The 72,089-nt window shown below is 44.3% G+C and overlaps 3 protein-coding genes and 1 pseudogene across 3 annotated transcripts in view; all 4 read left to right on the plus strand.

Moving 5' to 3' along the window:
• The first annotated feature begins 4,979 nt into the window (after nucleotides 1–4,979).
• Nucleotides 4,980–23,812, plus strand: LOC144492609 (protein C19orf12 homolog). The gene is made up of 3 exons (XM_078210817.1): nucleotides 4,980–5,134; nucleotides 8,041–8,208; nucleotides 16,883–23,812. Exons 2-3 carry the CDS (start codon nucleotides 8,049–8,051, stop codon nucleotides 17,146–17,148), a joined length of 426 nt encoding a protein of 141 aa, XP_078066943.1. The 5' UTR covers nucleotides 4,980–5,134; nucleotides 8,041–8,048; the 3' UTR covers nucleotides 17,149–23,812.
• Nucleotides 23,813–24,165: 353 nt separating this feature from the next.
• Nucleotides 24,166–24,339, plus strand: LOC144493239 (U2 spliceosomal RNA; annotated as a pseudogene).
• A 5,420-nt stretch (nucleotides 24,340–29,759) lies between these two features.
• LOC144493096 (protein C19orf12 homolog) lies at nucleotides 29,760–58,657 on the plus strand. The gene is made up of 4 exons (XM_078211998.1): nucleotides 29,760–29,861; nucleotides 36,950–37,117; nucleotides 56,247–56,414; nucleotides 58,359–58,657. The coding sequence occupies exons 2-4, from the start codon at nucleotides 36,958–36,960 to the stop codon at nucleotides 58,655–58,657; spliced, it is 627 nt and encodes a 208-aa protein (XP_078068124.1). The 5' UTR covers nucleotides 29,760–29,861; nucleotides 36,950–36,957.
• Nucleotides 58,658–69,434: 10,777 nt separating this feature from the next.
• LOC144492258 (protein C19orf12 homolog) overlaps nucleotides 69,435–72,089 on the plus strand; it is a 7,889-nt gene continuing 5,234 nt past the window's right edge. The window contains exons 1-2 of the mRNA XM_078210244.1: nucleotides 69,435–69,462; nucleotides 69,592–69,645. Coding sequence (XP_078066370.1) covers nucleotides 69,597–69,645 — 49 coding nt within the window. The 5' untranslated portion in view covers nucleotides 69,435–69,462; nucleotides 69,592–69,596. The remainder of the gene's footprint in view (nucleotides 69,463–69,591; nucleotides 69,646–72,089) is intronic.

Below are 72,089 nucleotides of genomic sequence, written 5' to 3' on the forward strand. Positions count from 1 at the left end.
AACCTGAGTGAGAAAGTAAGCTATGAGGAGGATTTAAAGCAGATGCAAAGGAATATAAAGAGGTTTAAGTGATTGAGCAAATGGAGGATAATGTAGGGGAGTGTGAAATTATCCATTTTGGATAAGAAGAATGAAAAAAAACCAAAATATTTATTAAGAGGGGAGAGACAGGCTAACATTTGTATTCTGAGATTTTGGGTGTCAATGAACATGAAGCACAGAAAATTAGTATGCAAACACAGCAAGAAATTAGGAAGGCAAATTGTATGCAGGCTTTTATTTGAAGGGGCTTGGAGAATAAGAGTGAGGAGATCTTGCAGCTATGATATGGGGTTTTGATAAGACCATGGGCAAGATTCTCTGGCCTCCCAGCCACGTGTTTCCCGGCAGCGGGAGGTGGCATGTTGTTTGCTAGCGGCGGGATTCTCTGGTCCCGCCGCTGTCAATGGAAATTCAGATTGACGTCACCCCACACTGGCGGAAGCCCACAGGGGCAATGGGCGTAGGGGGGTCGCTGCTGGCAGGACCAGAGAATTCCGGCCCACATCTTGTGTACCATATTGTGTACAGTTATGGACTCCTTACCCAAGGAAGGATATACTCGCTTGAAGGAAGTGCAATAAAACCTCACTAGATTGATTGCTGGGATGAGAAGACTGTATTAAGAGGAGAGATTGAGTAGGATGGATCTATACAATATGGAATTTGGGAAAATGGGAAGTGATCTCACTGATACTTTTAAAATTCACTGGGGGCTTGACAGAGTAAATGTTGAGAAGCTCTTTCTTTGGTGGAGAATCTAGAAGAAGGGATCATAGTCTCAGGATGTAACGTTGACCATTTACAACTGAAATGAGGTGCATTTACTTAGAATCTTTGAAATTGTCTGCACCAGAGAGCTGAAGATACGCAGTTGATAAATACATTCCGAAAGAATATTAATATGATTTTGGGCACCAAAGGAAATAAAGGGAAATGGTGATATGGGGGATAAGTGGAGTTGATGCATGACCTTACGGCATAGTTGAGCATGTTGGATGGACCAAATAGACTAGCCCCATTACTAGTTTATCTGATACTTAGTGCAAAAATCCAAAAAAAAGGATGTGTTATAGGTTAGTGGGATCATTAAATATTTAACAGATCTAGAAATCTACTTTAAGCTTAAAAGAAAAGGAACATGATCAAAAAGGAATAGTAAATTATGTGTCAAAGGACTGTGAATTCAGATCCCATTCTAAGGCTGCTCATATATTGTTTTCCTGAGGGAATGCTTATTTGTTAGAGGCACCATCCTTCTGGTGAGGCATTTAAGGAGACATTAATGATTCCTTAGCAATATTTACAGAAGAGTAGTGAGTTCTCAGTATCCTGACCATATTCACTCCTCACCAAAGAAAAGCAGATAAATGCCAATCATATTGTTGCTGCATGTGAAAACTTACTGTACATTTGGGGTTATGTTTGCTGGAATAATAAGTCTTAAAATATTTAGAATAAATCACTATAAGGGGCATTTCTGAGGCATCATAAGGTTTTACAAAAACAAACATTTTTCTTTTTTTGGAAACATCCTTAAATGCATATATTATCTTCACTATTAAAAGTAGGCTACTTCAATATTGGAAAAGCAACTCCATCCAATGTTCACAATGGAAAAATGTTCCTGCACATTTCCAGCTTTTTAATATGTCACCAGTCACAAATGCAGTTTGTTCTTGTATTAATAGAGATTCAAGTTCAGAAGCAAGACTTTTTAGTGTTTGATTATTCATTGAGACCCCCACTGATCAAAACACTCATCTTAATGCGTGAGTACACGGAACCAACACTGAATCAATCCCTGATGCAATCGGTGATTCACACATTGACTGTAGTGTTACAGGGAGCATTGTGTAAGAGTTGGTGTTTTGAATCTTATGCTGCTGATTGAGCTATTTCGACTCAAAATGGTCTTTGCTAAATAATGGTTGAAAAAGAACTTTTGTTTGTTTCTAGGTTGATTGTGAGGCTAATGCATGCCACAGTGAATGCAAACTGATCCAGAATGACCTGAATATTGTCCTGAATGTGCACAGTCTTTGGTGAATAGCAGCTCATATATAATGTCTTCTAAGATAATTAAGGCAATGAACCTGCAACAACTGAGGTTTGAATAACCTGCTGTCAATACTGAATTAGAGGTAATCTTTAAAGTTTATTTATTAGTGTCACAAGTCGGCTTACATTAACACTGCAATGAAGTCACTGTGAACATCCCCTAGTTGCCACACTCCGGCACCTGTTCGGCTACACTGAGGGAGAATTTAGACTGGCCAAAGCCCCTAACCAGCACGTCTTTTGGACTGTGGGAGGAAACTTGAACATCCGGAAGAAACCCATGTAGACACGGGGAGAACGTGCTGACTCCACACAGGACAGCGAACCAAGCTGGGAATTGAACCCAGGTCCCTGGTGCTATGAGGCAGCAGTGCTAACCACTGTGCCACCGTGCCACCCTAACCTTCATGGCCTAGGCCATCCTTGGCATCATACAAAATAAAATGCTGAACAAGTTCTGCCCCAGCATGTCACCGCTAAATGCTGTTAAGTTGTGGTGCAAGTTTCAGAAACATCACCATTCACTTGGAACCAGTCTGAGTGCCTCTTCGACTGACTGTGTCATTACTGCAAAGAGACATACTGTTGAATATTTATCCTGAAATTATAGCTTTACTAACTTTCTGTCCTATCAGCATGATATTATAATACATTATGCTGTGAAGTATCAGTATGAGCAGTCTCTTTTGCAGTGGTGAGATAGAGGCCTTTCCAAATGTGTTTATCACGTGCAATCTGTTTACTACAATGCTAACCTATATAACTACAGTTTTGTTTTAGAATTCTCATTCATGTACCTATTTCATGTTGCCATCATTTAGTGATCTTTTTGCAGCGTTAGTAATGTCTAAAGGTGAAAGCTAAACTGTAAAGGTTAACACTCACTTCTATTACTTAAAATAGCTCACACTGCAAGATATGTTATGCAGTACTTCCACCACAGGCGGTGCAATTGCATGAATCAACTTGACCCCTCTGCCATTTCCCCCCAAACATGTGAGCCAAACAAAAAGTGGCAGAGCAAGTGGAAAGAGGATGTATCCTCTCTCTGTCCGACCCCAAAAACAATTAGCACATACCATTTCCTCTGACTAACCATAATATTGACCAGCAACATGTTAGAAGTTTTGCATTTAGCATACTGATAAAACAAATAAAACAACCTGTGACACTCACACCATTCCCATCACTTTGTTGATAGTGTCCTTATTGTTATAAAATAGATATCATATATATTAGAAAATCAATATCTTTCTATATACATTTTAGCATTAAACAATGATAAAATGTGTAACGCAGGCAACATAGCAAAAGAAAGTTCATGTGCATCTGTACATGTGGTCACTTTTATAGTCTAACAGACTTTCCCCAACATATTACCAACATAATCCCAAAGATTTTTAGTCTCAATGCAAGACAAGATTAATAGAAGAGGGGTGATAGGAAACACTGGATAAAGGAAGGAATGAATTCAGTCTATAATCATTAAGGTTTAGTTAAGAATCTTTGCAGCAGTGATAGTACTACATTCAACTGGAAGGAAGTCTGTTGAAAAAGGGAAAAACAAAAATGATCAATATGGGCATTAGTTGGCACTTTGAGAGAATAGGATCTGGCTGATCAAACTTTAACTCGGTGCAAGTGGATGGGTTTTGAATGAGTTAAACTCTCACCCAAGGTTTCTCAGGTTGTGATTATAAAATGGTGTACATAACACTTGTAGCCTATAATAGAATTGCATTAACATCAATCTATGAAAGTGTTGCTTAGTTAAATGCAGGTAGAATTTGGAACTCAAAATGTTGTACACTAAGCTAGGTATATTGTGAGTTTCTTGAATCAAATTGTGTGCTATCTGTTGGTCTCAATGTTATCAATCCAGTCAGGAGGAAACTTGCATTGATTTTATGAACATATGAGAGGCAGTTTATTGACTCAGTTCTTAATATATGGATTGGTAGCAACCCAAAAGCCTAATTTGCTGGGTGACGCTGTTGAGATATACAAGGTGATCGTTATGTATTTTGAGACCCCAACGGAAGATCATCTGTTTGCTAAAGTTGTTAATAAATCCCATAACGATTACTGCATATACCACAACACTGTTTTTGGCTGAAAATCACTTTCATCACCCAGAAAATGCAGTATTTGTGCATTTAATGATACTTTGTGAAATGTGCTTATGGTGTAACAGGAACTGTGCATAGCAAAAGGATGGATTAGAGACTTCCTTGTTACAGGACAATGTGAGCTTCAGCAAGAGTTACGGATGCTCCCTCAGAAGTAATGGTGAGAACAGACATATAAATAGTTCAGAAAATAAATTCAGAAAAGGGAAGAATAAAGGAATTAAATACTTGTGGGTTAGGCAAATACAAGTCCACTGTAGGAATTCAAACTAAATTAGATTCAAATGTAAACAACTGAGAATACTTTAACCAAAAGAGAAAATGCTGGAAAATTTCAACAGGTCTGGCAGCTTCTATAAGGAGAGAAAAGAGCTGACGTTTCGAGTCCAGATGACCTTTAATTGTATGGGAGGATGTTGAACTTCTGGAAAGTCTGGGTGGCATTGGTTGATCAATGTAGTCATGCTCTCACCTCTGATACCTGACTCAGAAGAGAAAGTGGTTCAGAAACTATTTTTTACAAAGCTAATCCTGTGGTTTATTAAGATACAGACAAAGCATACCGTTCATAGAGAAGGAAAGGAAAGAGTGCAGAATGTAGTGTTACAGTCATAGCTAGGGTGTAGAGAAAGATCAATTTAATACGAAGTAGGTCCATTCAAAAGCCTGATGTCAACACGGAAGAAGCTGTTCTTGGGTCGGTTGGTGTTTCAGCACCTTCAGCTGCCTGTATGTTTCAGATGATCTTTGTCACTTCCACATTCACCGGGCAGACTCCACAAGAGATCACGCGATAGTCGATCTGCTGCCGGCCGCTCCCATATGCCAACATTGGGAAGCTGGAAGCCGACGTGGAGATTACAGTGTCCCGAGTAAAGGAGACAGCCACAGCGAGCGACCCTGAAGTAGGTACCCCCGTGCACAGGGATCACTCGCTGAACCGTGCGTGTTAGTCCGGCTCTATTTGTGCAGTTACAGCGTGGACTGGTTCCGGGATCGTGTGTCCCCGGTCCCTAATCAGGAAAGCGGGATTCAGGCCCTGGGAGTTTAAGCAGGGAACAGTAATAGAAGATGGCGAGCCTGAGCAGATGCAATGAGTTGCAAAGGGTTTTGTGGCGTTCAAGGGTAACAATAGGGGATCTGAACTGGGAAACGGTGTCAGTAATCGTGGGCTGCAATGAATACTGCCTCCATGCTTTCTGATTAAATGGCTGTTGCTTGTAGTTAAAAACAAAACAACGCTGGGTAAATCTCTGGGGGCTAAATCGAGCAGCCACCCCATAACAGACATGGGGCTTGCCATGGATGTTGACCCCTTTGCTCATCATAATTGTAGTGTGTATCCCTGGCTGCACACTGCAGTGGAGACCAGAAATTGTAAAATAGAAAAAGACTGAATAACTGAAAGAACATAGGATAGTGTCCTCCAAGGTCCTCAGAAGTTGCCTTGGACATTGGAGATGGTGCAAAATGTGTTGTGGCCACAGCTGGTCTGGAGACTCTACAGACAAACTCTTTAGGTAAAACAACCAAGATACCTGTGGCTGTCAGTGCCAGGAGTCAAGCCCTAATAACCTGGATGTAGCATCGGAAAAGGGTTAATGGTTTTGCACAAGTGCTGAAGGTCAGTGAATTTATCTTAAGCACCATATGTCCAACCAAGTGCACCGTTAGCCTCACATTGCTCAGTGCACCACACGCACGTAACTTACCTACCAACAATCTGTATCAATGAGTAATCTTGCCTAATATTCATAACTGAACCTTCTTACCCAACACTTAATAGTGCTGTGCGTCTCACACCCATTAATGTCAGTGGCTTCCTCCAGGTTGTGGCTAACCTGGAGGAAGCCAGGTGTACTCCATTCCTGTACTGATCAGCTCATAGATGTCTTGGTGACCACACTTAGGAACATATACATGTAAGAAAAATTGAAATTAGCATTTGTGATGGCGGCGTGCATGGGGGCATAGGGGAAGGATGATATTTTATGTTGGGATGATGGTCCCTTTAACAGGGAGGTTTGTCAGAAAGAAGATTTCTTGGAAAAAAGCTGCTTGTTGTCAATCACTGATCATGTGACCAAGCTGTCTCAGAGATAAACAATATGAAACAAACAGTCAGCCGGAAGTTAGTTATAGGGGTGAGTAGGTTCCCGAGTCTGGTACCGTGTTCTAGCAGTGTGGTTTTAAGTTGTACAGCAATCTGAAATGCGGGGAGCTTTGCTTTTAAACATAGTTCACTTGAAAATCTGTGTACTGGCCAAAGGTGTTTAAAAATCTTGATAACTGGAGAACTCTCCCATCAGTGAACTGAACTTAAGTGATATCCAAGCTGAGAAGAGAGAGACTTTCTAGATGCAAGGCTCTGATATTTGGTGGCTAGACTTGAGACACTAGTGATGTCTGTGTTGAACTGGGAATTTAAATTCGTGGGATAGTTGGAGGAGATCTGAAGTTACTTTTTTACCAGAAGTGACAGAAAGCCCAAGAAGTCTCAAATTTTATACGAACCTTTGAAATAGTCCTAAAACCAAATGGTTAATCTTTCAATTTCTGATGAGTATCAGACTTGGGCTTTTGACGGGTGTAAGTCAAATAGGTGTAGCAAGAAATGTGAGTTAAGAAGTTGGGTTTAGAGTACAAGTAACTTTTCATTGTACGTTTAATATTTTTAATGTAACTGACTAGTTAAGATAGAGCATAGTTATTGTATTCATGCTCTTTTATGTAGTAAAATTCTTTTGTTGTAAACAGTCAACCTTTGTGGGTTCATTCTTTTAGTTAAAGGGGGAGACGGTGGCTAAGTGGTAATATCACTGAACTCCTAATCCAGAAACCCCGCTAATGCTGCAGGGACATCCCATCATGGCAGCTGGTGGAATTTAAATTCAATTCATAAAAATGTCTGGAATTAATAGCTAGCCTAATGGTGGCCATGAAACTATCATCAAAAACCTATCTGGTTCACCAGTGCCCATTAGGGAAGGAATTCCACTTTCCTGACCTGATCTCGACCTCTATGTAACTCCAGGCCCACAGTAATGTGGTGGAAACTTAATTATTCTCAGAATTGAAATCGTAAGTCACTCAGTTCATGGGCAATTAGGAATGGCCATCAAATGCTGGCCTTGCCAAAGATGCCCATATCCCCCCCAAAAATCTTGGGATTCTAAAAATAAAATATTACTGGTGTCTACCTAGATCATTACGCAATAAGAGCTAAGGACTATTTTCAGTGAGTGAGTAATGGAGAGGAATTATTGTGCAAGGTTCAAATGTTTATAACAATCATAAAATGTATTGATACAGGAAATGATTAAAATGCAACGGTGACAAGATATTCAGTATGCGGATATCTACAAGATTCAAGGTGATCAGTCTTGAAAGGATCTGTGATAATACAGAAGCATGTAAATCTTCTTTCGAGAATGTTCTAAAATTCTATGCTTCATATCTGCTACATATACATTAAGCTATTAATATTATAACAAATTGAGGCTGCTTCATGTGTTTCTCCAAGTCAAGCAGCTTTCTAGTGACCCCCTGCACATTCCAAAATAGGCAGCAACCCATGGTTTCCACACAATGAATCTATCAGATAATTGCAGTGGACAACATATCCTCTGACATATGCAGCAGACGATTGCTTTAAACTGAAAGGTCTAATTCTGAAAAGAGTGTAGAAGACCATTTTTCTCATACTGTGTTTATCAAATTGGGGATGATAAAAATGCTATGAATGACGTCTGTTGAAAATAAATTTTCTTATATTTAACCTCGAGTGACGTGCGATTTCTGAATCCTTTAGTTCACAAGATGCCTGTGCACATTGATGACCTGATGCGCCTAGTGTGCCATATTTCAGAGGTGGAGAAGTTGCAAGTTGCAATGAAAAGTTCTGGCAAGGGGGCACTTGTGGCTGGTGCAATGGCCTTTGCAGGAGGCTTGATCGGTGGTCCTCTAGGAATAGCAGCTGGTAAGTGTTTAGTATTGAAGTTTGAGAATGACGAATGAATGAAATAGATACTGAGTGTGCTTGGTTTAAATTATCCTGACAGAAACAGTAACCCATGGAATGAATGGGGAAATACCTTTAGATAGTGTGGAGAGGAATTTGGTGTGAGCACATTGACCATTTGTGTGATAATGTCATTGACAGTAACTTGCTGACTGTATCTTCATCAAAAAAGGTTTATAAAGAAATGAAGAAAGGTGCTTGTGAAACACATATTTTAAGGATTAATGGGGAGACTCTGGTATCCATAACATTTGTTAATGGCTGAAACCTGAACAAGCATATTGCGAAAAGATGTAGCAAATGACACTAAGTTGTTTAAGAAAACTGGAGAGATGTTAGAACTGGTTTTTACTAGGTAGAATAGTGTTAGTGATTATGGTATTCTACTAGTAATCCACAATGGCAAATTGGGTAATTCAATAAATCTGTTAATCAGATAAAATAACCAAGAAAGCTGCTGGAGTATTGAAAAAAACAGATTGGTACACGAACCTCCTTTGAAGAAATAAACCTGCCAGCCTAGCCTACAATGTGGCATCAGTCTCAACCTATTGCTGCTTTTTATTCACAGCAACGTAGGGACGACCAATAAATCTGGCTTTGCCAACATCCCAAAAACAATTATTAAAAATTAAACTGATTCCAACTGAGTTATAATAGCCTCAAAGTTGGTTGGTAGACATTCCAGCTGCCCGATCTTTACATGGTTTTATTGCTGGCAGATGAAGTGTTTTAGGGAGTATCTTCCTTTTTAATAATTAAATTGGGGTCCTATACTGCTCATTTTAGAAGGAAACTAATGGAAGCATGCACATAAGAAAGAACATAAGAAATAGAAGCAGGAGTAGGCCATCTCGCCCCTTGAGTCTGCCCCGCCATTCAACAAGATCATGGCTGATCTGAAGCGAATCAGTCCCACTTACCTGCCTGCTCCCCATATCCCTTAATTCCCTTATCGATCAGAAATCTATCTACCCGTGATTTAAACATATTCAATGAGGTAGCCTCCACCACTTCAATGGGCAGAGAATTCCAGAGATTCACTACCCTCTGAGAGAAGAAGTTCCCCCTCAACTCTGTTCTGAACCGGCCCCCACTTATTTTGAGGCTGTGCCCTCTAGTTCTGGTTTCCCTTCTAAGTGGAAAGAATCTCTCTACCTCTACCCTATCTAGCCCCTTCATTATCTTATATGTCTCTATGAGATCACCCCTCCGCCTTCTAAACTCCAATGAGTACAGACCCAATCTGTTCAATCTCTCCTCATAAGCTACACCCCTCATCTCCAGTATCAACCTGGTGAACCTTCTCTGCACTCCCTCCAAGGCCAATATATCTTTCGCAAATAAGGGGACCAAAACTGCACACAGTACTCGAGTTGCGGCCTCACCAGTGCCTTGTATAGTTGCAGCAAGACCTCCCTGCTTTTATATTCTATCCCCCTCGCAATAAAGGCCAACATTCCATTCGCCTTCTTGATCACCTGCTGCACCTGCAGACTGAGCTTTTGCGATTCGTGCACAAGGACCCCCAGGTCCCTTTGCACAGTAGCATGATGTAATTGTTCTCCATTTAAATAATATTCCAATTTACTATTATTTCTTCCAAAGTGGATAACCTCACATTTGCCAACGTTCTATTCCATCTGCCAGATCCTCGCCCACTCGCTCAGCCTATCCAAATCTCTCTGCAGACTTTCCACGTCCTCCACGCAATTCGCTTTCCCACTCATCTTTGTGTCATCAGCAAACTTTGATACCCTACACTCAGTCCCCTCCTCCAGATCATCTATGTAAATGGTAAACAGTTGAGGCCCCAGCACCGATCCCTGCGGCACACCACTGGTCACCAAATGCCAACCAGAAAAGCACCTATTTATTCCAACTCTCTGCTTACTGTTAGATATGATGTGGAGATGCCGGCGTTGGACTGGGGTAAACACAGTAAGAAGTTTAACAACACCAGGTTAAAGTCCAACAGGTTTATTTGGTAGCAAAAGCCACACAAGCTTTCGAGGCTCTGAGCCCCTTCTTCAGGTGAGTCCTGAAGATCCATGCTGCGTCTGCTTGATCGAACCATTCTTATCCAAGTGCTCTGCTATTTCCTCTTTAATGATGGACTCACCTGAAGAAGGGGCTCAGAGCCTCGAAAGCTTGTGTGGCTTTTGCTACCAAATAAACCTGTTGGACTTTAACCTGGTGTTGTTAAACTTCTTACTGTACTGTTAGATAGCCAATCCCCAATCCACGCCAACACCTTACCCCCAACTCCGTGTACCCCAATCTTCTGCAGCAACCTTTTGTGAGGCACCTTATCGAATGCCTTCTGGAAATCTAAAGACACCACATCCACCGGTTCCCCTCTGTCAACCGCACTAGTCACATCTTCATAAAAATCCAGTAAATTCGTCAAACATGACTTTCCCTTCATGAATCCATGCTGCGTCTGCTTGATCGAACCATTCTTATCCAAGTGCTCTGCTATTTCCTCTTTAATGATGGACTCCAGCATCTTCCCAACTACGGAAGTTAAGCTAACCGGCCTGTAGTTACCCGCCTTTTGTCTACTTTTTTTAAACAGCGGTGTAACAGTAGCTGTTTTCCAATCAGCCGGCACTACCCCAGAGTCCAGCGAATTTTGATAAATAACTACTAACGCATCTGCTATTACCTCAGCCATTTCTTTCAGTTCCATGGGATGCAATCCATCCGGGCCCGGGGACTTGTCTACCTTCAGTCCCATTAGTCTACCAAGCACTACCTCTTTAGTAACAGTAATTGTATTAAGGACCTCCCCTCACACCAACTCTCGATCTCTAATATTCGGTAAACTATTTGTGTCTTCCACCGTGAAGACCGACACAAAGAACTTATTTAAAGTCTCAGCCATTTCCTCGTTTTCCACTATTAAATCCCCCCTCTCATCCTCCAAGGGTCTAACATTCATTCTAGCCACTCTATTCCTTTTTGTATATTTGTAAAAACTTTTACTATCATTTTTTATATTTTGAGCTAGTTTAGTTTCATAATCTATCTTTCCTTTCTTAATCGTTCTTTGTTGTTTTTTAAAGCTTTCCCAATCCACTAATTCTCCACTATTTTTGGCCAGTCTGTACGCATCTGTTTTTATTTTAATACTCTCCTTTATTTCCTTCGTTATCCACGTCTGGTTATCCCTTTTCTTACAGTCCTTCTTTATCACCGGAATATATTTTTGCTGAGTACTTAAAAAAATCTCCTTAAAAATCCTCCACTGTTCCTCAGCTGTCCTACCTACCAGTCTGCTCGCCCAGTCTACATTAGCCAATTCCGCCCTCATCCTATCGTTACTCCCCTCTGTTCAAGCAGAGGACACTGGTTTGGGACCCTACTTTCTCACCCTCCATCTGTATCAGAAATTCAACCATATTATGATCATTCAACCCAAGAGGATCCCTCACAAGAAGATCCTTAATTCTAGCTGTCTCATTACACAGTACCAGATCTAAGATAACTTGCTCTCTCGTAGGTTCTGTAACATACTGTTCAATGAAACTATCCCGACAGCATTCTAAGAACTTTTCCTCAAGCCCTCCACGTCCAATTTGAGTCGACCATGCGCCCGGACTATTGTTAAGTGCATATATATATGCCAATTATCTTAACTTCTCTCTCATTTTTTCTTATAACTAATTCCTTTATACTTTGGATCAATCTTGTTGCCTATCTCTGCAATTTTTCTAATGCAAACACATCCCTCTTAAAGTAAGATGAGCAGAAATACACACACTATTCCAAATGTGTTCCGATCATTGGATTATTATAATCTTGATCAATGTATGTTCTTCCAATTCTAGCTAAATGTTTCAAAACTTCCTCACCTTCAAAAATGTTGGGTCCAATATCAACCCCAGCTTCCTTTCAAAATCCCCCTGTGCTAATTCCGTTACCTTCAATGTGTCTTTGTGGTTTGATCTTTGTTCCAATAGGCAATATTTCACATTTGGCAGCCTTGCATTTCATTTGTCATTTTTCTATCCAACTGCACAAAGGACCCGAGTCCTTCTGCAAAACCTCAACTGTTGTTTCCAGTTTTGTTCCTGATTCAAACCCCCACTGCTAATTTAACAAGCTGATGTTTGTTCTGTATCTCGGTGTGCTAGGACACAGCATGCTCACAATCACCAAATGTGGTTTGACACAGACAATGTGGGCTTTCCCCAGAGGCTGTATGTGCTATAACCAAATGTCACATTGTCCTCCACTGCACAGCACCAAAATATGATGAACATTGCAGAATTGACTGACAAGTGTTTAATGCGAGTGGCTGAAAAGGGTTCGACAGATATTTACGGCATTTGCTTTTAATAAATTCCCAGAGCGTTTAAATGCATGTGGCTTCTGATCATTGTGAAACAAATTTGAAGTCCATAGTGAACAAGCAGCTCCCATGGTTCAGCAATATTTCCCCCATTTAAGAAGTGTTTGAGCAATGTGGACCGGAAGTTTGATCACAAGTTGTGTTGAGTTGACTGATTTTCGTTGGGGAGTTTAGAGCATTTCAATTTCCTACTGCATTGCAAGCTGGGAAGAGAAAATAATACTCTGGCAGGGTTATTGGAGCAGAGTAGGTGAGAGGAATAATTGACTAAAACTCTTTTAATAAGCTGGTACAGGCAGAATGGGCTGTGTGATTCTTCAAACTATGTTGGAAAGTGCTGTCATGCGGGTTCTAGGTGAGAACCATGAATAGAATCCCTACAGTGCAGAAGGAGACCATTCAGCCCATCGAGTCTGCACCGACTCTCCAAAAGAGCATCTTACCATGCCCACCACTCACCCAATCCCTTGGGCCAGTGGGCTGACGAATGGCAGATGGAGTTTAATTTAGACAAATGCGAGGTGATGCATTTTGGTAGATTGAACCAGGGCAGGACTTACTCAGTTAATGGTAGGGCGATGGGGAGAGTTACAGAACAAAGAGATCTAGGGGTACATGTTCATAGCTCCTTGAAAGTGGAGTCACAGGTGGACAGAGTGGTGAAGAAGGCATTCGGCATGCTTGGTTTCATCAGTCAGAACATTGAATACAGGAGTTGGAACGTCTTGTTGAAGTTGTACAAGACATTGGTAAGGCCACACTTGGAATACTGTGTGCAATTCTGGTCACCCAATTGTAGAAAGGATATTATTAAACGAGAAAGAATGCAGAAAAGATTTACTAGGATGCTGCCGGGACTTGATTGATTGAGTTATAAGGAGAGGCTGGGTAGACTGGGACTTTTTTCTCTGGAGCTTAGGAGGCTGAGGGGCGATCTTGTAGAGGTCTATAAAATGAGGGGCACAGACCAGCTAGATAGTCAATATCTTGTCCCAAAGGTGGTGGAGTCTAAAACTAGAGGGCATAGGTTTAAGGTGAGAGGGGAGAGATACAAAAGGGTCCAGAGGGGCAATTTTTTCACACAGAGGGTGGTGAGTGTCTGGAACAAGCTGCCAGAGGTAGTAGTAGAGGCGGGTACAATTTTATCTTTTAAAAAGCATTTAGGTAGTTACATGGGTATGATGGGTATAGAGGGATATGGGCCAAATGCGGGCAATTGGGACTTGCTTAGGGGTTTTTAAAAAAAGGGCAGCATGGACAAGTTGGGCCGAAGGGCCTATTTCCATGTTGTAAACCTCTATCACCACTCACCCTATCCTGTATTTCTGCACATTTACCATGGTTAACCCACCTAACCTGAACATCTTCGGACACTAAGGGGCAATTTAGCATGGCCAATCCAGCTAACGTGCACATCTTTGGACTGTGGGAGGAAATTGGAGTACCTGGAGGAAACCCACACAGACACAGGGAGAATGTGCAAACTGCATACCAACAATCTTCTGAGGCCGAAATCGAACATGGGTCGCTGGTGCTGTGAGGCAGCAGTGCTAACCACTGTGCCACTGTACATATGAAAGATCATACGAATTAGAAGCAGGAATACCCTGCTTGCCTTTTGAGCCTGCTCCACCATACAGAAAGGCTATGGCTGATTTGATTGTAACCTCCCACATACCCTCCGGTAACATTTTATTCCTAGTTTATCAAAAATGTATCTACCTTTTGCCTTAAAATATTCAAAGATTGTCTTTTGAGGAAGGAGTCCAAGGACTCTCTACCCTCCGGGAGAAGAAATTCTCCTCATTTTGGTCTTAAATAGGCACCTGCTTATTGTTAAACAGTGAACCCCCTGGTTATAAGTTCTCCTGCAAGAGGAAACATCCTTTCCACATTCACACTGTCAAGACCCCTCAGGATCTAGCATGTTTCAATCAAGTAGCCTCTTACTCTTGTCACGGACAGGAGAGGGGGTCAGTTTACACTGCTATGATTTCCCCACTCTCTACCTGTTTGTAAACAGAAAGATGTTTTTTTTTATTTCCCCATTTATAAATTGTGGCATATTTTCCACAACCCTTAAATTTGGAAATGTTCCAGTCCTCTGTTAAAAGCTTGCACAGCAAATTCGAGGTAAGATGGAAATAAAAGGGTTGGTTTATTTTTACACAGACGTGTGAGAGGGGGTTTCACAACATCCACTCCCTTTTTTCACATTCCTATTAAGTGGGGCATAAGGAAAAAGGATGAGGGTTCAGAACACAACCACTATAAAACATACGTTTTGGTTTTACATGTGTCCAGAGTCATGAATCAACCGGAATGCAGCAAGTAATGCACCAAATGCAGGGAGGTTGGCTGGTTTTCCTGAGTGAGGCTGGCACAACAGGAGAACCCACGTAGAATGAGTCAGGAAGGAGGCACGTGTTCCAAGGTTCCAGAATTTGACAGGTTTGATGAGGGTCCAAGGTCTCTGTGCTGCCACTGGCTTGATGGTAGATAGTAGATGCCATTGCCTGGAAGTTCTGTTCACTTTGGAAGTCAAACAGGAACTGCTGGAGCTCAGTTCCAACAAATGTTATCATAGTGCAGCTTGGGAGAGGTCGTGTGACACACCTCCTCAATGTTGGGCACAGGATGTATGTTCTCAAGGCTGGAATCGAGGTGTTTAATTGGAGTTGGGAGTCCTTTTCTTTGGAGACACCAGTGTTGGGTTAACTTATAGGCTGCTCTCTTTATCAAAACTGTTGATTTAGGACTGCTAATGCTTTGGCCATTAGCATCATTATGAGAGATTACGACTTGCAATGGTTTTTTAAATGTTTGGAGTTAACTGGACCAGTATCCTTGTCCCCATGGTCATTGTTACTCTAAAATTGCTGCAAGGCATTAGGGGACTGGCTGAGCAACCAGTTAGCTCAGCAATTCGCCATTTTTAACACCACAGAAAACAAATGACTTTATAAAATAGCCCAGCTGCTGATGATTTTATTTTATTTTTCACATCTTGACCGTGGCACTGTTCTAAAATCCAGTGCATGCAAGCCTAGCCTGTCTAACCTTTCCTCATAAGACAACCCACCCATTTCGGGTATTAGTCTGGTAAACTTTCTCTGAACTGCTTCCAATGTATTTATGTCCTTTCTTAAATAAAGAGACCTATTCTGTACACAGTACTCCAGATGTACTCTCACCAATATCCTGTACAACTGCAGTATAACACCCTACTTTTTTATTCAATTTCCCTCTCAATAAATAACATTCTATTAGCCTTCCTAATTACTTGCTCCATCTGCATACTAACCTTTAGTGAATCATGCACTAGGACACCCAGATTGCTTTGCAATCTCTCACCATTTGGATAATATACTTCTCTTTTGTTCTTCCTGCTAAAATGGATCATTTTAAATTTTCGCACATTATATTCTGTGTTCCAGTTTTTGCCCAATCACTTAACCTATTTATGCCCCTTTGTAGCTGCCTTATGTCCTCTTCACAACTTACTTTCCCATCTATCTTTGTGTCATCAGCAAATTTAGCAACCACATCTTCTGTCCCTTCATCCAAGTCATTGATATCGATTGTAAAATGTTGATGCCCCAGGACTGATTCCTGTGGATTCCATGCTACTCATTACATCCTGTCAATCAGAAAAAGATACATTTATGCCTATTCTCTGGTTCCTGTTAGGTAGTCAATCTCCTATCCAAGCCAATATGTCACCCCCTACACCCTGAGCTTTAATTTTCCGCAATAACTTTTGATGTGGTAATTTATAAAATGCCCAGATGCAGTCCATCCACAGCACATGTGACTCCTTCAAACGCAACCAATAAATGGGTTAAACTTGATTTCACTTTCACGAAACTATGTTGACTCTGCCTGATTGCCTTAAATCTTTCTAAGTGCTCTGCCATAACATCTCTAATAATGGCTTCTAACATTTTCCCTATGACAGATGTTAGGCTAACTGGCCTGTAGTTTCCTGCTTTCTGCCTCCCTCCCTCTTTCAATAATGTAGTTATATTTGCTATGTGATCTGGTCCAGCTATGATACCCCGCATAATTAAATCATCTGCTGGCACCCACTATACTGGCTCCTGTCTTTAAAAAAAAAAGGCTCTTCGATCAAGGGACCCGAGGACTGCTGGAACCCAAAGACACACAGCTGAGTAAATATGAATCAACGTCTTCAGGAAAAGAGGGAAAATGCATTTTAAAAGGTAGAAAACAAAACATTTTTAAATGTATTCTTTTGGTTTTTATTCTCCCTAGGTGGTGCAGTCGGTGGGTGCCTAGGTGCCTGGATGACTAGTGGACAGTTTAAACCATTGCCTCAGATTATTATGGAACTGCCACCGAATCAACAACAGATATTGTCTACTGATGTGCATAATATTGTCCAACATTTGGACTGGACTGATGCAGCACAACTGATCGCATTAGTGATGGGAAATGCTGGTCTACAGAAGGAGGTGATGACAGCGATAAGTGCATTTTTTCTAAAGCAGCTCAATGCTGAGGTGCGACACCTTGACTGAAGCTTATATAAATAAGACACCTTTTCTAGAAATCTAGATTGCATATGCTGGAACATAAAAAAACATTAATTTTTCTGATAGAAACTCAAAGATCTATGAAGGATATAATTTGGAGTAGGCTACAATGGCACTGGGGAATCAATGTGATGAATTCTACTGGCTAAATGTTCATGAATACAATAACTAACTGACTTCGCAATCAGGATTTTTCTGAATCTGTTTTAAGTTTTTGATGGCCACATCTCTTGCTGTTGAACTGTCAGTAGTCATTTGGAATGAAACCTGGTTTGGGAGAAAAGAATAATCCTGCTTGGGTATGTGGAAAGTTTAATATAATTGGACCTAATTTTCAAAGGTTTGTTAATGCTGTTTTAGTTATATTGCGAATGTTGAGCCACAATAATATATATACCACAAATTTGGTATTTATATCAAACTGTGATCATTTCAAACACAGTGGATGGATGCAGGCTGGAATTCTAGAAGACAGGATATAACAGAGCCCAGAGTCACTCTGAAATATTGAAAAAATGATTCCTCTGACTAAAGGTGATGCAAAGACAAGGAAATGTAGGTTCAGGTCTGAAATCTTAGTGAGCAAAATGTAATTTAAGAACAATATACTGGGTGAGGTGAATATGGTACTCTGTGCTGCACCAATGCAATTTTAAACAAAAAGGTACAGGGGTGATGTGCTGCTGAACTTGACACCAATATCCTCAAATAAACTAAAGGATTCAAAGGGTCAATGGAAAGTGTTAGGGGAAGCACATTGTTAATGCAAATTGTAAAAAATGTGGTTATAACCGAATACCTGGTTACAATATGGACCAGACAATCAAGTATAACTCACCAGAGCAACGAATGGCTGCATCTGCTGAATAACAACAGCTTCTAATGTTTTTCTGGGTCAACCATCAGATACAAATCCCATCAGGAGCTTCAAGAATCACACTCTGTTGTGCAAAATCCATAATGCAACTGGAGCCACTCTATTTACCACAAGTTCCCAAACAAGCAGCTGTACCAATACCAGGATCTTACTGACAGTAACTATTAACCCGTAACAAACATGGAGAGATTCTGTCCCTCCTAGAGTGCTAAAAATCATCCTGAACGGGTATAATGTCCCATCCTTGAAGAGAAGGTCCAGAGGGTGAGGTCAATGGGACAATGGAAATTTTAGAACATGTGCTTATGGACTAGAACCTACAAATGGGATCCCTAAATTAATAAGTAGATGAAGCAGAAACTGGACATAGGATGGTTAATAATCACGACAGCAGCATTATGCATTTTGGTGGTGCTGTCAGTGAACAGAAAGATGCTTCCAACTGTTTACACAGTGGTGTGAAGCATTCGACCCTCAACAGCAAGGGAGAGAGAAAGTGGTAAAAGCTGTGGCAGGTGACCCCACTTGAGGAAAAGAGTATCTGAAAATGGAGTGACAAAATGGTGAATGGATTGGATTTGGGGAAGGCATATCAGACAGCAGGTAGAACTTAATCCACACAGTGGCAGTCTCAATCATTGAGAGCCCCGATTGTTGGCTGGGGGTTTTCTAGAAGGGACTTGTGTGGGCTCCTCTCTTCCCAGTGGTGGGTTCTGGGACCAGGCATGGAGCACCTGTCAATGAGGGTCTCCACTGGAACCTGGGTTTGCTTTTTGAGCATCCTGCCTGGCGACTGACCTGCCCACTGCTGGTTCAATACTGCAAGCATTCATTGCTCTTCAGTTGGCAATGGGCGGAAGGCTGTCCATGAACCTGCCCATAACCATAAATTCCGCCTCCCACCACCTCCAAACTTCCCTCAGGGGAGGGTACTGAATTCTGCCCAGCAGGGATGTACTGGCTGAAGGAATGGTCTGTTTAACTGTTGCTATTCTGCCTTGAATTTGGTCAATGTATGTGCAAGATGACAACACCTTTGAAAATGAGGTCCACTATTTTGTTAAAAAACGTACCCCTTATTTAACAATCAATACTGTTGATGTGAAAAAAGATTTGTGGTTTAACACTAATACAAATGCAAAACACTGTGGGTGCTGGAAATCGGCAATAAATACAGAAAATGTCGGAAGCCCTTAGCAGTTCTGGCAGCATCCGTGGAGAGTTAATGTCAGTGACCTCTTTCAGACTTCTGTTTCTTACTCTACAGATGCTGCCTGACCAGCTAATTATTTCCAGCATTATCGATTTTTAATGTGTGGTTTAACGCGACTATTAATGAAATGAATTAGGGGGCAATCCAAGGGGTGCAAATACTCATTGGGTGGTAAGGCACACTGCGTGGCAACAAATCAACAGCCCATTTGCCCATTGGTTGGTTTTCTTACCAGTGCCGAACTGGTAGGAAATTCCTGCCTCAAGTCAACGGACCTTTGCATGGTCCACCCCTGCCTGCTATGACTCCCATGGCGGGCGGGATGGCAAAATTCCGCCCTCTGAGTCCTCAGCCCAGATGAATTCCATGCCCGTGTATTTTCCAAGGGTAAACAGCAATCTTATTTTATTTGGAATATTGTGGTCTTTGCTGACACAAACAATCATTGGATTTCTCATGTCATTGTGCTGCCTTTGGAATTTCAATTCAAATTTTAGATCAGCCTTAAAACTACTTGAATGATATCCCTCTTCCAATTTGTACTTAGCTTTTCAAAGTAAATCCAGATACAGCATTAATTATTGGAGAGAATTGCTCACCATCAAAATAGAACTGGAAGATGCCCATGTTAAAAAAGGACTACGGTACATGTAGTGAAATTAAAATGAGTTAAGCAAATTAATTAATGAATCCCACACTGTCAGGCATTTCCAGGTACTTAGTATGTTTTCTGATGTCAACCTATAGCTTTCATTCAAAAGCAATTTATTTATGCATTGTAAATAAATACTTTCCATCATTTTTGGAGCAGCAATCCTGGCATAATGTGAGAAATTAATGAAATCCCAATGTTTATTGCCCTTTGCATTTAGGTACAAGTCTCCTAAAAAGAACTTAACTGCTATAATTACTGAGCTGCATCAAAATGCACGTGCTTTAGCATTTGTCTGCATAATATTTACATTGTTTTCTTAATATGCAGTAGATTATTATCTTTAACTCTTTAGGCACAGAGCTTTATTCCTCAGAAACACGGATCAGCAAATCAGTCATGGACTGCTCATAACCCATTATGGACAGAAATTGTGGGTAACTTGTGCCCAATTTCAAATTGTAGAGCTCAGAATATTCAATGTAAATATTGGCAAGGACCACATTTAATTGATTGAGGTATGAAGTCTTGAATGCAGTGCAGACTGATAGGATGGAAATCACTTCCCTACAGTACTAAGGGCCTTATTTTAGGTACGCTTAATTTTTAGCAGGTACAAGTTATTGGCAAATTGCCCACAATGGAAAAGAAATTGTCCCTAACTTGGCACGATCAACTGGAGATGGTGTACTAATTTTACTTTTAAGAACCTAGGCAAAATGTCTTTCTCCGGTTAAATGTATTTTGGACGACTATTGTGCTTTGAGTTTTGGGAAATGCTGGAGCAGATTGCTGGAAACTACAAAATATGGAATTAAAACCAAAAATGTTGAAAATGCTTCGCACATCTGACAGCACAGAATCATAGAATCTGTGCAAAAGGAGGCCATTTGGCCCATCAAGTCTGTACCGACTGGCAGAGAATCCCACCCAGACCCTTTCCAATAATGCCATGTACTTCCCCCAGTAATCTCCCTAACCTACACATCTTAAGACACTAAAGGGAAATTTAGCATGGCCAATCCAACATCTTTGGACTGTGGGAGGAAACCGTAGAATGTGCAAACTCCACACAGTCACCCAAGGCCGGAATTGAACCTGGGTCCCTGGCGCTGTGAGGCAGCAGTGCTAACCACGGTGCCCCTGTGGAGAGAGAAACAGAATTAAGGTTTCAAGTCAAGGACCCAGAAATTATGGCGTTAGTCCTGTACAGTAATGGGCCAAAATCATAACTATCACAATTTGGTAGTCAGAGTGGTAAACATTTCATTATGAAAGCTTTCCATATATAATACAAGATAATATATAAGTTATTGATGAATTTGTTAAATAAGTTACATCACAGTGGTACGTGCATGGTACATGAAATAAACAGCACTTTATGTTTAAGTAGGTCTTTGGCCAAACATTTGCTTTATTTTCAATACTTGAACATACAATGAGATATTCCAAATCATTGGATATAGTCAACAAGCAATTGTGCTGAATATATGGTTCATGTTATCTACAATTTTGAACGAAGCTGAAAATTTTAAATAAATTTAAGAAAATACTTAAAACCATATGCTGTGATTCACTGAACGATCTTGATTAATTCAGGCAAAGTTGCTTAGGGCTTAGCAATGGACCACATCAACTGCACATACCTGATAGCACATTGCATTTTCATTTCAGCATGATAACATAATGATAATTAGACCGTCATGCAATTGTTGTTATGTTCCAAGGTGATCTGCTTTTTCTCTAATATTTATCACTTGGTATTATAATGCTGAAAGGATCAGCATTTTTGACCACTGCTCAAAGCGCACAAAAATTGTGCCCTTCTTCCTAGTAATTCTGTTCATAAAACACGAACCAAAACCTGTGGTGTTTAAGGATGATATGCAAATCCAATTTACGGCCCCTATGGGCCCATTTTTAACTGTGTAAATGGATGGGTTTTAAATCAGTTAAGATCCCGCTCAGCATTTGATGAATCTGGCATTTTGTGAGGCATTGTTTGCTTTCCTGATGAATAAAAAATAATTAAAATAGAACTTGTAGTGGCAATGTAGAAGTGGGTGTGTGTTGACTACACAACCTGTTGCTCTTGTTTACAGAAAGTGGAACTAATGTTGGAAGGTGAGACTTTTGATTAACTTTTTTTCAAATTAATACATATCACAAGAGTGGTGCACTTGAAAATTGATTGAAATTATTTTAATAATGACTTCTGACTGACACGTACAGCAACATTCCTTTAATTTGGAGACCATGGGGGCGATTCTCCCAAAAGTGCTGAATTGGTGGGAAAACTGTTCTAGATCACGACTATTTTCTCAGTTCAGCTTCACATTTGAATCTCCCCATTCTGCAATGCAGAGATCGCAATTGTGAATCTCATTAAAAACCCAGGGGGGGCGGGGCCTATTCGCGCCAGAGTTTGACAGTGCTGGAACTCTGCACATGCGCAGTGGTCCAATCGGTCAGACTCTCCGTTTGCTGGCCAACAATTGAGCTGGCCAGCCCGGGACCCCTGCAGTGCTGCTCCTCCAGCCCCCTCCCCCAATGGCCCGATCGCAGCCCCCACAACAATTCTTGGGCCAGCCCTGAACCCCCCCCCCCCCGCCAGCAGACCACCCCCCCCAAGCTCACCCCAATTGCTGCCCTCCCTCCATCCCAGACGGATCCTGTCTGCAGAGTGGCAGCGGGATCCCTACCCCCACCGATCACCCTAGGCCCTGCCCACAATAGGCCCCACCCCCTTGGCACTGCTCAATGCCTGGTGGGCAGTGCCAAAGTGCCCCCTGGGCATGGGCACTTTGCCCCTTGGGCAGTGCCAAGGGTGCCCATAGCCAGGGGGTACCACCCCCCTGCCGCTCGACCCCCTAGGGGGCCCCGATTGACCCCCCCCCCTTCATTCTGGCGGGGTCTCCCGCTAGTTCCCCGAACGTGGGGAGTTGCACTAAACCTCGCCGGAATGAAGTACTCCTGGCGGGGTGGGAGATTCTATCGGGACCAGTAATTTCCTGATAATGAAATGCTAAACATATTTAAACTACATTAAAAACAGATTCAAGTCACTTACCTGCCTTCCTGCTGGCTTCCAGCACGGTCTCAATTGTGACTGTTCTCCGACTCTGGGAGACGCACATGCGTTCCCAGTGCATGCGCAAAGCCCGGAAAAAGACTGACGACGCGCATCTCTCAGCCCGACCCACCAGAAAAGTTGCGGGACGCGATGGGAGAGTCATCCCTCCCACCCCCATATGTGAGAAAATTAAATGGTCACCTTGAATCTTTCCTCCGCCTGTCTGGTCCCATTTTAAAAGAAAATGACTTTGATGGAAAGTTCTTCAATTGTGATCAAAATTCTTCCTTGAGATAGTCTGGATTTTATTGGCTGGGGGCCAACTGTGAAAGAGAGTGAAATTCTGTGGGTGCAATTTCAGTTGTAAAACATGTTCATACATTTAAACGTTTCGGGTGAGATTCTCCGGCCTTCCGGCTGCCTGTTTCCTGCCGGTGGGAGGTGGCGCGCAGTTTGCTAGCGGCGGGATTCTCTGGTCCCACCGCTATCAGTGGGAATTCCCATTGACGTCATCCCACACCGGCGGGAAACCTGCGGGCAGGGGTGCGCTGCCGTGAACAGCTGGAGAATTCCGGCCTTCAAATTTATCGTAGCTACAATAACATCAGGAAGATTCATTGAATAAAATGTGAAGATACATATGAAGTCTTGTTCAGTTTTGAAACCTGATATTTTGACTTGAAATCTTTGTGACAATTGACCAGTTTATAAATTATTGTGTTTTTTCTTATGTGATGTATACTATCTAATAAGTTATATAGTAGAACCATTGGTAGAATATTCTTGCAGTGAGTTGTATAAAAATGTAACTTAATTAAAAAAATATACATTTAAAGCCTTGCTTGTGTCAATCTTTGGATTCACCTGGTTTCTTATTTTATAAATCTTTTTTCGAAAAGAAGCTATATTTTGATGGTGCAAACTGTAAGTAAACTACAAGTAAATGCTGGATTCTTACTTCTGTCCCACAGCATTAGTGTAAACCTTAAAAACAAATTACCATAGTAGAGCCTTACTGGCAGTGGTTTACCAGCTGTGGTCAAATGAGGTGCTAATGGCTTCAAGTTGTGGTTGAATGATCCACCATCACCTTAATGGGAAGACGGTTGTGTAATGGCATTGTGTCACTGGGCTAGTGATCCAGAGACCCAGTGTGGTGCTCTGTAGACCTGGATTTGAACCCTCCCATAGCTTCTCGGCCTTTTGGCTAAGATCAAGTGTAGTATGGTCGGCAGCCCATGGTCGGCCGCACTTGGTTGAGGTCATTAGGTTACACTGAAGCTTCATATGTTTCATATGAAGCAATTTTTAAAAGCGGCATCTCGGCCTTTTGGCTAAGATGCAAATGAGCTCAAGTCTTGGAGGAGGAACCTCCCCCTTCTCCAGTCAGCTTGGCTCATGTAGATCAGGCCCAGGACAGGGTGGTTTGGTCGCTCGCCCTGTCTTGTCGGCCTGGATCTGAAATGCCTCAACTTGTTGAGACTGAATTGGATTTGATTTGATTGAATTGGAAAAGTATTAAAAAAAAATTTGAACCCTCCCATAGCAGATGGTGACATTTGAATTCAAGGTTTGCAAGAATGATTCCAGGGATGAGAAACTTCACTTATGAGGATAGATTGGAGAGGATGAAGCTGTTTACCTTGGAGAGAAGAAACCTAAGATTTGTTAGAGATGTTCAAAATCAAGAGGGGGCTGGGCAGAGTAGCTAGGAAGAAATTTCCTGCTCGTAAAAGGATCGAGAAATATATTTAAGTTGATTTGAAAAAGAAGCAAAGGTGACGTAAGAAAAATCTTCTTTACACAGCCCGAGTAGTTTGGATCTGGAGTGCTCTGCCTGGAAGTATAATGGAGGCAGGTTCAATCCAGGCATTCAAGAAGGCATTTGATGATTATTTGAATAGAAACAATGTGCAGGAGTATGGGGTAAAAGGCACGCATGATACTTGTTTGGAAAACTGGTGCAGACACGATGGGCCAAACGTGCTGTAACATTTCTGTGATTAATGCTGATAAAACACTCGGCTATTCTCAGGTGGTAGGCCATTTAATATTAAAACTAGCATCCCATGAACTACATACAGTCCCAATTGCTATTTTGGGAGTTGGGTGGTGTGTGCGCTGAAGGTTGCCACAGTAATTACACGGTTAGTCCAGTTCAGTTTCTGGTCAACAAAACTCCCAGGATGTTGATAATTGGGTTTCAGCGATGGTAATGCCATTGAATGTCAAAGGCCGGTGGTTTGATTCTCTGTCTTGTTGGAGATGGTCATTGCCTGGCACTTGTGTGGCGTGAATTACTACTTGTCAGCCCAAGCCTGGATATTGTTCAGGTCTTGCTGCATTTCACATGAACAGCTTCAGTATCTAAGGAGTTGGGAATGGTGCTGAACATTGTGCAAACATCATCAAATATCCCCATGTCTGACCATATGATGAAAGGAAGGTCATTGATGAAGCAGCTGAAGATGGTTGGGCCTAGGACACTGCCCTGAGGCAGTGATGTCCTGGAGCTGAGATGCTTGATCTCCAGCCACCACAGCTTTCTTCCCTTGTGCTAGGTATGACTCCAACAAGGGGTGGGGTTTCCCCCTTATTCCCAATGACTCCAACTTTGCTAGGGCTCTTTGATGCCACACTAGGTCAAATGCTGCTTTGATGTCAAGGGCAGTCACTCTCACCTTACCTCTGTCATCCAAGGCTGGAATCAAACCCTGGTCCCTGGCAGCGTGAGGCAGCAGTGCTCGTCACTAAATCTGTATTTGGAGCGGCAGGGATTACTTAAGAACAGCCTGCATGGTTTCATTAAGGGGAGGTCATATCTGACCAATTTGATTGAATTTTTCGAAGAGGTGATCAGCTGTGTAGATGACAGCAATGCATTTGACATAAATATATATATATGAGTTTAAGAGCAGGGAGGTTATGCTGAAACTATATAAAATATTGGTTAGGTGACGAATAGCGTATTGTGTGCAGTTCTGGAATCCACATTATAGGACGGTCGTGATAGCATTGGACTCGGTGCGGAGGACATTTACCAGGATGTTGCCTGGCCTGGAGAATTTTAGTTATGAAGAGAAATTGGATTAACTGGGGTGGTTTTCCTTGGAGCAGAGGAGACTGAAGGGCATAAATAGTCAGGAAGAAACATTTCCTCTGGGTGGAGGGATCAATGACTAGGGGAAAAGTCTGCACTTGGTCAGGATTTTTTCTCTCAGAAGGTTGTGAGTCTTTGGAACTCTCTTCCTGAAAAGGCAGTGGAAGCAGAGTCTTTGAATATTTTTAAGGCAGAACTAGATAGATTGTTGATTAACAAGAGGGTGATAGGTTATTGGGGAGTAGGCAGGAATTTGGGGTTGAAGTTACAATCAGGCTTGAAGGGCCCAGTGGCCTACACCTCCTAATTTGTATGTTTGTTTGTTTGTCTGTGTGCCCTCCCTGCCACTGCAACACCGTCATCAGAGGGACTCCCCAGGATAGGGTCTCTGTTCCCCAGCATCATGCATTTACAGGGTAGAAAAGGTATTTGCCAAAGTTTTTGCAAGTTACTGCAAGAGATCTCCCCATACACTGAGATTTTGCCCTTCACACACTTTGGGAAGATGATGGCATCGTGGTATTGTCACTGGATTTGTAATCCAGAGACCCAGCATAATACCTTGGGGCCTGGTTCGAATCCCGCTGTAACAGATGATGAAATTTGAAATCAATAAAAAATATGGAAATAAAAATCTGACAATGACCATTAATTGCTGTAAAAATCTGGTTCACTAATCTCCTTTAGAGGAGGAAATCTGGTCTGGCCAACTCTTAAAATGGCCTAGCAAGCACAATTAGGAATTGGCATGTTAGAATTAAAAAAAACACCTGTTCCAACATGTCAGCATTGCATTTACTCCCAGCACAATGATTGACCCTCCAGGTGTAACTTTTGACCTTTGCAGTTATCCTCCAACCTGCCCCCATCACCCGCCATCCTGTACAGCTGAATATCCAGGACAACCATCTTCCTGAGAAGTACATTGCTGTGACGGTGGATCTGTCCACTCTCATTTTGCCAAACCCAGAATTCGCTTCTCCTTCTGTATCCCCTCCAGCAAACCTCAGCGCCCCTTTACACAGGACCCTCTCACCTTACTGGCTCCCACTGCCCCCTATAACCCTCATCATCTTTTCCTCCTGACAATTCCTTCAAGCGCCTTGATCATCAGTTGATACCACAGACCCTTCCCTCTGAACCCTGTTTCCTCTTCCCACACATGCCTGTTAACATGTTTACACCCCCAATGCCCATTCACACTTGCACAGCTCTGATTCCCATTCACACCTGCGCACTGCCCTCTGTTTGCACTTCACCGCGACCTTTCCACCCTCCCACTCCATAAACCACGATGTGGAGATGCCGGCGTTGGACTGGGGTGGGCACAGTAAGAAGTCTCTCAACCCCAGGTTAAAATCCAACAGGTTTATTTGGAGTCAGGAGCTTTTGGAGAGCTGCTCCTTCATCAGGTGAGTGGAGATAGATTCACAAACACTGCATTTATAGGCCAAGACACAATTACAAGATAATTACAGATTGGAATGTGAAGAATGGTTGGAATGTGAGTCTTTACAGGTACAAATAGTGTGCATGGAGGGAGGGATAATCACAGGTTAAAGAGACGTGAATTGTCTCAAGCCAGGACAGTTAGTAGGATTTTGCAACCCCGGGCAGTATGGTGATTCCAAATAAACCTGTTGGATTTTAACTTGGTGTTGTGAGACTTCTTACTGTGTCCATAAACCACCTCACACATTCCACATCCCTGCAGCATTCTCTGTTACCCCTACCATCCACAACCTTCTCAGCATCCACACGAGCCCCACCCTTTCATTCTTCTGCTCCTTGTTTAATTCACCCACTGCCCCCTTCACAGACCATTGCTGCCCCACACTATCTCATTCAGCATCCAGGTGCAGTGAGAAGAGTCATTGCCTGAAAAGTTTTGTAACTTGAAGATCCATGTTGTTGATGTATGACCCACCCACTCTACATGCCTGGTGTTTCAGGGTTCACAGTTGCTGGAGACCTCCATATTCTCTGCAGCTGCCCCAGGCCTTCTTCCAGGTGACTCTCGCCATGTCCTTACCATGTTGGCCCAGACATCTTCCTGACCAGTGTGATATCATCTGGCGGTGCAGATAATTGGACAGACGGGACTTTCATCCAGGCTTTCATGCACATGCCATTAACAGGATGCAAAATGGCTTCACGCCCGCCTCTGGCTGGAATGGTGACCCACCATGATGGGCGGGTGTGCACAATACCTCAGCCATTTCGTGCTGATGGGAAACTGATTTTCCAACTCCGACTGCACTGTTCCCCACATCCGCACCTCCAACCCTGCTTCCACCAATAAAGCCACTGCTCTTGGGATTGGAAAATTCCACCCATTGTCAGTAATCATGGACTGGAATAAATACTCTTTCCATGCTTTCTGTTTGATTGCTGTTGCCTGTAGTGAAAACAATGCTGGGTAAATCTCTGGGGGTTAAATCGAACAGCCCACACAACAGGCTTGCAATGCGCTTGTTCAATGTGATGCTGGCAGCTTGTTAAGTTTGTTCTGTCTGCTCATCACCATAACGTAGTGTGCATCCCTGGCTATGGCTGTACACCGCAGTGGAGACCAGAAATTGTCACATAGCAAAAGACTGAATAATTGAAAGGAAGTTGGACAGAGTGTGCTGCAAAGTCCTCGACATTCCACTGGACACCTGTTGGAGATGGTATGAAGAGGAAGTGTTGTATCCACAGATGGCTTCGAGACCCTCCAAAGTAACTCTCAGAAAGTAAAACAATTATATACCTGTGGCGAAAAGTGTGAGAAGTCAAGCCCTGGATGTAGAACTGCAAAATGTTTAATAGGCTCACACATATACTGAAGGTCAGTGAATTCATGAATTCATCTGAAGTACCGTATCCCACCAAATGCACCATTGTCTTTGCACACTGCTCAGTGCAAAAAACTCACCTACCAACAATCTCTATGAATGAGAATCTTACCTAACATTTATAGCTGAATCTTATTAGTGTCCACTTAATGGCACTTATCATTTTACACTTAATGGCACATGGTATCATTTTACAATATTTCTTTGTTCCCCAAAGTTTAACTTGTGTTTTAGACAGGTGTAACTGGTGAATTTACATTCCAAATTCTTGCCAACCACTCTAGAACCACAGGATTGTCACTTTCAGGCTCACAAAGTTACATGGCTTAAACTAGTTAACTATAATCGATAGCAGCCCTAACCTTAATGCCCATGTTTAAGAATGATGTGGAGATGCCGGCGTTGGACTGGGGTGGGCGCAATAAGAAGTCTCACAACACCGGGTTAAAATCCAACAGGTTTATTTGGAATCACGAGCTTTCGGAGCGCTGTTCCTTCATCAGGTGAGTGACCACTCACCTGATGAAGGAGCAGTGCTCCGAAAGCTCATGATTCCAAATAAACCTGCTGGATTTTAACCTTGTGTTGAGACTTCTTGCCATGTTTAAGAAAATATATCTGTAAGGGAAATTGAAATTGGTAATTGGTAATTGTGATGTTCCATTTGCGGGTGGGAGTGGAAATGATATTTGTTGTAAGGGTGATGGTCACTTTAAGAACTAGGTTCCTCAGGAGGAAGACTTCGTGTAAAATTCAGCATGTTTCCTGTAACTGACATGTGATCCTAATCAACCAGGAATTGATTCTAGGGTGTGTAGGTTCTTACGGTTTGGTTTCATTGCAGTGTTGCAACAAGCTGCATACAAGGAGCAACTGATTTAAAAGGATTCACTTGAAGATCAGTGTGCTGGCCAGAAGGATTGATAACTGAAGAACTCTTCAAACAGTGAGTTGGACTTCAGGGATAGCCACGCTGAGAAGAGAAAGAGAGAGTGTTTCTAGATGCAAGGGCTCCAGAGTTAAATAACATTATAGATCTGATCGGAGGTGGCTATGTTTCTGACACTAGTGACGCCTCTGTTGAGCTGGGAGTTTACAATCGAGAGGTAGTTGGAGGGGATTTGAAGGGGCTATCTTACCAAGAGTTTCAGGTGGCACAAAAAATCTTAAGCCTTATATGAAGTTTTGAAATAGTGCTCAGACCAAATAATTAAACTTCCCAATTAGGATGAGTATCTGACTTGGGTTTTTGGCGGATATAAGTCAAATGGCTGTAGAAAGAAATGTGAGTTAAGGAGTTTGCTTTAGAGTACAAATAACTGTGTTCATTGTACTTTTAATATATTTAAATTAACTAACTAGTTAAAACAGAATGTAGTTATTAGTATTCATGCTCTTTGATTTTTGTGTAGCAAAATTCTTTTGTAAACAGTCAACCTTGTGGGCATCAAATGCTGGCCTTGCCAACGTTGCCTGTATCCCAACAAAGAATTTTTAAAAACCCTTGGTTTTCAGAGTTCCAAAAGAATAATAACTTTATTGGTTCTCTACCAAGATCATAACACAATAAAAGATCACAGAATATTTTCAGTGTGTGAATAATTAATAAGGATTATTATATTAAGTACAAGGGTTCAATGTTCTAGCCATGGTGCACGCAGCCTAAGTTCTGCAAAGTCAGGAAAAGTGGGAGCTGAAAAATGGGATTTGCGCCAGATGTAAATCCGTTTGTGATCTTTCTGGTCCTTTCCCGCTGGCGCGAATCAGATCTCACCCAGAAACCTCTCTGCAAACTGGTGACAAACCCGCCCCCCCCGGCCCCGCCATCCCATGCGGGAAGATTGTTGGAATGGCACCTGTTTTGGCGCCCATTCTCACTTTACTACGGTAAGAAAATTGGTGCAATCAGGAGGCCGCCCAAACTGGGCAAGACGTCAATTTACATATTATTGCATTCATCATAATGTCATTAACAGACCTTCACGTCCAATCATCCCAGCTGCTTTTAGTACCTCGCTCACTGCTACTGGATCAGTATGGGCCTGCAGTGATAGTGGAGTCAGACACTTTAGGAACATTTAAGCGGTTATTGGATAGGCACATGGAGCACACCAGGATGATAGGGAGTGGGATAGCTTGATCTTGGTTTCAGATAAAGCTCGGCACAACATCGTGGGCCAAAGGGCCTGTTCTGTGCTGTACTGTTCTATGTTCTATACCTCTATATAAGTCGGAGTCTGGCGCTGCATTAGTATGGGTGAGCAAGGAGGTACGTCTTTGCGTTCAAACTGCTCCATGCTACTTAGAGGGGACTATTTTGTGGCGGTTGTGTTGCGGTTGGGGTCTTGGTGGGGCCCCCCACGTGCTGCGAGTGTGTGGCGGGGGGGTGGGGGGGGGAGAGGGTGGGGGGCTCTTGTTGCTCACGGGGTCCAACCTCGGACTTTCAGCACGGACCCAGGTCAGAGTGCTGATCTGGGATCATAGGGATCACTCATGGTCCCAGTGCACACAGCTGGAAGCACTGTTGTAGGTGGGGAGATTTTCTAAAAACTGTGAAATCTGACAGTGATGCAGCCTCAGGGCTTTTTAAGCAGCACTGCCTGTAGGTTCTGGGTCTCTGCCTGTGAGTGGGGGGGGCGGAGGAGGGGGGTGGTGGGATGGGTATTAAATTTGACTGGGACCAGGCCCAGCAGCAAGTCCGAGCTGCAGGATCCGCAGCCATCGCGGGGATGCCAAATGTGCAGAGGGCTATAGACTGCACCCAAGTCGCCTTTAAGGCCCCAGTCAAGAATCCAGCAAGATTCATGAACAGGGCTTCCATTCAATAAATGTGCAGTTGGCGTGTGAGCATCAGCTGAATATTATGCACGTCTGCGCCAGGCATCCTGGCAGCATGCATCTCAGCTTCATCTTGAGGAGCTCGGAAATTCCGGAGGTCTTTGAGGAGAAGCCCACGGTGCAGGGATGTCTTCTAGGGGACATGGGGTACCCGCTTCGGACATGGCTGATGATGCCTGTGCGGGGGGCCTAAGACTGAGGTGGAGGCCCGCTATAATGAGGCCCATGTTGCCACACGTAAAATAGTGGAGCGGTGCATCGGGCTCCTCAAGATGAGGTTCAGATGCCTGGACCACTCTGGAGAGGCCTTCCAATATAGCCCCTTGATATCGTCACACGTTGTGGCAATGTGCTGTGCCCTACACAACCTGACACAGCAGCGAGGAGACGTTTTGGAGGAGGAGGATGTGGAGGCTGACCAGCCGGGCTCCGCCGGAGAGGAGGCAGTCCAGCACGAGGAAGCTTCCCAGCAGGAGGAGGCAGAGGAGGGGGACGACAATGAAGAGCAACACCACCCAGACGCTGGAGGGCTGGCGGCAGCAAGGGTCAGGCATGCGAGGGAGGGCCTGATCCACATGTGGTTTGGCCACAAGGAGCCTGTGTTGCCACACATTGGTTCCATTCTACCCCCTCCCCCCTGCCCCTCCCACCCCCAAAACCGGAGTTCTATATTCTCCTGCAACATTGTAACACCAGAGTGGTGGGCCTGGGTACTCTGTGTTAGTTAGTTTCTGTGGAAGGCAGGAGGGTGATGACGACTCGCTATGCACCATTCTGATGATGCCCTGGTGCAAAGTAGTCTGGACTCCTACCTGAGCTCCGCATGCACGCTGGCACCTGGGCCCATGTCCGAGTAGTGGGTAAAGGATCACTAAACCCCCATGCAGGGCTGTGGGGAATTTGGGGTGGAGTAGGGGAGGAAATCTCTCAAAGGTTCTGGGGATGCCATGGCAGATGGTGTAAGTTGCTGCCAATGCATGCCACCCACCATAGCCAGTGATTTCTTTGAGCATTTGTTGTGGGAAATCACCACTCGGAGTCAGACTTAAAGATGATAAAAGATTATAGAGTATAAAAGTTGGCATATGATGTTGCAGTTATATAGAACGTTGGTTAGGCCACATTTGGAATACTGCGTCCAGTTCTGGTCGCCACACTACCAGAAGGACGTGGAGGCTTTGGAGAGAGTGCAGAAAAGGTTTACCAGGATGTTGCCTGGTATGGAGGGTATTAGCTATGAGGAGAGATTCAGTAAACTAGGATTGTTCTCCCTGGAAAGACGGAGGTTGAGGGGCGACCTAATAGAAATTTATAAAATTATGAAGGGCATAGATAGGGTGAACAGTTGGAAGCTTTTTCCCAGGTCAGAAATGGCAAACACAAGGGGTCACAAGTTCAAGGTAAGGGGGGGCAAGGTTCAATACAGACATGCGGGGGACGTATTTTACACAGAGGGTGGTGGGGGCCTGGAATGCACTACCAAGCAAGGTGGTTGAGGCAGACTCACTAGGATCATTTAAGACTTATCTAGATAGCCACATGAACAGACTGGGAATAGAGGGATACAAACATATGGTCTAGTTAGGAACACATGATCGGTGCAGGCTTGGAGGGCCGAAGGGCTTGTTCTTCGTTCTTTGTTCTTTGTTCTACATGCAGTTTATTGAACAAAGCTTTGGGAGAAGTGCTTGGCACTCCGCAGTGCTCGCAGTCAACTCCTCAATTTTAAAATGGCAGCTGAGCTTCTTTTATACATTTCAAAGAGTCGACAAGTACAGACATGAGCAGTTATTACATCATTAGCCTTGGTTAGTTACACACATTAGCCAATTATGCCCCCCTAGCAACAATTGACCTCCAATCACATTCCTTCAAAAACAACCGTTAACAAAACTTATTGTTTCGGTTCCGCTTTATCTTAAGCTAAGCTGACCATCTGGACCTCAAGGTCTGGATTTTTGTCTGTTCCGTAGTTTTTTATACAATAACAGGATGAAGCTCACAGGTTAGTTCGTTGTGCAATGTCTATGCCTAAGCCAGCACATTTTAATGTCTTTGCACAGAGTCCATTTTGTACCAGGTAACCATCTTGTATCTTCTAATTTCGGGATTCCATCTGGCGGCATCTCACTTTTACTCCAACACTGCCAATGCATGCCACCCACCATAGCCAGTGATTTCTTTAAGCGCCTTCATTTTCTCAGCGACAGAGCGCTGGGGGGCTTCTACCCCTGATATCAACATGCAGGTTCTCTCTGGGGTAAGGATGTTCCTGTTGGAGACACATCTGAGACAAATTAGCCACAGGTGGGTGGTGAAATGACATTTATTTGTGCCAATAAGTGTCTTAACGATAAGTAACAACATGCAAACATGTGAACATGAGACTTTAAAGTGCATAACTATTCTATCTACCCAGTGCTGCCCTTCACCCGTGCCATCTTAGTGCCGCTACAACTTCCTAACTTTACATGGCCTGCCACTACATTTCCGTCTCTCCCTAGAATGTACATCGGAGGTGGAGGTGGCCAGCTGTCTTCCGCGCCCTGAGGTCAGTGATGCCCCTGGCGATCATCCTCTGGAGGGCCTGGACCTTGAGGGCCCTGGCCAGCTTTTAGGTGTCTGAGATGGTTCCTTGACACCCTTTTCATCCCACCGCCCCTGAGATGCCCCGGTGTCAGGAAGGGGGGAGTCAGAAGGTGTAGCCACAGCTACTGTCTCCCGCGTGGAAAGCCCTGACATGGGCTGCAACCCTTCCTCCTCCCATGGGGTTCCTGTGGGCCCCTGGGTCACTCCATGAGACGCTGGTCCTTCTGCAGTGAGCTCCAGAAGCTCCGGCATCACCTGGCCCTGCCAGTCCTGGAGGACCACCTGTGTTCTAGCCATGGTGGCTGAGGCCTCTGCGATGGCGCTCTGAGTCGGGGGCCACCTCTCAATGGCCGTAGCAAATGCCCTCTAAGACTGGGCCACACTCTGCAGCCCCTCAGCTATTGCCCTCTGTGACTGGGCTACATTCTCAAAGGCTGTTGCCATAGCCCACTTTGTCTCAGCACTGTCCCGCTGGCTCTCCTGCAAGCTCTCAAGCCTCTCAGCCATGGGCCGCAGAGTCTTGAGAAGCCCGTTGAGTCCCTCAGCTGTGGCCCGCTGTGACTCAGCCGCGGCCCTCACGGACTCCGCTGTGGCCTGCTATGACTGGGCCATGGTCCTCTGAGACTCTGCTGTGGCCTGCTGTGACTTGGCCATCGCTTGGAGCCTGTCACTCATGGTGAGGATCCCCTGCCCCAGGCTTTCCACTGCAGACACCACCCTTGCAGTGTTGGCCTGGGAAACACGCAAGACAGGCAAAAGCTGATCCATCCGAAAGCTTTGGGACTCCTCCCAACAGCCTCGCAGTCGGTGCAGTGTTGCAGTCACCCCCTCCTGCATTTCCTGGCTCTGTTGCTGCATCTCCAGCAGCTGAAGGGATAACTGATCACAGAGGCCCAGCATGTAGCCTGGGGCCAGCTGAGTCCTCGCCTCCGGCAGGCCCCCGCGTGCCAGATGCCTTGGACATTCCCTCCCCCACTTGATGTATATCAGCAGACGTGTCGTGTGCACCAAAGAGTGACCCAGAAGTCTCGCCACTAACTGGACCCAACAATGTGAGAGTCTCTGGGATGATGACTTGCGAGAAGGAAGCTGACACCAAACTGGTGCCACCCATGGAGGTCCCTTCATCAGCATCTTCCAAGGAGTCTTCCAAGCTGTCAGGCAGCAGCAGTGAGGGCTGAGATGCCAGATGGCCCCGGGGGTTGGGGTCTCTTCCTGCAAGACAGGACAAAAGGAGGGAAAGGAATCTTGGATGCAGGCAACTTACTTGACATTTCTTCATTGCGTGGACCAATTGTCCGAATGTCCTCCTTTCCTACAAGATCCAGCGCCCACTCCTCAAAGGGGGTCAGGATTCATATCAGGCTCACCACCCCATCTTCATCCTCTCCCAATGATTAAGGGTGTTCTTCTCCTGTGGGGACAGAAGGAGCCATGAAAAATCTGATGACATGAGTCCTGCAGGGTATCAGGAGGTGACCCTCAGAGAGCAGGCGCTGTGATACTCTTGGCGGCGGGGGAGGAAGGCTGTGCTTGGGGGTCAGGGACTGGAAGCATGCAGGATGCTGGGGGTGGGGGGATCTGGGGGTGATTTAGGGGAAGATGCTCGATGGGGTCAAACTCTCACCCCTGCTGCTTGGATGAGGTCATTTATTTCCTTACGGCACTGCTTGCTGGTTTTCCTGGCCAACTCACAGATGCGGCCACTGCCTCCCAGGATGTTTTTCCATTTCTTCCCCTGGGATGGCGTCCTGCTCGGGGTAAGAGGGTGTCCTGTCTTGCCTCCACCACCTCCAGCAACCTGGCCAAGTCAGATGTGGAAAATCTGGGAGCTGCCTTTCTCGGTGCCATTTCTTCCTGCACTGCCTGCTTGTCTGTCCATCCTTGGGGTTTTTATGGAGCTGCCCCTTGTTAGGGCAGATCAGCTGCAGGCAGTTTGGCAGAGCATTCCAGCAATTTGCTTGTTAGAAGTGAGGGGAAGCCAAGTGGGCACTTGCAGATGTGCTGATGAGGGGGTGGGGGGTAGATTGTGCCTTTATGATGTCTGGGAGCTGGAGAGAGAGGGAGAGAGTGTCGTGTCAGACAGCCATCGGAGCCAGGGGGTAATGGGGGCCATGTACAAGTGGGTCCAGGGGTATGGGGGTAAGGGGTCAATAATGTTGGGAGGGTCCAATGTTCGTGGGGGTCAGGGGAGACTGTATCTGACCTGGGAGGGATCTGGCAGGGGAGCTGCTTTATTTTCGTTTTTTTTCTGCGCACGCGCAGTTTGAGGTTCTGATCAGACCTGCAGGTTTTCGGGCGTGTAAAGCCCCGCCTGCTGCCTCCTGCAGTGAGAAATGGACTCGCCCAAAATTTTAGAGACTGAGTGAATAAGATTGGACCTGAAAATGTGCCCAAAATACAGATCTGGAACTCTCTCAGTTTCACGTCCACCCGATACACAAAATCTCATAAAATTCCACCCATTGTGTTTACTAAGTGCAGAACCAATCAGATTGGGGATTATAAATACATATATTTGTAAATGATTGTTTTTCCAATGTGTCTGTTGAAAATATATTTTGTTATATTTAACCTCCAGTGACATATGATTTCTGAATCCTTTAGTTCACAAGATGCCTGTGCTCAATGATGACCTGATGCGCCTAGTGTGCCGTATTTCAGAGGTGGAGAACTTGCAAGTTGCAGTGAAATGCTCTGGCAAGGGGGCACTTGTGGCTGCTGTAGGGGCATTTGCAGGAGGCTTGATCGGTGGTCCTATAGGAATATTTTTTGGTAAGTGTTTAGTATTGACTTTAGAGAAAGAAGTTTGAAAATGACTAAAGAATAAAATAGATACTGAGTGTTCTTGGTTTAAATTATCCTGACAGAAACAGTAACCCATGGAATGAATGGGGAAATGCTTGCCTTTCAATACTGTGGAGAGGAATTTTGTGTGATAATGTCACTGACAATTTATCGACTATTACCTTCATCACAAAAGGTTCAGAAAGTAATGAAGAAAGGTACTTGTGAACCACATATTTTAAGGATTATTGGTGAGACCCTGCTATCCATAACATTTGTTAATGACTGAAACCTGGACAAGCATTTTGCAAAAAGATGTAGCAAATGACACCAAGTTGTTTGGGAAACCTGGAAAGATATTTGACCTGGTTTTTACTAGTTAGAATAGCCTTAGCGATTATGATAGTAATCCACAATGGCAAGTTAGATAATTTAATTCAATCAATCTGTGACCAGATAAAATAACCAAGAAAGCTGCTGGAGTGCAAAAACAGAACTGGTACACTAATCTCCCTTAGAGAAATAAACCCTCCAGCCCTGCCAGCCTAGCGTACAATGTAGCATCAGCTTCAACCTACATTATTGATTTTTAACACATTCACAGCAAGGAGGGATAAATAATAAATCTGGCCTTGTCAGCACCTCAATAACAATTAGAAGGCTGAGGGGGGATCTTATAGAGACCTATAAGATAATGAAAGGGCTGGATAGGGTAGAAAGGAAACTAGAACTAGAGGGCACAGCCTCAAAATAAAGGGGGGGGTCAGTTTAGGACAGAGTTGAGGAGGAACTTCTTCTCTCAGAGGGTGGTGAATCTCTGGAATTCTCTGCCCACTGAAGTGGTGGAGGCTACCTCGTTGAATATGTTTAAATCACGGATAGATGGATTCCTGATCGGTAAGGGAATTAGGGGTTATAGGGATCAGGCGGATAAGTGGAACTGATCCACTTCAGATCAGCCATGATCTTATTGAATGGCGGGGCAGGCTCGATGGGCTAGATGGCCTACTCCTGCTCCTATTTCTTATGTTCTTATGTCCTTAATTATAAAAATTAAATGGCCTCAAAATGGGCTTGGTAGTTGTTCCAGCTGAGAGTTATCAGAGTTTTAATGTCAATAGCTGAAATGTTTCAGCACCACAGCTGGCTCTGTTGTTAAGCAGGGAGGGACAAAGAGGACTAGAGCAATAGTTATTGGGGACTCTATAGTTAGAGGTGCAGATAGGCGCTTCTGTGGATGTGAAAGAGACTCCAGGATGGTATGTTGCCTCCCTGGTGTCAGGGTCCAGGATGTCTCTGAATGGACAGAAAGCATTCTGAAGGAAGAGGGTGAACAGCCAGATGTTATGGTACGTATTGGTACTAACAACATAGGTAGAAAGAGTGATGAGGTCCTGCAGCAGCAATTTAGGGAGTTAGGTAGAAAGTTAAAAAGCAAGACCTCTAGGGTTGTAATCTCAGGATTACTCCCTGTGCTAGTGAGGCTAGAAATAGGAAGACAGTACAGCTTAACACATGCTAAACAGCTGGTGTAGGAGGGAGGGTTTCAGATATCTGGACCATTGGGGTCTCTTCCGGGGCAGTTGGGATCTGTACAAGGACGAGTTGCATCTAAACTAGAAGGGCATGAATATTCTGGCCAGGAGGTTTGCTAGTGTCACACGGGAGGATTTAAACTAGTTTGGCAGGGGAGTAGGAAACAAAGCAAAGGTGAATTAGCTGAAGGGGAACCAGAGAGTAGGGCCAGTAAGACTCAGAAACAGCTGGCAGGGTGGGGTTGCTAATCAAAGAGGGTCTGGTAGACTGAAGTGTATTTGTTTCAATGCGAGAAGTGTAACAGGTAAGGCAGATGAACCTAGAGCTTGGATTAGTACTAGGAACTTTGATGTTGTTGCCATTACAGGGACTTGGTTAAGGGAAGGACAGGATTGGCAGCTTAACATTCCAGGATACAGATGTATCAGGCGGGATAGAGGGGGATGTAAAAGGGGTGGGGGAGTTAAGGAGAATATCACAGCTGTACTGCGGGAGGGCACCTCGGAGGGCCCACACAGCGAGGCAATATGGGTAGAGCTCAGGAATAGGAAGGGTGTAGTCACAATGTTGGGAGTTTACTACAGGCCCAAACTGTCAGCGGGAGATAGAGGAACAGATATGTAGGCAGATTTTGGCAAGTTGTAAAAGTAACAGGGCTGTTGTGGTGGGAGATTTTAACTTCCCCTATATTGACTGGGACTCAGTGCTCGGGGCGTGGATGGGGCAGATGGGAGCATCCAGGAGGGCTTTTTGAAACAGTTTGTGGATAGTCCAACTAGGGAAGGGGCCATACTGGACCTGGTATTGGGGAATGAGCCCGGCCAGGTGGTCGATGTTTCAGTCGGGGAGCAGTTCGGGAACAGTGACCACAATTCAGCAAGCTTTAAGGTACTGATGGATAAAGATAAGTGCAGTCCTCTAGTTAAGGTGCTAAATTGGGGGAAGGCTAATTAAACAATATTAGGCAGGAACTGAAGAATTGGGAGCAGATGTTTGAGGGCAAATCAACATCTGGCATGTGGAAGGCTTTCAAGTGTATGTTTATAGGGATTCAGGACCGGCACATTCCTGGAAGGATGAAGGATAAGTACGGCAAGTTTTGGGAACCTTGGATAACGAGAGATATTGTGAGCCTAGTCAAAGAGAAAAAGGAAGCATTTGTCAAAGCTAGGAGGCTTGGAAAACATGAAGCAAGTGTGGAATACAAGGAAAGTAGAAAGAAACTTGAGCAAGGAGTAAGGATGGCTAAAAGGGGGCACGAAAAAGCATTGGCCAGCAGGATTAAGGAAAATTCCAAGGCTTTTTATACATATATAAAGAGCAAGAGGGTAGCCAGGGAGAGGGTTGGCCCACTCAAGGACAAGGGAGGGAATCTATGCATGGAGCCAGAGGAAATGGGCAAGGTATTAAATGAGTACTTTGCATCAGTATTCACCAAAGAGAAGGACTTGGTGAATGATGAGTCTGGGAAATGGTGTGTAGATAGTTTGAATCATGTTGAGATCAAAAAGGAGGAGGTATTGGGGTTCTTGAGAAACATTAAGGTAGACAAGTCCCCAGGGTCTGATGGAATATACCCCAGAATACTGAAAGAGGCAAGGGAGGAAATTGCTGGGGCCTTGAGAGAAATCTTTGTATCCTCACTGGCTACAGGGGAGGTCCCGGAGGATTGGAGAATAGCCAATGTTGTTCCTTTGTTTAAGAATGGTAGCAAGAATAATCCAGGTAATTACAGGCCGGTGGTCTTACATCAGTGGTAGGGAAATTATTGGAGAGGATTCCTCGAGACAAGATTTATTCCCACTTGGAAGTAAGTGGACGTATTAGTGAGAGGCAACATGGTTTTGTGAAGGGGAGATCGTGTCTCATGAACGTGATCGAGTTTTTCGAGGAAGTGACGAAGATGATTGATGAGGGTAGGGCAGTGGATGTTGTCTACATGGATTTCAGTAAGGCCTGTGACAAGGTCCCTCATGGCAGACTGGTGCAGAAGGTGAAGTCGCATGGGGTCAGAGGTGAGCTGGCTACGTGGATACAAAACTGCTCGGTCAAAGAAGACAGAGAGTAGCAGTGGAAGTGTGCGTTTCTGAATGGAGGGCTGTGACAAGTGGCGTTCCTCAGGGATTAGTGCTGGGACCTTTGCTGTTTGTAATATATATAAATGATTTGGAGGAAAATGTAACTGGTTAGTAAGTTTGCGGACGACACAAAGGTTGGTGGATTTGCGGATGGCGATGAGGACCATCAGAGGATACAGCAGGATATAGATCAGTTGGAGGCTTGGGCGGAGAGATGGCAGATGGAGTTTAATCCGGATAAATGTGAGATAATGCAGTATCTAATACAGATAGGAAATATACAGTAAATGGCAGAACCCTTAAGGGTATTGATAGGCAAAGGGATCTGGGTGTACAGGTACACAGGTCACTGAAAGTGGCAATGCAGGTGGAGAACAAAGAACAATACAGCACAGGAACAGGCCCTTCGGCCCTCCAAGCCTGCGCTGCTCATGTGCCCACTAGACCATTCTTTTGTATCCCTCTATTCCCAGTCTGTTCATGTGGCTATCTAGATAAGTCTTAAACGATCCCAGCGTGTCCACCTCAATCACCTTGCTTGGCAGTGCATTCCAGGCCCCCACCACCCTCTGTGTAAAATACGTCCCCCTGACATCTGTGTTGAACCTTGCCCCCCTCACCTTGAACCCGTGACCCCTTGTGTTCGTCACCTCCGAACTGGGAAAAAGCTTCCCACTGTTCACCTCACCCTATCTATGCCCTTCATAATTTTATACACCTCTATTAGGTCGCCCCTCATCCTCCGTCTTTCCAGGGAGAACAACCCCAGTTTACCCAATCTCTCCTCATAGCTAAGACCCTCCATACCAGGCAACATCCTGGTAAACCTTCTCTGTAGGTAGTCAAGAAGGCATATGGCATGCTTACCTTCATTGGCTGGGGCATTGAGTTTAAAAATTGGCAAGTCATGTTGCAGCCTTAGTTAGGCCGCACTTGGAATATAGTGTTCAATTCTGGTCGCCACACTACCAGAAGGCTGTGGAGGCTTTGGAGAGGGTACAGAAAAGATTTACCAGGATGTTGCCTGGTATGGAGGGTATTAGCTATGAGGAGAAATTGGAAAAACTTAGTTTGTTCTCACTGGAACGACAGAGGTTGAGGGGCGCCCTGATAGAAGTCTACAAGATTATGAGAGGCATGGACAGAGTGGATAGTCAGAAGCTTTTTTCCAGAGTGGAAGATTCAATTACTAGGGGGCACAGGTTTAATGTGCGAGTGGCAAGGTTTTAAAGGAGATGTACAAGGCAGATTTTTTACACAGAGGGTGGTGAGTGTCTGGAACTCGTTGCCGGGGGAGGTAGTGGAAGCGGATACTGTAGTGACTTTTAAGGGGCGTCTTGACAAATGCATGAATAGGATGGGAACAGAAGGATATGGTCCCCGGAAGGGTCAGGGTTTAGTTAAGTCGGGCAGCATGGTCGCTGCAGGCTTGGAGGGCCGAAGGGCCTGTTTCCTGGGCTGTACTGTTCTTTATTCTTTGTTCAAACTGGTGCAGGGACAATGGGCTGAATGACTCTTTAAACACTGCTGAAGCTTTGTGATGTGTGGATTCTCGGTGAGGATATGATCAGGTCTGGCTGTAATATCCTCCATGATTAAATCATCTGCTGATACTCAATATTCGGGCCCCAGTCTAAAAAATAGCTCATTGGTCAAAGGAGCGGAAGACGGGTGGGACTCAGAGGAATGCAGCCAAATATGAACATCTTCAAGAAGAGGCACATCCTTTTAAAAAGTAGAAAATAAACAATTTTCAAATGTTTGTTTTTGGTTTTTATTCTCCCTCGGTGGTGCAGTCGGTGGGTGCCTTGGTGCCTTGATGACAAGTGGACAGTTTAAACCAATACCTCAGATTATTAGGGAACTGCCGCCGAATCAACAACAGATGTTGGTTGATGATGTGCAAAATATTGTCCAACATTTGGACTGGATTAATGCAAGAGACCTGATATTATTAGTGATGGGAAATGCTGGTCTGAAGAGGAGGGTGATTGCAGCAATAGGTAAATTTTTTTTAAAGGAACTCAATGCTAAAGTGCGACACATTAACTGAAACTTATATAAATAAGATGCCTTTTCTAGAAATCTAAATTGGATTGCATATGCTGTAACGCAAGTAAGAGGAACATTAGTTTTTGCCTGTAGAAATTCATAAATCTATAAAGGATGTAATTTGGTCTGGCTGCAATGGCACTGGGGAATCTATGTGCTGAATTCTATTCGCTTATGAACATAATACCGAACTAAATTCAGAACCAGGATTTTTAAGATCTGTTTTATTTGTTTGATGGTCATACCGCTTGCTGTTAAACTGTCACAAGTCATTTGGAATGAAAGCTGTTTTATATATAGGGTATATAGGAAAATTAAATAAAATTGGATCTGATTTTCAAAGGCTTGTGACGTGGGAAATAAAGGGTTAATATGATTATTATGAGTTATAAAATGAGTTATACTTATAAAAATTGTTCCTTTTACTGTATTTATCCATTACACCTGGATTACATCCCTAGCCTGTTATTCTACACGTGTTTCATTAGAGATGTTTCTGCAGCCGATAAATTTGAACTGTTTTGGGTTTTGTTACATTTTATACTTTCCTGGTAGATTGCTTGAATGTGAGAATAGGATAGTGTGTTCTATGAAGGCCAATGGCTTCTATGAACAATCAAAATAAGCTTGCGCATGTGGTCAGCTGACGTTTTTTGTATAACTGTACGCTATTGTAATTGCTCTTTGAGAGATTCTGGAGCTTGAATCTTTTCCCAGCATACTTGTAATAAAATGTTTGTTTTTAACCATCTTCAGACACCGAGTGGCATTTGTCTCACGACAGTTTGTTAATGCTGTTTCAGTTATATTACAAATGGAGAGGAATGAATTAAATTGGTAATACGTCACAAACTTGGTATTTATATCAAACTGTGATCATTTCAAACACAGTGGATGGATACAGGCTGGAGTTCTGGAAGAAAGGATATAGCCGAGCCCAGAGTCACTCTGAAATATTGAACAAACGATTCATCCGACTAAATATGATGCAAAGACAAGTACATAGAATCTGACCTGAAATCTGAGTGAGCAAATTGTAATTTAAGGTGAATATGGTATTCCGTGCTGCACCAAAGCAATTGTAAATAAAAGGTTACAGGGAGGACTTGCTGCTGAACTTGACACCAATATCCTCAAATAAACTAAAGAGTTCACAGGGCCAATGAAAAGTGCCCAATGTGTTAGGAGAGCACATTGTAAATGCAAATTATAAAAATGAGGTTATAACACAATGGATGGCACAGTGGTTAGCACTGCTGTCTCACAAGGCCAGGGATCCTGGTTCGATTCCGGCCTTGAGTTACGGTCTGTGTAGAGTTTGTACGTTTTCCCTGTATGTGCATGTGTTTCCTCCCACAGTTCAAAGACGTGCAGATAAGGTGGATTGGCCATGCTAAATTTCCCTTTAGTGTCCCAAGATGTGGAGGTTAGGGGGATTAGCCATAGTAAATGGGTGGGGCATTGGGGGTGGGCCTGGGTAAGATGCTCTGTCCGAGAACGGGTGCAGACTAGATGGGCCGAATGCCCTCCTTCTGCACTGTAGGGATTCCATGAATCTATGATAATGGGGACTATGAAAAATTTGAGAACACGTGCTTATGGATTCGAACCTACAAATGGGATCATTAAATTAATAAGTAGATCAAGCAGAAACTGGACATCGAATGGATACTAATCATAAATATAATCACACTAATTACGGGGGGGAATTCACTGGCCCTGTTCCCCACTGGCTGGCATCCCGACATCCCACTGACTGAGGCACCAGGGCTAAACCAGGATTCCCAATGGGTGCCAAACCCATCACCATTCACCCAAATGGCCCCACAGGCCCCCAGACCGGGTGGGAACCCATTGATTATGCAAAAGTGCTCATTGTAATCTCATTAGTGGGCTGGAAGCCTGATTCAGCATCTTCCCAAAATACACCCGTCTCCCCAACTGGAAGCCACGTGGGCATGAATTGGTGCTGCTTTGAAACGTGGGGCCCTGGCACCATGGATTCTGAGGGTGCGCAAGGAGGTAAGTGCCCTTTATTTATGTATAGGGCAGTTGTACATTTTGACTGGGGGAAGGGGTTGGGTTCGTGCTGAAGGGCAGTGGGTGACATCAGGGGGTTTCCTCTACATTGGCTCTACCACAGCATTGCAAAGGTTCCAGCAAAGGCACACTTCTCTCAGTGACAACATTCTTCACTCTGTGGCACCACAGCACATTCTTCAGAAAGAGTCTCTCGCCTGCCCATAATTAACATCTACACCACACAAACAGGTGCCACAGCTCAGACAGGAAGGCCGGACCCTCACTGAGGCCCCACCCCCCTCACCAATCCCCACCCACTTTGGACTTGAAGGGAGTCACAAAGCCTATCGCAAACACCCAATGTTGCGGACACTGGCTCCTAATGTGTGCGGGAGAGTTTGTGAGGAATGTAGTTTTTCACACTAAGGGGCTGCATCACAGGAGCCTGAATGGTACAGGGCTATAGTGTCAACTCTGTGTCCTGGAAGGGACAGGGGGTTGTGAGGGAAGGAGGGGGGGTGGGGGGGAAGTGTGGGATGTGTGGAGTTGGATAGTGTCCTGCTATTCGATCCTTTTGTGCCTGGTATAGCATAGCTCTTTGAAGTCTGGCTACTTGCCTGGAAGAGGATGAGGTGATGTTCACTCAGGATGTTCCGCCAGGTATCTTTCCTCACCCCAGAGAAGAACTGTGCCCTCTCACAATCATGCTAGCCCCGATCCTACTGTCAACACTCCATCATTCTCAATGATTCAGCAATCCCCCCAGGCTTAGGGGAAGAGGCAATCACAGGCAGGACCTGAGGCTCACAGCCATGGTGCTGTAGAGGGGCATCCACTTGCAGCAGAACATGCTCTGCACCATAACTGACGAATTGAAGGGCGGGATGATCCGGGCTGGAGGACATGGATCAAGATGGGGGACCATGGGTCAGTTTCCATCATGATACAAGCTGGCTGGTGTGGCCAGCAGCTCCTGAAGGCTGGGTTGGGTGGCAGGAAGGGTGAGGGTCAGTCAGTGTTCAAGCACTGGACCACAATGAGATTAGCGAAGACTCGAGGGCCAAAGGATGGATAACATTGCTGACTCTCTTTCTCCTTTCCACCATCATTAATGAAGTGCTTCGACAGGTTATTCATGGCATGGATCAATTCCAGCCTCCCAGACTGTCTGGATCCACTACATTTCACCTATTGCCACAACAAGTCCATTTCCCTGGCCCTATACTCAACCCTGGATAACAAAGACACCGATGTCAGACTCCTATTTATTGACTACAGCTCAGCCTTCAACACCATTATTCCTACAAAACTCATCTCCAAACTCCATGGCCTGGGCTCGGCTCCTCTCTCTGCGACTGGATCCTAGACTTCCTAACAGATCGCAATCAGTAAGGCTAGGCAACAACACCTCCTCCATGATTATCCTCAAGACCAGTGCCCTGCCCCAAAGGCTTTATCCTCAGCCCCTTACCATACTGTTTATACACAAATGAGTGTGTGGCCAAATTCCCCTCCAACTCGATTTTCAAGTTTGCTGAAGATACCACTGTAGTTGGTCGGATCTCAAACAATGAGACAGAGTACAGGAAAGGGATAGGGAATCTAGTGTATTGGTGCGGCAACAATAATCTCTCCCTCAATGTCAACAAAGCGAAGGAGATAGTCATCGACTTCAGGAAACGTAGTGGAGGACATACCCCTGTCTACATCAATGGGGACGAAGTAGAAATGGTCAAGAGCTTCAGATCGCCAACTACCTGACCTGTTGCCTCCATGCTGACGCTGTAGTTAGGAAAGCCCACCAACGCCTCTACTTTCTCAGGAGGCTAAGGATGTTTGGCATGACCGCTCCAACTCCCACCAACTTTTACAGATGCACCATAGAACGCATTCTTTTTGGATGTATCACAGCTTGGTATGGCTCCTGCTCTGTCCAAGACCACAAGAAACTCAAAAGGTCAAGAACGAAACCCAGTCCATCATGCAAACCAGCCTCTCATCCATTGATTCTGTCTACATGGAGGAGTACAATGAAAGTAGGAAAATACTCAAACGGGGAATTAGAAGAGCAAAAAGGGGTCATGAAATGTTCTTGGCAGACAGGATTAAGGAGAATCCCAAGGCATTTTATTCATACGTTAGGAACAAAAGGGTTGTTAGGGAAAAAATCGGACCTCTCAGGGACAAAAGTGGGGACTTATGCTTGGAGCCCAAAGAAGTAGGGGAGATCCTAAATGAATACTTTGCGTCGGTATTCACAAAGGAGAGGGATGTGTTGACTGGGAGTGTCTCGGAGGGGAGTGTTGAACCGTTGGAGAAAATCTCCATTACAAAGGAGGAAGTGTTAGGTTTGTTAGAGAATATAAAGACTGACAAATCCCCAGGGCCTGATGGAATCTATCCAAGGCTGCTCAGGGAGACGAGAGGTGAAATCGTTGGGCCTCTGACGCAAATATTTGTCTCGTCACTGGACACAGGTGAGGTCCCAGAGGATTGGAGGATAGCCAATGTGGTCCCGTTATTTAAGAAGGGTAGGAAGGATAACCCGGGTAATTATAGGCCGGTGAGCTTGACGTCCGTGGTGGGGAAGTTGTTGGAGAAGATTCTTAGAGATAGGATGTATGCGCATTTAGAAAGGAATAAACTCATTAACGATAGTCAACATGGTTTTGTGAGAGGGAGGTCATGCCTCACTAACCTGGTGGTGTTTTTTGAAGAAGCGACCAAAATGGTTGACGAAGGAAGGGCCGTGGATGTCGTCTATATGGACTTTAGTAAAGCGTTTGACAAAGTCCCTCATGGTAGGCTGGTGAAAAAGGTTGGATCCCATGGGATAAAGGGGGAGGTGGCTAGATGGGTGGAGAACTGGCTTGGTCATAGAAGTGGAGATGCCGGCGTTGGACTGGGGTAAACACAGTAAGAAGTTTAACAACACCAGGTTAAAGTCCAACAGGTTTATTTGGTAGCAAAAGCCACACAAGCTTTCGAGGCTCTGAGCCCCTTCTTCAGGTGAGTGGGAATTCTGTTCACAAACAGAACTTATAAGACACAGACTCAATTTACATGAATAATGGTTGGAATGCGAATACTTACAACTAATCCAGTCTTTAAGAAACAAAACAATGGGAGTGGAGAGAGCATCAAGACAGGCTAAAAAGATGTGTATTGTCTCCAGACAAGACAGCCAGTGAAACTCTGCAGGTCCACGCAACTGTGGGAGTTACAAATAGTGTGACATAAATTCTGATTATCATGCGATCCTAGAATCAGAATTTATGTCACACTATTTGTAACTCCCACAGTTGCGTGGACCTGCAGAGTTTCACTGGCTGTCTTGTCTGGAGACAATACACATCTTTTTAGCCTGTCTTGATGCTCTCTCCACTCCCATTGTTTTGTTTCTTAAAGACTGGATTAGTTGTAAGTATTCGCATTCCAACCATTATTCATGTAAATTGAGTCTGTGTCTTATAAGTTCTGTTTGTGAACAGAATTCCCACTCACCTGAAGAAGGGGCTCAGAGCCTCGAAAGCTTGTGTGGCTTTTGCTACCAAATAAACCTGTTGGACTTTAACCTGGTGTTGTTAAACTTCTTACTTGGTCATAGAAGACAGAGGGTGGTAGTGGAAGGGTCTTTTTCCGGCTGGAGGCCTGTGACTAGTGGTGTACCGCAGGGCTCTGTATTGGGACCTCTGCTGTTTGTGATTTATATAAATGATCTGGAAGAAGGAGTAACTGGGGTGATCAGTAAGTTTGCGGATGACACAAAACTGGCAGGACTTGCAGATAGTGAGGAACATTGTCAGAGGCTACAGAAGGATATAGATAGGCTGGAAATTTGGGCAAGGAAATGGCAGATGGAGTTCAATCCTGATAAATGCGAAGTGATGCATTTTGGTGGGAATAATGTAGGGAGGAGCTACACGATAAATGGAAGAACCATAAAGGATGTAGAGACGCAGAGGGACCTGGGTGTGCAAGTCCACAGATCTTTGAAGGTGACGTCACAGGTGGAGAAGGTGGTGAAGAAGGCATATGGCATGCTTGCCTTTATAGGACGGGGCATAGAGTATAAGAGTTGGGGTCTGATGTTGCAGATGTATAGAATGTTGGTTCGGCCGCATTTGGAATACTGCGTCCAGTTCTGGTCACCACACTACCAGAAGGACGTGGAGGCTTTGGAGAGAGTACAGAGGAGGTTTACCAGGATGTTGCCTGGTATGGAGGGGCTTGGTTATGAGGAGAGATTGGGGAAACTGGGGTTGTTCTCCTTGGAAAGACGGAGGATGAGGGGAGACTTAATAGAGGTGTATAAAATTATGAAAGGCATAGATAGGGTGAACGGTGGGAAGCTTTTCCCTGGGTCGGTGATGACGTTCACGAGGGGTCATAGGTTCAAGGTGAAGGGGGGGAGGTTTAACACAGATATCAGAAGGACATATTTCACACAGAGGGTCGTGGGGGCCTGGAATGTGTTGCCGGGCAAGGTGGTGGAGGCGGACACACTGGGAACGTTTAAGACTTATCTAGACAGCTATATGAACGGAGTGGGAATGGAGGGATACAAAAGAGTGGTCTAGTTTGGACCAGGGAGCGGCGCGGGCTAGTTGTTCCTTGTTTCTCGTTTCAAGGCTTCATTCTATGATCATCTTGCTGGTGCCAGTACAGAGCGAGACTGCGGATAGTTGGGAACCTGTCTCGGGGGCAGGGAATTCATATGGTGTTCGTGGAAGTGGAAATGACTAGGGTTGGGAAGCATTTTCCGATCGGGGCCATTGTGATCTCCTGGACTCGTTTCGATCGCCTCAGGGGGTCGGAGAGGAATTTCCCAGATTTTTTTTCCCCATATTGGCCCTGGGGTTTTTCACTCTGGGTTTTCGCCTCTCCCTGGAGATCACATGGTCTGGAATGGGGGGGGTGGGGGTGAGTTAATAGGTTGTAATGAACAAAGCATCGTAGCTGTGAGGGACAGCTCGGTGGATAGGATATTGGTATGTAGATAGGCTGGAAAATTGGGCGGGGATCCTGGTTTCAGGATTCAATCCTGGACCGGGGAGCGGCGCGGGCTTGGAGGGCCGAAGGGCCTGTTCCTGTGCTGTATTGTTCTTTGTTCTTTGTTCTTTGTACATTTCCCGCTGCTTCAGAAAAGCAGCCAGCATTCTCAAGGACGCCAAGAACCCCAGGCTTACTCTCTTCCACCTTTTCCACTGGTAAAAAGATACAAAAGTCTGAGGTCATGTACTAACTGACTCAAGAACAGCTTCTTCCCAGCTGCCATCAGACATTTGAATGGACCTACCTTATATTAAGTTGATCTTTTTCTACACCCTAGCTATGACTATAACACTACATTCTGCACTCTCTCCTTTCCTTCTCTATGAATGGTATGCTTTGTATAGCGCGCAAGAAACAATACTTTTCACTGTATGTTAATACAGGTGACAATAATAAATCAAATCAAAATCACCTCCACACAGATTCAGGATGCTTTTCAGACTTGAGCCATGTCAGCTCGTATTAATCCTGGTGCCTGCTGCCAAGACAGATTGACCCCAGCCAACCACAACCTTCCCTGACACCTCTCAGCATCCACACCAGCCCCACCCTTTCATTCTTCTGCTCCTTCTCTAATCCACCCACTGCCCCCTTCACAGACCATTGCTGCCCCACAGTATCTCATTCAGCATCCACGTGCAGTGAGAAGATCCACCGCCTTAAAACTTCCATAACTTGAAGATCCATGTTGCTGATGTCTGACCCACCCACTGCTACACATCTGGTGTTTCAGGTTTCACAGTTGCTGGAGGCCTCCATATTCTCTGCAGCTGCCCCAGGCCTTCTTCCAGGTGACTCTCGCCATGTCCTTCCACGTTGGCCCAGACATCTTCCTGACCAGTGTGATATGCTGGTGATGCAGATAATTGGACACATGGGACAATTTCACCCACGCTTTCATGTACATGCTTCACGCCCGCCTCTGGCTGGAATGGTGACCCACCATGATGGGCGGGTGTGCACAATGCCACAGCCATTTCATGCTGATGGGAAACTGATTTTCCAACTCCGACTGCACTGTTCCCCACACCCGCACCTCCAACCCTGCTTCCATCAATAAAGTCATGATGTGGAGATGCTGGCGTTGGACTGGGGTGAACACAGTAAGAAGTCTCACAACACCAGGTTAAAGTCCAACAGGTTTATTTGGTAGCAAATACCATAAGCTTTCGGAGCGCTGCTCCTTCGTCAGATGGAGTGGAAATGTGCTCTCAAACAGTGCACAGACACAGAAATCAAGTTACAGAATACTAATTAGAATGCGAATCCCTACAGCCAGCCAGGTCTTAAAGGTACAGACAATGTGGGTGGAGGGAGCATTTTAAACACAGGTTAGAGATGTGTATTGTCTCCAGACAGAACAGCTAGTGAGATTCTGCAAGTCCAGGGGGCAAGCTGTGGGGGTTACTGATAATGTGACATAAATCCAACATCCCGGTTTAGGCTGTCCTCATGTGTGTGGAACTTGGCTATCAGAAACTGATGTCCAAGTTCCGCACACATGAGGACGGCCTAAACCGGGATGTTGGATTTATGTCACATTATCAGTAACCCCCACAGCTTGCCCCCTGGACTTGCAGAATCTCACTAGCTGTTCTGTCTGGAGACAATACACATCTCTTTAACCTGTGCTTAATGCTCCCTCCACCCACATTGTCTGTACCTTTAAGACCTGGCTGGCTGTAGGGATTCGCATTCTAATTAGTATTCTGTAACTTGATTTTGTGTCTCTGTGCACTGTTTGAGAGCACATTTCCACTCCATCTGACGAAGGAGCAGCGCTCCGAAAGCTTATGGTATTTGCTACCAAATAAACCTGTTGGACTTTAACCTGGTGTTGTGAGACTTCTCACTGTGTCCATTAATATAGGCAGGGCTCTTGGGATTGGAAAATTCCACCCATTGTCAGTAATCATGGATTGGAATGAATACTCTTTCCATGCTTTCTGTTTGATTGCTGTTGCCTGTAGTGAAAACAATGCTGGGTAAATCTCTGTGGGTTAAATCGAACAGCCCCCACAACAGGCATGGGGCTTGCAATGCAATTCATTGTGATGTGACAGCTTGTCAAATTTGTGCTGTCTGCTTCCAACAAGGGAAGGAGCTGTGCTGGACCTAATCCTGGGGAATGAAGCCGGACAGATGGTTGATGTGTTGGTGAGGGAGCATTTTGGTGATAGCGACCACAACATGGTTCAATTCAGATTTGTTATGGACAAAGAAATTGACAAGTTGCAGAAAAAGATTTTGGATTAGAGGAGAGTAGATTTTAACTAAATTAGGCAGGATCTGGCCAAGGTAGACTGGAATGAGTTACTTGTGGGGAAATCTATGGAAGAGCAGTGGGAACTGTTCAAAGATAAAATGGGGAGGCCCAACATGTTCCCTCTAGGGTAATAAGAAGGTGTAACAAACCCAGAGAACCATGGATGACCAGAGACATTCAGGATACAATGAGAAGGAAAAGAGAGGCTTTTAACAAGTATAAGGGGAGTAAGTCTGCGGAAGCATTAATGGAGTACAGAAAGTGCAGGATGGAGCTTAAGAATTCAATTAGGAGAGCAAAGAGGGGATATGAGAAAGCTTTGGCTGGTAAAAGTAGGGAAAATACTAAGATATTCTTTAAGTATATCAATGGCAAGAGGATAACCAAGGAAAGAGTAGGGCCCTTAGGGACCTAGGGGGAAATCTGTGGGTGGAGGCAGAGGACATTGGTCGGGTGTTAAACAAATATTTCACATTTGTATTCACCCACGAGAATGAAGAGGTAGTTATGGAACTTGGGAAGAGAGACTGTGAGGCTCTAGAGAAAATCATAGGGAGTGACAAGGTATTGGCAGGCTTAAAAGTGGACAAATTTCCAGGTCTGGATGAATTGTGTCCCAGGCCATTGTGGGAGGCAAGGGAGGAGATTGCAGATGCTCTGACCCAAATTTTTAATTCCTCCCTGGCCACCGGGAAGGCGCCCGAGGACCGGAGAACAGCAAATGTGGTCCCACTACTTAAGAAAGGTTGTAGAGATAAAGCCAGGGAACTACAGACCAGTGAGTCTCACATCTGTGATTGGGAAACTACTGGAGAAGATTCTGAAGGAGAGACTTTGGGCCCAATTTTACCATCAAGTTGCGCCCGTTTTCGGGTGCGAAAACTTGGTAAAGTCGGGCGTGAGGCGAGTAGCGTGATCCGCGCCCACCTCCGCGCCAGTTCTCCCTTTACTAAGGCCCGAAAATGGCCGCGATTGGGACTGTGCCCGAAACGGGCATGGCAGCCATTTAAATGCATTTGCATGCACTCATCTGAGCAGCACTCCAAAAACTTGTGATTCCAGAGAAACCTGTTGGACTTTAACCTGGTGTTGTGAAACTACTTACCATGTTTAAGAAAATATATCTGTAAGAGAAATTGAAATTGATAATTGTGATATTCCATATGTTTGAGGTGGGAATGGAAAAGATATTTGTTGTTAGGGTGATGGTCACTTTAAGAACTAGGTTCCTCAGGAGGAAGATTTCCGGAAAATGCAGCTTGTTTCCTGTAACTGATCGGTGATTATAATCAACCAGGAATTAATTCCAGGGTGTGTAGGTTCTTACAGTTTGGTTTGTGGTTTTACAGCAAGCTGCATACAAGAAGCATCTGTTTTAAAAAGATTCACTTGAAAATCAGTGTGCTGGCCAGAAGGATTGATAACTGAAGAACTCTTCAAACAGTGAGTTGGGCTTCAGGGATAGCCAAGCTGAGAAGAGAAAGAGAGAATGTTTCTAGATAGATAGGGTGAACGGTGGGAAGCTTTTCCCCAGGTCGGTGGTGACGTTCACGAGGGGTCATAGGTTCAAGGTGAAGGGGGGGAGGTTTAACACAGATATCAGGCGGACATATTTTACACAGAGGGTGGTGGGGGCCTGGAATGCGCTGCCAGGCAAGGTGGTGGAGGCGGACACACTGGGAACGTTTAAGACTTATCTAGACAGCCATATGAACGGAGTGGGAATGGAGGGATACAAAAGAATGGTCTAGTTTGGACCAGGGGGCGGCACGGGCTTGGAGGGCCGAAGGGCCTGTTCCTGTGCTGTATTGTTCTTTGTTCTTTGTTTGTATACAAGGCTTCAGAGTTAAGAATCAGGATAGATCTGATCGGAGGTGGCTATGTTTCTGACACTAGTGACGCCTCTGTTGAGCTGGGAGTTTACAATCGAGAGATAGTTGGAAAGGATTTGAAGGGGCTATCTTACCAAGAGTTGCAGGTGGTACAAAAAATCTTAAGCTTTATATGAAGTTTTGAAGTAGGGCCCAGACCAAATAATTAAACCTCCCAGTTAGGATGAGTATCTGACTTGTGTTTTTGGTGTGTGTAAGCAAATGGGTGTAGAAAGAAATCTGAGTTAAGAAGTTGGGTTTAGAGTATAAGTAACTGCATTCATTGTAATTTTAATACGTTTAGCTTAACTAACTAGATAAGCTAGAATGTAGTTACTCATGCTGTTTGATTTTTGTGTAGTAAAATTATTTTGTTGTAAACAGTCAACCTTGTGGGTTCATTCTTTTAGTTAAAGGGAGAGATGATGGCTAAGTGGTAATATCACTGAACCCCTAATCCAGAAATCCCGCTAATGCTGCAGGGGCGTCCCATCATGGCAGCTGGTGGAATTTAAATTCAATTCAGAAAAACATCTGGAATGAAAAGCTACTCTCAGTAACGGTGACCATGGGCAGTATTTTCCCTTTTTGATGCAGAGTGTGAAAAGCAGCATTAAAGTCACTGGCCCCACAGGGAGCTCCCCCAATCATCTTGCTCAGGACGTTGTTAGAAAAGATTGAAGGGGAAGATCCCAGGACGTCACTCTGATTGAGCCTGCTCCACCAGCAACTTAGTTCCTTAAAGATCGAGGCATCATTTTGTCCAGGCAATTCCCAGATAGCAGTCCAGGGGACAGCGTTGAGGCAGTGTTCATATACTGCCTAGGCATGACCCTCGCCGCCCTGAGCTTCTCCAGCAGGTCTACACGCTGGGTGCATTCCTTGGGAGACCAGGCATAATTCATGTCAATGCACCCTCACGCCATTGTGGATGGATAATCTAATGGGGGAGGGGAGGGTTAATCAGGCACAGATACTTGACAATTAGATTCGTTAGATTTATTACATTGTGGTCCCCTACTTTGAATGTTGGTAAACATCATTGGCAGGGCTGTAGACATATGCCTTTTCGTTGGTGTGAAACGCGGTTTGGACATCTTGTGGGATTTTCTGCTCCCATCGCTGATTCTGTCCAGTGAAATGGGAGGGGAAAACCAGCCCCACCGCATCAAATGCTGGCCTTGCTAATGTTGCCTATATCCCAAAAAATAACATAAAACCTTGGTTTTCAGAGCTCCAAAAAAATTAAAACACCAAAATCGTAACACAATAAAAGTAAGGAATATTTTTAGCGTCTGAATAATTAAGAAGGATTATTATACAAAGTATAACGGGGGGGGGGGGAGGGGGGGGGTGGCAATGTTCTGGCTATGTTGTGCCCAGTGCAAATCCCACTAAGTTGTGCGAGTTCCAAAAGGGTATGTGCACTGAGTACAAATCCGTTTACAATCGTCCTGGTCCCTTCCCACTGGTGTGAATCGAATCTCACCCAGAAACCTCTCTCCGAACCGATGCCAAACTCACCCTCCCCCTCCTGTGCAGGAAGATCATGTTCAGACTTGCGCTGGCATGTTTCCTTGTCAGAAATTACACTTACACTTAGCCATTTTTTAGAAGAATTCCACCCTGAATCTTTTTTAACAATCAGGCAACGTACTAATATATGAAACAGAGTAAAGTACAAAGAGAATAGGAAATTAACATGTCGATATCGATCAGGATTCATGGTGATCATCCTGGAATGGGCTTGTAGTAATCTAAGAGCACTCTAATCTTACTCCGAGAGTGTTTTCAAATTCTATACTTTATGTCTGCCATGTATACGTTCAGTCAATTATACTGTAGCAACTCAAAGTTGTTTCTTGAGACGTATGGCAATAGATTTCAATGTTTTCCCAAGCCAAGCAGCTTTCTAATGATGCCTCCAAAATATACAGCAGCCCATGGTTTCCATGCTATGATTCCATCAGATAACCGCTGTGGACAAAATGTCCTCTGACATTGGCAGTAGACAACTATAGGCAGTAACAGCTATGAAGCTGAAACAGAAAGCTCTAATTCCATCAAGGCTATAGACGACTACTTTCCTCATTCTGTGGTTAATAACTGCAGTACCAATCATATTGGGGATTATAAAAATACGTATTTTTAAATGAATGTTTTTCCAATGACATCTGATTATAAATACATTTTGTTATGGTTATGCTACATTGACATGTGATTTCTGAATCCTTTAGTTCACAAGATGTCTGTGCACATTGATGACCTTATACACCTAATGCACCATATTTCAGAGGTGGAGAACTTGCAAGGTGTAGTGAAAGGTTCTGGCAAGTGGAAATGTGTGGCTGGTGCATTGGGATTGGTAGGAGGCTTCTTCTGTAGTTATCAAGGAGCAGCAGTTGGTAAGTGTTTGCTTTGGCTTTAAGAAAGAAGTTTGAAAATGACTAATGAATGAAATAGATACTGAGTGTGCTTGGTTTAAATTATCCTGACAGAAACAGTAACCCATGGAATGAATGGGGAAATGCCTTTAGATACTGCACTCTTGCATTTCATTTGCAGTTTGTCTATCCACCTGTATAACAGACACAAGTCCTCATGCAAAACTTCAACCATTATTCCTGGTTTTGCTCCTCATCAAAAACCTTACTTTAGTATCCTGTGGACATTTAACAAGCTTACATTGTGATTCTTTATCCCGCTGTGCTCGAACACAGTACACTCACAATCACTATATGTGCTATGACAGAGATAACATGGGCTTCCCTCAGAGGTTATATCTGCTATTACTGAGAAACATTATGAGCTCCCATTTGTTACAGACCAGATCAGAAACTCCAAGTATATTATGAGGTTAGCCTAGACCCCAACTTTTAGTTTTGATTTTGATATTAGGGTGTTTCACTCGATGTATGATTCAATTGACCCAGTAGGAAGCTTTAGTCAAAACAAACTTTATTTCAAGAACACAAGTAGAATATAACAAAAACATTTAGCATAACTTTTACCAATTAAAGTATTTAAACATGACAAAATATAATTCTTAATAGCTATCCATCTTTATTGTGCCAATTTAGCAGTATTTCCATGGACATAAATCCCTTCTTCAGAACCAGTTTTCAACAAAAGCAGGTATACTTACATGAATGTTGGACATCCAGCCTTTTAACACCTCTGGACAGAGATTGATAAAGACACCTATTGTCTAACTCTCATGCAGCAGACTTTCAGAGAAAGATTCCACTCCCAAAAAGCAGAATCTCAGAGAAAGAGACATATTTCCTGGCAGATTCCAGTCACCTGACTTCAGAGACTCCAAGCTACTTCTTCTTTCTATAGCTCCTCAAAAGGCAACTAAGCTTGAGTCCTCTGTGTAAGCCTAGCTCCGCCCAATCACCTGATATTACTGTCAATCAACCCAATGAAGTCCTACTCTGCAAAATTATAAGGAAAGTCACTAAAATCAGCAGAACAGCATTATTTTAGATTAAAACAAACATTCTAGCAATTGGGAGCAATTATGCTGCTGCAGTAGCAATAGAGGGCTGCTGAATATATATAACCCAGCAGCACTGGTTAGAACAGACGTTTAAAACAGATCCTGCACAAACAAATCACTAAAGTACATTTCTTAAAGGCACAGTATCGTCACACATCACACAGTTCATAAACAGGATAACCATGCCCGAATTGATACAGAAGATTGTTTAATGTGGTTGAAAAGTGTTGTAGCTGAGAAGAGTTATTTGAGGAAGTCCCCTTTTAAAAATTTTCTGTCGTATTTAAATGCATGTGGCTTCTGATTATTATAAAACAATTCTAAAGTCCATAATGAATAAACTCCCCTCCTGGTTCAGTAGACAAATCCACCAATGAGGAAGAATTTGATCACTAGTTAGTGCTGAATTGGCAGTTTTTTTGCTGGGTAGATTTGAGCCTTTCTACATTCTAAACTCGGGGGGAGGAAAGTAATAATGTTGCAATGTTAAGGAAAAAGAGCAGGGCAGGGGACTAATTGGATATAGTTCTTTCAACAAACTGGTACAGGGACAATGGGCTGAATGACTCTTCAAAACCTGTTGAAAGATTGTGATGTGTGGATTCTTGGTGAGAATATGATCAGGTCTGGATGCAATGTCCTCCATGATTAAATCATCTGCTGATACTCACTATTCGGGCTCCTGTCTAAAAAGTAGCTCATTGGTCAAAGGATCGGAAGATGGGTGGGATTCAGAGGAATGCAGTCAAATATGAATCAACATTTTCAAGAGAAGGAGAAAATGCATTTTGAACAGTGGAATATAAACAATTTCTCAATGTTTATTTTTGGTTTTTATTCTTCCTAGGTGGTGTAGTCGGTTGTTTAATTGGTGCCTGCATGACTTGTGGACAGTTTAAACCATTATGTAAGATGATTATGGAACTGCCACTGAATCAAAAACAGATATTGTCTGATGACGTACACAATATTGTCCAACATTTGGACTGGACTGATGCAGCACAACTGATATCATTAGTGATGGGAAACGTTGGTCTACAGGAGAAGGTGATGGCAGCAATAATTGCATTTTTTTTAAAGCAGCTCAACACTGAGGTGCGACACAGTGAAACTTTCAGAAATAAGTCACCTTTTCTAGAAGTCTAAATTAGAACAAAGGGCAAAGAACAAGGAAAAGTACATTACAGGAACAGGCCCTTTGGCCCTCCAAGCCTGTGCTGATCAGGATGCCCTAACGAAATTAAAATAAAATCTTCTGCCATTACTGGGTCTGTAGCCCTCTATCCTCTCCCTATTCATGTGCCCATCCAGATGCTTCTTAAATGTTGATAATGTGCCTGCTTCCACCATCTCCTCTGGCAGCACGTTCCAGGCACCCTCCACTCTCTGCGTGAAAAACTTCCTCCACACATCTCCCTTAAACTTTTCCCCTCTCATCTTGAACCTGTGCCTCCTTGTAATTGACAATTCCACCCTGGGAAAAAGTCTCTGACTATCCACCCTGTCAATGCCTCATAATTTTGTAGACTTCTATTAGGTCTCCCCTCAGTCTCTGTTTTTCCAGTGAAAACAATACTAGTTTATTCAAACTCTCCTCATAATCAACACTTGGTCCTGGTGAGCCTTCTTTGTATTCTCTCCAAAGCTTCCACTTCCAAAGATGTGCGGGTTAGGTTGATTGGCCAGGTTAAAAATTGCCCCTTAGAGTTCTGAGATGCGTGGATTAGCGGGTAAATATGTGGGGGTAGGGCCTGGGTGGGATTGTGGTCGGTGCAGACTCGATGGGCCGAATGGCCTCCTTCTGCACTGTAGGGTTTCTATGATTTCTATGATTTCCTTCTGGTAGTGTGGTGACCAGAACTGCATGCAATACTCCAGATTGCATATGCTGGGACATAAGAAAATGAGCATTAATTTTTAACTATAAAAATTCAAAATCTTTGACGGATGTAATTTGGTGTTGGTTGTAATGGCACTGGGGAATCTATGTGCTGAATTCTATTCGCTTATGAACATAATACCTAACTAAATTCAAAACAAGGATTTTTAAACCTGTTTTATATTTTTGTTGGCCACATCGCTTGCTGTTGAACTGTCAGTAGTTATTTGGAATGAAAGTTGGTTTATCAGTAAAGAATAATTCTGTTTGGGGATATAGGAAAATTAAATATAATTAGATCTGATTTTCAAAGGCTTGTGACATGGGAAATAAAGGGTTAATATGATTATTATAAGTTATAAAATGAGTTATACTTACAAAAATTGTTCCTTTTGCTGTATTTATCCATTACACCTGGATTACATCCCTAGCCTGTTATTCTACACGTGTTTCATTAGAGATGTTTCTGTGGCCGATAAATTTGAACTGTTTTGGATTTTGTTACATTTTATACTTTCCTGGTAGATTGCTTGAATGTGAGAATAGGATAGTGTGTTCTATGAAGGCCAATGGCTTCTATGAACAATCAAAATAAGCTTGCGCATGTGGTCAACTGACGTTTTTTGTGTAAATGTCCGCGATTGTAATTGCTCTTTGAGAGGTTCTGGAGCTTGAATCTTTTCCCAGCATACTTGTAATAAAATGTTTGTCTTTAACCATCTCCAGACACCGAGTGGCATTTGTCTCACGACAGTTTGTTAATGCTGTATCAGTTATATTACAAATGGAGAGCAATAAATTAAATTGGTAATACGTCACAAACTTGGTATTTATATCAAACTGTGATTATTTCAACAGTGGATGGATACAGGCTGGAGTTCTAGAAGAAAGGATATAATTGAGCCCAGAGTCACTCCAAAATATTGAACAAATGATTCATCCGACTAAATATGGTGCAAAGACAAGAATAAAGAATCTGACCTGAAATCTTAGTGAGCAAATTGTAATTTAATGTGAATACGGTATTCCGTGCTGCACCAAAGCAATTGTAAATAAAAGGTTACAAGGAGGATAAATAAACTAAAGAGTTCACAGGGCCAATGAAAAGTGCCCAATGTATTAGGAGAGCACATTGTAAATGCAAATTGTAAAAATGAGGTTATAGCACAATGGGTGGCACAGTGGTTAGCAGGGCCAGGGATCCTGGTTCAATTCCAGCCTTGGGTCAAGGTCTGTGTAGAGTGTGCACTTGTTCCCTGTGTGTGCGTGTGTTTCCTCCCACAGTTCAAAGATGTTCAGGCTAGGTGGATTGGCCATGCTAAATTTCTCTTCAGTGTCCCAAGATGTGGAGGTTAGGGGGATTAGCCATGGTAAATGGGTGGGGCATTGGGGGTGGGCCTGGGTAAGATGCTCTGTCCAAGAACTGGTGCAGACTAGATGGGCCGAATGCCCTCTTTCTGCACCGTAGGGATTCCATGAATCTATGATAATGGGGACTATGAAAAATTTGAGAACATGTGCTTATGGACTCGAACCTACAAATGGGATCAATAAATTAGTAAGTAGGTCAAGCAGAAACTGGACATCGGATGGATAATAATCACATACATAATCACGGTATTTATGGGGGGGATTCACCCGCCCCGTTCGCCACTGGCAGCAATCCTGACATCCCACTGACTGAGGCGCCAGGGCTAAACCAGAATTCCCAATGGGCGCCAAACCCATCACCATTCATCCGACTGGTCCCACATGCACCCAGGCTGGGCAGGAACCCATTGATTATGCAAAAGTGCTCATTGTAATCTCATTAGAGGGCTGGAAGCCTGATTCAGCGTCTTCCCACAATACATCTGTCTCCCCAGCCAGAAGCCACGTGGGCATGAATTGGTGCTGCTTTGAAACGTGGAGCCTTGGCACCATGGATTCTGAGGGGGCGCAAGGAGGTAAGTGCCTTTATTTACGTATAGGGCAGTTGTACATTTTGACTGGGGGAAGGGGTTGGGTTCGTGCTGAAGGGCAGTGGGTGACCTCGGGGGGTTTCCCCTACATTGGCTCTACCACAGCATTGCAAAGGTTCCAGCAAAGGCACACTTCTCTCAGTGACAACATTCTTCACTCTGTGGCACCACAGCACATTCTTCAGAAAGAGTCTCTCGCCTGCCTATAATTAACATCTACACCACACAAACAGCTGCCACAGCTCAGACAGGAAGGTCGGACCCTCATTGAGGCCCTCCAGCAGCTTTAGGATGGATAACATTGCTGACTCTCTCTCTCCTTTCCCATCATTATGAAGTACTTCGAAAGGTTATTCATGGCATCGATCAATTCCAGCCTCCCAGACTGTCTGGATCCACTTCAATTCACCTATCGCTGCAACAGGCCCATCTCCCTGGCCCGACACTTAACCCTGGAACACCTGGATAAGAAAGATACCTATGTCAGATTCCTATTTATTAACTACAGCTCAGCCTTCAACACCATTATTCCTACAAAACTCCGTGGCCTGGGCTCCTCCCTCTGCAACTGGATCCTAGACTTCCTAACCAGCAGACCACAATCAATAAGGATAGGCAACAGCACCTCCTCCATGATTATCCTCAAATCCAGTACCCTGCAAGGCTTTGTCCTTAGCCCCTTACTATATTGTTTATACACCTATGACTGTGTGGCCAAATTCCCCTCCAACTCGATTTTCAAGTTTGCTGAAGACACCACCGTAGTTGGTCGGATCTCAAACAATGAGACGGAGTACAGGAAAGGGATAGAGAATCTAGTGAATTGGTGCGGCAACAATAATCTCTCCCTCAATGTCAACAAAGTGAAGGAGAAGTGTAGTGGAGGACATGCCCCTGTCTACATCAATGGGGATGAAGTAGAAATGGTCACGAGCTTCAGGTTTCTAGATGTCCAGACCACCAACAACCTTTCCTGGTCCCTCCATGCCAACGCTATAGTTAGGAAAGCCCAACAAGGCCTCTACTTTCTTAGGAGGCTAAGGAAATTCGGCATGTCCATTACGACTCTCACCAAGCTTTACAGATGCACCATAGAAAGCACTCTTTCTGGATGTGTCACAGCTTGGTATGGCTCCTGCTCTGCCCAAGACCGCAAGAAACTATAAAGGGTTGTGAAAAAAACCCAGTCCATCATGCAAACCAGCCTCTCATCCATTGATTCTGTCTACATTTCCCGCTGCTTCGGAAAAGCAGCCAGCATACTCAAGGATGCCAAGAACCCTGGGCTTACTCTCTTGCACCTTTTCTGTTGGGAAAAAGATACAAAAGTCTGAGGTCATGTACTAACTGACTCAAGAACAGATTTTTCCCTGCTGCCATCAGACATTTGAATGGACCTACCTTATATTAAGTTGATCTGTCTCTATTCCCTAGTTATAACTGCAACACTACATTCTGCACTCTCTCCTTTCCTTTTCTATGAATGGTAAGCTTTGTCTGTATAGCGGGCAAGAAACAATACTTTTCACTGTATGGCATTTCAACTACGACTCTCACTAACATTTACAGATGCACTATAGAAAGCATTCTTTCTGGTTCTCTCACAGCTTGGTATGGGCTCCTGCTCTGCCCAAGACCGCAAGAAACTACAAAAGGTTGTGAATATAGCCCAGTCCATCACACAAACCAGCATCCCATCCATTGGCTCTGTCTACACTTTCCGCTGCCTCGGCAAAGCAGCCAGCATAATTAACGACCCCACGCACCCCGGACATTCTCTCTTCCACCTTCTTCCTTCGGGAAAAAGATACAAAAGTCTGAGGTCACATACCAACCAACTCAAGAACAGCTTCTTCCCTGCTGCTGTCAGACTTTTGAATGGACTTACCTTGCATTAAATTGATCTTTCTCTACACCCTAGCTATGACTATAACGCCACATTCTGTACTCTCTCCTTTCCTTCTCTGTGAATGGTATGATTTGTCTGTATAGCGCGCAGGAAACAATACTTTTCACTCGATGTTAATACATGTGACAATAATAACTCAAATCAAATCACCTCCAGACAGACTCAGGATGCTTTTCGGACTCGAGGCATATCAGCTCACATTAATCCTGGTGCCTGCTGCCAAGACAGATTGGCAGCAGCAAGAGCGGCCAGGACCAGCCCAGGCATGACCCAGCTTCACAGGAGCTAGCCCCAGATCATCAGGGGGCTGCTATCCATCAGACTGAGGAGGGGTGAGAAGACAGCCATACTGTAGGCCACGTGTGTACAGGAGGTGCTGGTCTTTTCACGAGCTGTCAGATAACATGTGCCAGGTTGTCACCTGCCTGGCATCAAGAGGAGAAGGAGGACTCCCGCTTCCGGTGGCTGTGAATGCTTGGTTGGCACAACATTTTTGCCATTGGATCATTCCAGGGCTTAAGCAAGGGGGTATGCCCGGGCAACAGAATACATCTCATTCAAACTGGACCAGGCTCATCAGGGTGCCCAGGCTGCAGGATTCAGTGCCACAACTAGGATGCCACTGCCAGAGCACCATCTCAAAAGGGAGTGCTCTTCATCAACAGGAAGGGGTCTTGCTCCTTGAACATCCAGCTGGTGAGTGCCCATCAGCTGAACATCATGTACCTCTGTGCAGGCTATCCTGGGAGTGTGCATGATGTATTCATCCTGGCACACTGTGAGGTACCCGTCACCTTCGAATGTAACCCTTGGCTGAGGGGCTGGCTAGAGGAGGACAAGGGTTACCCCCTAAGGTAAATGTGTGGAGGCCCCAAACTGAGATGGTGACCCACTACAGTAAGGCCCACTCTGCCACCAAGAACGTCATCAAGCAGCGCATAGGCCTCCTAAAGATACAGCTCTGTTGCCTGGACTGCTCTGGCAGGGCTCACCAATACAGCTCCCAGAAGGTCGCTCAGATTGTGTCACATGCTGCGTCTTGCACAACTTGGCACAGCAGCTAGGCAATGGAGGAGGAACAGGCAGTCTCATCAGAGGAGGAGGATGACCAGGACTGGGTGGAGGAAGAGCCCAGGGGGGACCTGGAGGAGGCTGAACAGGCCGCGGCCAAGATCGTACAGGGCCAGAGGACCAGGTTGGCCCTCATAGGCTCCAGATTTGCTGTCTAGGGTGATCATTGTCAACTCAATCCCAATATCCCCTTATCCTCAGACCGTTTTGCCTCATTCCCTTGTTTCCCCCTTCCCCTCAGTCCCTTGGCACACCTTCCTTTCAAACTTTTTCCCCTGCCCCAAGACGTGTATTCCCCCTCCTCCATCCAAAGGTCACTGTACTATCACGCCAGGGTGATGGGCCTGGGTTGGCAGTGTCAGAAGGTCTGCTCACAAGGCAGGAGGGTGATGACGACTCGCTGTGAGGAAAGCTGTGCTGCTCCTCATCACCAGAAGGTATCTGATTCCTATCTTTTCTATGCCATTCCGCTGACTTCCTACTCATCCCTAAGAGTGTGTTGGGGCTACTTTCAGCTAGGCCACAGTTTTAGGTGAGGGGAGGGATGGTCTGGGCAGGGATAGAGTTCAGGTTCACAGAATGGTGAGGGTGGGAAACCAGAATGTCTAAGGCTGTGGCTCTCATGGCCTCCTACTTCTGGATGAGGCTGTAGGGCCTGTGGGAAGATCAGAAGATTGAGGTGGTAAGAAAGGAGAGTCTTGTCACAGAATCCTGTCCTGTACCCATGGGATGTCACCAGGAAGCACCTGAATATCATCTTTCCAGCCTGGGAGGCCTTTGCCTCGGAGGTCAGCTCAACTGGCAACCAAGTCAGAAGCTCCACGCAGTTCAGGAAGTGGAAGAATGATTTAATCTGGTCCTCCAGGGTAAGTCCTCTCATCTCCCTCCACTATCAAACTCTCAGCATGTTATCATGTACTTAAACGGTTACTCACACATCCATTAGCAGGGACACATCTCAACACTCAACTTCATTTGCATTCCATTAATGGGATGCACGTAGGCTTCACCCTGGTGGGAATAAAGGTGGGCAATAGATTTTCCAGCTCCTGCTTCATTGATCCTCCCCACTGGCCATTAAACCCGCTGTTTTTGATACTGAAAAAATCTGCCTATTGTCACTATTCATGGACTGAAGTGAATAATGTTTCCATGCTTTCTGTTTGATTGCTGTTGCCTGTAGTGAAAACAATGCTGGGTAAATCTCTGAGGGCTGAACTGAGCAGCCCCCACAACAAGCATGGGGCTTGCAATGCACCTGTTCAATGTGATGCTGGCAACTTGTCAACTTTATGTTATCTGCTCATCACCCTAATTGTAGTGTACTTCACTGTCTATGGCAGCTCATCGCAGTGGAAACCAGAATATTTAAAATAGGAAAAGACTGAATAACTGAAAGGAAATTGGACAGAGTGTGCCCCAAGGTCCTCAGACGTTGCACAGGACACTTGTTGGAGGTGGTACGATGAGGTTGGAGACCCTCCAGACAAACTCTCAGAGGATAAAACAACCAGATACCTGAGGCTGTCAATGCCAGGAATCAAGTCCTGGATGTAGAACCAGAAAAGGTTCAATGATCCCACACAAGTACTGAAGCTTAGTGAATTCATCTTGAGTACCAGATCCAATCATTGGCCTCTCACACTGCTCTGTGCACCACACCCACATAATTCACCCACCAACAATCTCCATCAATGAGTAATCTTATTTAATATTCATAGCTGTACATCATTATTATACACTTAACATAGCTGTGTACCTCACAGCCACATTTTAATCTGTCAGTGTCTTCTTGATGTTTTGCATGTTTCAGAATGGGTGTAACCCTGGTATAAATGACTTACATTCCAAATTCTTGCCAACTTCCATTGGAACTATTAGAACGTCACTGACTTTTAGGCTCACGGAGTTACATGGTTTAAACTGGATAACTCTGTTCAATAGCAGCTCTAACCTTGATTTAGGAAAATATACCTGGAAGGGAAATTGGAATTAGCAATGGTGATGGTTCATGTGCTTTGCGGACAGAACAATGATATTTGATGTGGGGTGATGGTCCCTTTAAAAACCAAGTTTCTCGGAATGAAGATTCCTTATTAAAAAAATGGTTTGTTTCCTGTAACTGATCATGTGACCAAGCTGTCTACAATATGAAACAAAAAATCAATCAGGAGATAATTATAAGGGCGATTAGGTTCCCGATTCTGTTGCCAGGTTCTAGCAGCATGAGTTTTGGTTTTACAACAAGTGGGATGCAGGGAGCATCTCTTTTAAACAGGATTCATTGGAATTCAGTGTGCCGACCAAAAGAGCTTTAAAAACCTTGAGAACTGCAGAATTCTCTCAGCAGTGAGTTAAATTTGACGGATAACCAAAGTTGAGGAGAGAGCGGCTTTCTAGATGCAAGGGCTCCTGAGTTAAAGAGCATTCGAACCAGGAATGTTTTGATCGGAGGTGGCGACATTTAAGACACCAGTGGCACCTCTGTTGAACAGGGGGTTTACATTCGTTTGGAACCAATTTGAAGGTGGCCCAAGAAATCTCAAATACTATATGAATCTGAAAAATGATTTGATTTGATTTATTATTGTCACATGCATTAATGAAAGGTATTGTTTCTTGCGCACTGCACAGGCAAGGCATACCAGAGGATTGGAGGATTGCGGATGTGGTTCCTATTTTCAAGAAGGGGAAGAGGGATAGCCCAGGAAATTACCGACCGGTGAGTCTAACCTCAGTGGTTGGTAAGCTGGTGGAGAAGATCCTGAGGGACAAGATTTATGAGCATTTAGAGAGGTTTAGTATGCTCAAGAATACTCAGCATGGCTTTGTCAAAGGTAGATCGTGCCTTACGAGCCTGGTGGAGTTCTTCGAAAATGTGACTAAACACATTGACGAAGGGAAAGCGGTAGATGTGGTTTATATGGATTTTAGCAAGGCGTTCGATAAGGTCCCCCATGCAAGGCTTCTAGAAAAAGTGAGAGGGCATGGGATCCAAGGGGCTGCTGCCCTGTGGATCCAGAACTGGCTTGCCCAAAGGAGGCAGAGAGTGGGTATAGATGGGTCTTTTTCTAAATGGAGGTCGGTCACCAGTGGTGTGCCCCAGGGATCTGTTCTGGGACCCTTGCTGTTTGTCGTTTTCATAAATGACCTGGATGAGGAAGTGGAGGGATGGGTTGGTAAGTTTGCCGACGACACGAAGGTTGGTGGGGTTGTGGATAGTCTGGAGGGATGTCAGAAGTTACAGAGGGACATAGATAGGATGCAAGACTGGGCGGAGAAGTGGCAGATGGACTTCAACCCAGATAAATGCGTAGTGGTCCATTTTGGCAGGTCAAATGGGATGAAGGAGTACAATGTAAAGGGAAAGACTCTTAGTACTGTAGAGGATCAGAAGGACCTTGGGGTCCGGGTCCATAGGACTCTAAAATAGGCCCCGCAGGTGGAGGAGGTGGTTAAGAAGGCATATGGGGTGCTGGCCTTTATCAATTGAGGGATTGAGTTTAGGAGTCCGGGGATAATGATGCAGCTATATAAGACCCTCGTCAGACCCCACTTGGAATACTGTGCTCAGTTCTGGTCGCCTCATTACAGGAAGGATGTGGAAAAGATTGAAAGGGTGCAGAGGAGATTTACAAGGATGTTGCCTGGATTGAGTGGCATGCCTTATGAGGATAGGCTGAGGGAGCTCGGTCTTTTCTTCTTGGAGAGACGTAGGATGAAAGGAGACCTAATAGAGGTATATAAGATGTTGAGAGGCATAGATCGGGTGAACCCTCAGAGGTTTTTTCCCAGGGTGGAAATGGCTGCTACGAGAGGACACAGGTTTAAGGTGCTGGGGGGTAGGTACAGGGGAGATGTTAGGGGGAAGTATTTCACACAGAGGGTGGTGGGCGAGTGGAATCGGCTGCCGTCAGTGGTGGTGGAGGCAAACTCAATAGGGTCTTTTAGGAGACTCCTGGATGAGTACAAGGGACTTAATAGGATGGAGGGTTATAGGTAGGTCTAGAAGGTAGGGATATGTTCGGCACAACTTGTGGGGCCGAAGGGCCTGTTTTGTGCTGCAGTTTTCTATATTTCTATACATAGAGAAGGAAAGAAGAGAGTGCAAAATGTACAGTCTAAGTGGTTAATGTTCCACTTTCTGATGAGCATCAGACTTGGGTTTTTGTCGGCTGTAAGTCAAATGGGTTTAGAAGGAAATGTGAGTTAAGAAGTTGGGTTTAGAGGATAAATAACCATTTTCATTGTACGTTTAATATATTTAATGTAACTGACTGGTTAAAATAGAGTAAAGTTATTAGTATTCATGCTCTTTTATTTTTGTGTTGTCAAATTATTTTGTTGTAAACTGTCAACCTTGTGGGTTCATTCTTTTAGTTAAAGGGGGAGACGGTGGTAAGTGGTAATATCACTGAACTCCTAATCCAGGATAATCCAGGATTATTATGCAAAGTATAAATATTTCTAACAATCATAAAATATACTGATACAGGAAAAAATTAAAAATGTAAAGGTTATGCTAACAGCTCAAGCTGATAGCTACAAGATTCAAGGTTATCAGTCCAAAATGAGCTTGTGGTAATACAGGAGTGTGTCTAATTTTACTGCAAAAATGTTGCAGAATTCTATACTTTACATCTGCCATACGTACATTTAGTCAATTACATTATAGAAACTTGAGGTTGTTTCTTGTGCATATATGGCAATGGATTTCAATGTTTCCCCAAGCCAAGCAGCCTTCTAGTGATACCTGTACGTTCCAAAATATACAGCAACCCATGGTTTCCATGCTATGATTCCAACAGAAAACCAAGTGGACAAAATATCCTCTGACAATAACAGCTTAGAAACTGAAAGGTCTAATTTTGAAAAGAGTGTAGAAGACTACTTTCCCCATACTGTGTTTACGAACAACAGTAGCAATCAAATTGGGGATTATAAAAATATGTTTCCAATGACATCTGTTGAAAAAACATTTTGTTATAGTTGATATCCAGTGATGTGTGATTTCTGAATCTATTAGTTCACAAGATGCCTGTGCACACTGATGACCCAGTGCGCCATATTGCAGAGGTGGAGAAGTTGCAACTTGCAGTGAAATGCTCTGGGAAGGGGGCACTTGTGATTGGTGGAATGACACTTGCCCTCTTTTTAGGTCAAACCAAATAAACAAACTCAGATTAAATCAGGACAAAGTAAAAGGGGCAGCTCCCCAAAAAGGAGGGGACACAGCCCGAACAGAAATCAAAGTACAAAGGAGGAATGACACTTGCAGCAAGCTTGATTGGTGGTCCTGTTGGAACAGCAGCTGGTAAGTGTTTGCGATTGACTTTAGAGAAAGGAGTTTGAGAATGACTAATGAATGAAATAGATACTGAGTGTGCTTGGTTTAAATTATCCTGACAGAAACAGTAACCCATGGAATGAATGGGGAAATGCCTGCCTTTAGATACTGTGGAGAGGAATTTTGTGTGAGCACATTGACAATTTGTGTGCTAATGTCACTGACAATAACTTGCTGACTATATCTTCATCAAAAAAGGTTTATAAAGAAATGAAGAAAGGTGCTTGTGAAACACATATTTTTAGGATTAATGGGGAGATTCTGGTATCCATAACATTTGTTAATGGCTGAAACCTAGATAAGCATATTGCAAAAAGATGTAGCAAATGACACCAAGTTGTTTGGGAAAACTGGAGAGATATTAGACTTTTTTAACTAGTTATAATAGTGTTAGTGATTATGGTATTTCACTAGTAGTCCACAATGGCAAATTGGTTAATTTAGTTCAATAAATCTGTTAACCAGGTAAAATAACCAAGAAAGCTGCTGGAGTGTTTCAAAAACAGAACTGGTACACTAACCTCCTTTAGAGAAATAAACCCTCCAGCCCTGCCAGCCTAGCCTACAATGTAGCATCAGTCTCACCCTATTGGTGCTTTTTAATCACAGCAACTAGGGATCATCATTAAATTTGGCCTTGCCAGCATTCCAAAAACAATTATTAAATTTTAAATTGATATCAGCTGAGTTCTATTAGCCTCAAAGTGGGTTTGTAGACATTCCAGCTGCTACATTCATACAGGGTTTTATTGCTAGTAGATGAAGTGTTTTAGTGGGTATGTTCCTTTTTAATAATCACTGTGCAGGGTGGCACAGTGGTTAGCACTGCTGCCTCACAGCACCATGGACCCAGGCTCGATCCCTCTCTTGGATCACTGTCCGAGTGGACTTTATATGTTCTCCTCGTGTCTGCGTGGGTTTACTCCGGGTGCTCCGGTTTCCTCCCACAGTCCAAAGATGCGGAGGTTAGGTTGATTGACCATGCTCAATTGTTCCTTAGTGTCGGGGGGACTAGCAGGGTAAATACATGGGATTATGGGGACAGGGTGATGCGCGTCAATGAGCACATGGAATCAAGGCTTTGGTATTGAAGGCTTTAATACAGTAACAATGGAACTACTAACACGAATACACCAGTTCAGACTGAAGGGGTCCTGCCGGAGCAGGGGGTCTTATACCCTGCCACCGGAGGCGGGACCCCACTGGAATGTGCCATGATAACACTTATAACAGGTAAACACCCTAACCCAACAACATAGTACAACCCCCACAGTAATAACACCCTAGCCCAACAGTAACATGGTAACAAACCCCAGTGGTGAACCAACGATGGTTCACCACATTCACCCCTCCTTTAGGAACAAAAGGTGGCGGGGTGGACGAAAAACAGACAATAACAAAAAAAGTCACAGGATTCACAAGTCCAGACGGTCTGGAGGACCGCACCGACGCTGCGAGCTCCTCAACACTGGTTGCGAAACCGGAGCAGGTGCCGATCTCTTCAACACCGGTTGCGAAAACGGAGCAGGTGCTTGTGGTGGCTCTCTTAAAGTAACGTCTGGCTGTCCCCTCAAGGACTCCCGGGCCGGCCGGCCCTGGTGAGGCGATGGTGCAGGGGATCCTGGAACGTTTGGTGGTAGTGGTGGTGGTGATGATGATGGTGGCGCCGATCTCCGAGTCTCAGGCAAGCTGTCCATGGGAGTAAAAGTGTTATGCACTGGTCCCGGTGCTGACCGCGCCACGTCTGGGGAAGTAATGAGGAGTAGTGGATTTGTGACTGGGGGAATAGGAGCGACAGGGGTTGCTACGTCCCCTGCGGGCGCCAGGTCTCTAATGGAGACAGTGTCCTCTCGCCCGTCAGGATATGCCACATAGGCATACTGAGGGTTGGCGTGGAGGAGTTGGACCGGTTCGACCAAGGGGTCGGACTTGCGAGCCCTCACATGGCGCCGCAGAAGGACGGGTCCTGGTTACGTCAACCAGGCTGGCAATGAGGTCCCCGAGGACGACTTCCGAGGGAATGAGAACATCCTCTCGTGGGGAGTAGCATTGGTTGCCGTACACAGGAGGGAGCGGATAGCATGGAGCGCATTTGGAAGGACCTCCTGCCAACGGGAGACTTGAAGGCCCCTGGATTTCAGTGCCAGTAGGACAGCCTTCCAGACTGTAGCATTCTCCCTTTCCACCTGTCCGTTACCCCTAGGGTTGTAGCTCATGGTTCTACTAGAGGCAATCCCGAATGAGAGCAGGAATTGCCTCAAGTCGTTGCTCATGAACGACGAGCCCCTGTCGCTATGAATGTAGCAGGGGTACCCGAACAGGGTAAAAAGTTCACTGAAAACCTTGATGACGGTGGCAGTTGACGTGTCCGCACAGGGGAAAACAAACGGAAACCGGGAATATTCGTCTAT

This window comes from Mustelus asterias, chromosome 4, assembly GCF_964213995.1.
Source record: "Mustelus asterias chromosome 4, sMusAst1.hap1.1, whole genome shotgun sequence".
In the NCBI taxonomy this organism is placed as follows: domain Eukaryota; kingdom Metazoa; phylum Chordata; class Chondrichthyes; order Carcharhiniformes; family Triakidae; genus Mustelus; species Mustelus asterias.

Bases quoted from the DNA above. Each gene is read 5' to 3' on its own strand.
- LOC144493096 (XM_078211998.1), top strand. From the start codon at position 36,958: ATGCCTGTGCTCAATGATGACCTGATGCGCCTAGTGTGCCGTATTTCA. The intron at 37,118-56,246 runs GTAAGTGTTTAG...TGAATCCTTTAG, and splicing joins TCCTATAGGAATATTTTTTG to TTCACAAGATGTCTGTGCAC. The intron at 56,415-58,358 runs GTAAGTGTTTGC...TATTCTTCCTAG, and splicing joins TTATCAAGGAGCAGCAGTTG to GTGGTGTAGTCGGTTGTTTA.
- LOC144492609 (XM_078210817.1), top strand. From the start codon at position 8,049: ATGCCTGTGCACATTGATGACCTGATGCGCCTAGTGTGCCATATTTCA. The intron at 8,209-16,882 runs GTAAGTGTTTAG...TATTCTCCCTAG, and splicing joins TCCTCTAGGAATAGCAGCTG to GTGGTGCAGTCGGTGGGTGC.